Here is a 72,089-nt window from a genome sequence, read left to right on the forward strand (position 1 = left end):
AAATAAAGATATTGGGGACCTACAGACACTGGATCCTACCCAGTTTGGCTTTGTTAAGGGCAGATCCTGCCTCTTAAACCTGGTCAATTTCTTTGAAACAGTCACCAAGGCCATTGACGAGGGGAAGGTGGTCCACACAGCCTACCTGGACCTCGCAAAAGCCTTCGATACAATACCCCACTCAGGCATTATAGATAAGCTCACCAGCTTAAATATAAACCCCTATGTCACTAGATGGGTTGCAAACTGGCTCAAGGACAGAACCCACATGGTTAGAATTGCTGGAGCCATGTCAGACTCCAAACCAGTTACAAGTGGCATCACAAGGCTCAGTCCTGGGACCTCTCTTGTTCGGTATATATTTCTCGGCGGTACAGGCCAACACGGAAGGACTGTGGCTGACCAAGTTCGCAGATGACTGCAAACTGGGCGCCATAATCAACTCTCCAGCCGACACAAGCATCCTCCAAAAGGGCCTCAAAGAAACAGACAACTGGTGCCAGAGCCATGGCCTCAAGCTAAACGCCAAAAAGTGTATAGTCATCCCCTTTGGCAAAAACAAAGTGCCCACAAATTACCACATAGGTGGTAATCCATTAAGTACAGAAGAAGTAATTAGGGACCTGGGGACCCAAGTTGATAGCAATCTCTCATTTGACAACCACGTGGCCAAAGTGGTTAGAAAAACATTTTATATAGCCCACCTAATCATGAAGAGATTCACATCTAGATCAGTGGAGGTCATCCTACCTCTTTACTCATCCCTCATCAGGCCCATAATTGAGTACAATGCCCCTTTTGGGATGTACCTTACCAGACACCTGCAGCAACTGGAAAGACCCCAAAAGTACCTCACCAAGAGGATCAAAGGGCTCAAACAGATGCCATATGCTGCCCGGTTAAAGAAACTCCAGCTCTACTCAGTGGCATACCGCCTGCTCAGAGGCGATCTGTGCCTGACGTATAAAGCCATGTCAACCCGGAATTAATGGACATGCTGCACCTCAGAAAATCCAAATCCCATCGAGCTACGCGCTCGAGACTTGAATCTCAGCACTGAAATAAATAGGACATGCTGGAGGGACAGATTCATAACCCAGAGGCTCCCTTCACTCTGGAATAAAATCCCAGTCCAGGTTAGGCAGAGTCCCACATTGACTCTCTTCAAGAGGAATCTTGATGAGTGGATGGGAGATCATAGGTTTACCCCGGCTATCACTTCTGTGTCACTGTTAGACAGAGGCACAGTATACTAACCTCAAAAAAAGGCATAGCAAAATTAATTTAAAATGGGTGGCGAAAGCCAAACACACTCTGGCTAGGTTTATAAATGCCCTAGGGCAGATAGCCTAGTATGAACCTATGAACCTGTGTACCTATGATGTCCAAGCCCCATTACATCACTGACACTACACTGGATGCTTGGGGAGTGTGGTACTTCTTCTCTGGATTGTGTTAAAAACAGCCTTACATGTAGTTCCTTTCTTCTTTCTTTCTTTCTTTCTTTCTTTCTTTCTTTCTTTCTTTCGTTCTTTCTTTCTTTCCTCATCTCTCTGCTTATTTATGAAAACCATGCAACTATACACACTGAACATGATGCACTGATCATACAATAGAAAAGACTCTACATTGGGTGAGGACTTTTTTTCTGCACATACAGTGTAGATGTATTTAATGTAGTATAATATTAAATTATGAAAAGCCATAGATACTTGAGCATTTAGGGTCACTTTGTTTTTTCTTTTCTGTCTTTGCTTTGTGTTTGTATTAGTTCCCTTTCTAGGCATGAAAACTGCATGAGTCACTACCACAGTATTGGAGGAAAACCCTGGCTTCCCTCGATCTTTTTGTACATGGAATTTTTAACTTGGCATTTCTTGTAAGATGGTGTACTTTTTTCACAAAGCTCATAGAAGTGAGAACTGAATTCTGTATTCGCCCATTATTGGCTTTGTGTGTGGAAGTAGTCTTTTATGATGGACATGTTCTGAATTATGCAGTTTTGTCATTATTGGTTCATGCATTTTGTTTCATTGCCTACTGGAAAAATGTTCAAACAGTAAATTTAAAATGCGCCCTAAGTCTGACAAGTGTACTGTATTATACAAAAATATAATTTAATAAAGTCAGGAAGGTGTATCAAAGAACGCATGTATGTTTCTTGTTTTGTGTGCAAGGGGCCTATGGTAATATTTATCCACCACTGGCCAGATGCATTTTTTTGGATGTGGTGTGGGTTTCAATGCTGTTTCAATGAATGTGAGTTTTAAGGACAGAGACGTTTTAATGCTAAGTCTATTTTCATTATGAGACAGTATTGCTTTGTTTAGCAGATGTCTATTAGTGTTTGTGCATTGTGCAATTTATGGTATAAAACGTAAATATAAAACCCAAATAATCATTGTAGATGTAAAGCAGTATGCTCATTAGTGTTTATGGTAAATGGGGCAAAATAGCCAGGTAATGGGATATTAGAATGGCTGCAGGGGGACTATGGTGCCATGTTTTGCTTGTCTGTTCTTCAGTCTGCGTTCGAAAGCTGGTATCCCACAATTCCATTGGAGTGGGTGGGTTTACGTAATTATGTATGCAAATGTTATGCTAATCAGTGCACAGATTTGTACCTATTTTTCATGGGCCTTGTCCAGATTTTTGATGTTTCCAGGTTGAGAGGTATGCCTGAAATAGGGATCTCTTGTAATTATTGCAATTATCCTTTCCTCCACAGCTGAACTGTTCTGCCTTGCAATAAAATAACCAGCACTTGTAAGTCTCGAACCCAGGACCATGCACAACAAACTCACAATAAGTTACCAGTAAGCCATCTCAGCTGTAAGATTTGGGGATGATTTCTCTAATATATAATGCAGAACACTCAGTCTACCACAGGGAATGTACAATGCGGAAGCACTAAACATTTTAGTGATACACACACACACACACACACACACACACACACACACACACACACACATATATATATATATATATATATATATATATATATATATACACACACAAACACACACACACACACACATATACACATACATACATATATAAATATATAAATACTTATAGATACACATAAAGAAAGTATATATAGAGGGTGCACAACATATTAAACAGACATTATTCCTGCAGTTGCCACCTTTTCAAATGGCCAGTGTCAGATTCTTTCCTACAAATGAGAATTATTGCATGAAATATATAACCACACACAATGCAAAGGACATGACACCACACACAGTTTGCATACATATAAATGTTTATTTGTGTATTATTTTGGTTGTTTATGCCATTTCTTATAGCATTTAGATGTTTGAAAAACATAATAACTGATTAATGCAACTCTCAAAAAAAACATATGATACAGTAATCTGCAAATTATAACATGCTTTGCTGTCTAGGCTAAAGCCTTAAAGTAGTACAACAATAAAAAATACACTTGCCTTGAAGATAAGAATTAATCAACACTTAATTACAGATGTAGTTCAACAGCCTCTAATTGCACTCTTTACTCAACCCCCTAGGAGTAAAAGTAACAGTTGTCACACTGTAAATGTATCCGTTACATAATGCTAAACTTAAAATGTCACTATCACACTGACAAACAGAACTGTGTGCAAGACAGTAAGCTCTAGCCCACCACTGTTCCCATGGTGAAACATATGAAAATGTACAGCCATATTCCTTAATGTTTCTTATTACTGATATCCCTCACATGTTGTAACAGCCTAGGTTAAAAACATTTAATACCCCTTCTACATAAAATGTCTTACAAGGGCATATAACAGTGTTCTCCATACACTGACATCTAGACTGTACAGGGTCACACGTTTTGTCCAGTTGTAGCCCTCATATATATGGACCCTACCCCAAAACTTGTGTGGGAGTCCACAACATCACTGGAACAATAGCAGGAATGTCAGAACTAAATTAGAGACCATTACCTATCAGCCTCTTACAGCATGACATCTGGACAAAGCCTGGTATATAGGTGGAGGACAGAGGCTGAAACACAGGGCCATATTTGAAATATTGCTGTTATACACTGTGAAAGTTGCTGCTGTTACAGGATTTGTTGCAACATGCCCTTACTCAGGAATATGAAGTCAGAAACACAAATGGATGTTGCCATGTACTGACAGCAATCAACAGAGAGATTGCCATGATATGTCAGGGACAAAACCTGTGTGGGGAACAGACAAAACATAACAGCCAATCCTTTGGCCATCATGTGGATAGGCCCACAGTTGAGAGCTGTTCAGACAGACCGCATTCCATGCAAAACTTGTATGTACACACTATCCCTGTAAAACTAGCAGTATTCAATGCATAGAACAGCAATACTCACACACTGTCCCTAGGTCTGGAACCTTATACAAACATGTAGTTGGCCTGTGTCCACAAGTCCTGTTGTAAGAGGTATTGCTACCTGCTGTCTGTAACACCATGCCCGCAAACAGGAAGGATGTCTTCCATACAGGAAAGGTAAAAGGACAACACCCACATGATATAGTTATTTGTAGTAGTGGGTTGTTATGACATTGGCTATTGGAAGACCTACACAGCTGCCTACATGCAATTAACAAGTGGAGAACAGCAATTTGTACAGAGGCCATCACCTGAATATTAACATCACCTACAAAGGCCATCCTTCAACCTACTCAAACAAGCTCGATCTCAGTAGTGGAGAGAGAGAGAGAGAGAGAGACACACACACACACACACACACACACACACACACACACACACACACACACACACACGCACGCACACACACACACACACACACACACACACACACAGACAAAAAAAAACATAAAATAAACCTTGAAATAAGAAACAGGAAGACATCCTATACACAGAAAAAACCTGAAGATAAACCAGGTATCTGAAACATGTAAGCATGTAATTGAATGTAGTACTTGGTCTGTAATAATGGTATAGATGATTATGAAAGATGTATATGTGCCAACAATACTTCCTGTAATGATTTCCTGATGAACAAATACCATGGACATAGCATCTGGCTCTGTCTGGAGTGGGCCATACCTGTCATCTGTGCAGATTTGCACAGAATGTCAAGATTTAGCCATCATAGTGTTTATTCTGTTCCTCCAAACATGTATATTAGTCTGGCAAATAGCTGAAGGTGGAAGTAATGAAGTCATGACAGACACATGAGTTTCAGATCCCACCACCTTCAAAACAGTCATGGTAATGCGAAATGTATCATGCACAAACTTCATAGGTTTGTAATAGGCATATCTATGATCTGTCCCTATATATCCCCCCCCCCCGTAATGTTAGGCTTTGTCCACATGTGATGCTCTAAGAGGTGGATAGGTTGGGTCATAGCTGAGGAGCCTGACACACCGTGGGAAAGGACAGCTGACATATGGCAATCACTAGAGTGTCTGACAAACAGTCATGTCTGTGCCACTGCTAGGCTAGTTAATGGGATGTTGCCCATATCCATATGTTACCTGTGAATATGGGTATTCTACAGCTTTGTATTGTAAAGCTAGGATACCTATATTGGGCATGAGCATAGTAAAGCACTGTTGCAGATGTGTGTGTTAAACTGCATGTGATATATTGAATTAATAACATCCAACTGTACAGTGTTCTTCTGGACAAAGTTCACAGTTGTGACAGATATCTGTAGTCACTTACACATATACTTGTGTTATGACAGCTATACTGATACATTATCAAAACTGACTTCCCTGTTTTGCCACGCAGTGAAGTGAACCAATGACCAGAAGTCTTGGTATAACAGGTTGACATGTATGACTGAGATGCAAGACTGTAAATACAGTGTGCCATAATGACACAGAACACAAATGTGTACCAGGTATCCCCTGAGCATGTGTATGGCCAGTGTTAGGGTGTGTACACACATTCAACTGGTTTACTGTATTGAGTATTACTTCCCATATGCTGGAGGAACAGGTTCATAACCCACAGACTGCCCATGCTATGGAATAGATTTTCCATGCATGTCAATCAGATCACCTCATTGGCCCTCTTCAAGAGAAATCTTGATGAGTGGATGGGAAATAGAAAATTCAACACAGGGATCACTCCAGTGGCTTTACTCAACATAGGCACTGGGAACTAAGGTTGGGTGGCACGATGCCAGGGTCATCTCATAGGCTAGGCTTGTAAAGGCTCCAGGGCCATTAGCCTAGTACACACCTATGAACCTATATGTTTCCACAGGACAGGTCGTTATGTTCCTCATTGAACTGAGCAGGCTATAGGACACATCAGCGGTGGGGATTGTGTTGAAATGTGCTTTTGTGGGGTCATCTTCCAATTGCACAAGTACCATGCATTGTAACGGGGGTGTGCACACTTCATATCCACTGTAGCTATATGGAACCAGCAGTACCTTACCTGTGCAACCATCCTCCACCAATGATACAGTAATCCCCCTTGGTGGACACTGCCAAGACACAAAGCACATAATAGGTTGCTATAGTGGCTGTACAGTGACACATAAGTGCAGACCACAACTTAGAAGCAAATGCACCTCTATCTGAGCAAGCATGTAGGTTCATAGGTGACCTCCTGTAAGGCTGACTATAACTAGAAATCAGACATATGCAAACCACCAAGGCAAATTGCAACCATGTCTACACATATGTATGCAGTCTCAGAGCCAGTGACACAAGTCAACCTATACCCGGGGTAAAGCACACCTCATACACACATGCCATGGATACAGGCAACCTGCATCAGACAGGATAGGTGGGAACAGTGGCACCTTGGCCACAACAGTAGTACAGGGGGATATGCACATCACCCACACTCCTGCCCGCATAAGTGGTGAGCATGGACATAATGCAGACTGATGGCAACAGCAGCAAGTCTTCATGGGGCATAAGAACATCACAGTTTGCCTTTTACATGAACAAAGGCATGTGCTCACAGTCCCATCACACACTACAATCAAACACATCATACCACCATCCACACATCTTCCACATGGAAGATGGCCACTGTCATCCCTCTACACAGAAATTAATGGTGTTTAGTGGATTATGCCATTAAGTGTCCAACATTGGGGGAACTGGACAGGACAGGGCCAGGAGTGTAATGCAAGATGTACAAGCCATGATAGCTTACAGTGTTATGGTATAGTCTGGATTATTTGCAAGTAATACCCACTGTTGATGTGCATGTAGACAACTGTATGAGGTCCTCTGACCTTTTTTCCTGTTTATGTCTACCAGGTACAATGTCCCGGGAATGCCTGCTCGCATACACACCCATGGAAAATGAGGCTGTTATTAACACTGACTGATTGTGGTCTCCATAATGTATTCTGTTTGTGTTGTAGTTGTCTATGTGTCAGCAGGGTGTTGGTCTGCTTTCCTGTCCTACAAGGGGTGTAGCACTGTGGAGACACATTGACTGTGTCATATCCCGGGTACAGCTGAACACAGGTAACAGGTCTGTATAACAGTTACTGCATGTGCCACATGGCTGATAGGTCTGAGGGTTGTATACAGATGAGTGCATGGTGGCTGAGGTCAGCAGCTCTTCTACAGTGGATAATTGTAAGGGTACTGGGTGGCACACACCACATGTCCGTGAATAACCCACACACAACACACAGAGGCTTTGGTGTTGCATGCAATACACAGACAATACTGTTCACATGGATGTACTTCATTTTGCAGTGAACTCATTTTGGCCTATGTAATTCCATCCAGACCAAAGTGCCAAAACATCACATCAGGAAATAATCAGTTCACCAGTTTAATGTCATTGATGATGGTACTGGCAGGGTATATGTCCTCTTCCCCAATGTAGTGCAATCCAGGAGTTGGTAAACATAGGTGTGCTTGTGTGGGTGGCACAGCCCTCTACTTTGGAGGGTATGGGGTGGCATAGAACCAAACATAGCATGATTAACAACTACTTAACCTGGTAACATAAACTGTACAGTATAACAGTACACTAAGTGGGAGGATACCCATAACAATATCCCCAATGTGGGTGGCTGTGGCCACAACAACCACACCCATGTATATATACCAGCTTCTGTATTGCTGTACAGCTGTACAGTGGGGAAGAAGGCATTTATATATCCACTACTAGTTTTGCTTGAATGCATTTCCACAAGATGATTGCCTTGAAATGTTACCTTTAGCCAGTTAATTCATGGACAAATAATTTCCTGGGACATATATTTTCTGCAGACTGAAGTAGATCCCTTCACATACACACACATTTACTTGGCAACACTGAGAGTAGAACCCTTACTTAGGTACTTATTGCTACTAATGTGTTTGGCTTTAATTGCACACATCACAAAGATTTTAGGGTGAAGTGTGTCCCAAGTTTCCTGTTAAGTGAAGAACACCACCAGGCCTTGTACAGTATGGTAATGGGGGATGTACTGGGTGTTAATGAACAATACATAGTATGACATACTGTCATATACAGATTGACAAACATACAGTCATAGACACATTTGACAGACCTGGGTTTAACAGTGCTAACTACCTTGTCAGTGAGTCCATTCTGTTACAGAGTTTTTGCATAAAGCACATGCATCATTGTGCTGGATAGTGTAATCAGTTACCTGTATGGTTGATGGTGACAGCGGTCCTCATACATTGGACCTTGGGGCATGTACTGGGGGTACCATGGTATAAAGACAGTATACCCAGCACCCACACCCCTCATTGGATATTGTACTCACTGAAACCCATGATAATGCTCTGACATACCCACAATCACACATTGACCAGGCCTGCAATACAACACCTTGTCTATCTAATCAGTGCTACTACAGGGATATGCATTTATTGCACATGCCACAGGGATAGTAGGGTGAGGGTTTGTCATGGCTCTCCTAATGTCAGCAACATCACTATCCCATATAATATATGGCAAGGTTTATTGTATTTGGAGAATGTGGCATCAGAATGCTTTCTCCTACAAATATGCACACTCACACACATACACATACTTGCCAAGACTCAGCGGGTAACCCATGCCTATCTACCCATTTGTAGAACAGTGTTATGCTGGTACTGCAAGCTCCAGGTAGCCCATAGGGTGAAGAGTGTAACAAGGTACATTTAACATCAATTACAGCAGCAGCCATTTTTAAGTATGGCAATGGGGGTATAGTGGGTGAGAAGGCCCTCAGAGTATTGTCAACTACAAGTTTAAAAACACACAGACACTATTATTCTCAGTAATGCCACTGACACATTTGTCAGTACTGGGGTCCATAGGTGTAGGTGTTTCAAGATGTGTACCAGGCTAATGTCCACGGAGAGATGAGAAGAGTAGGGCATGTGGGTACACTGGTATCAGGCCACCTGACATTTGTTAGCAGGACATCTATCAACAGATGCCACTTGAGTGATCCCAGGGTGACAGTTAAATTCAACATACAATCATCTGGTTTTCTATTCCAGAGGGCCATTGAGGTGCTCCAGTTGACATGTATGCAACATATAATACATAACATGGCCAGTGTCTGGGTTAGAGACCTATACCCAAGCATGTTCTGTTGACTGTGGTAGTCTGGTTGAGGTATCCATGACATGTGGTGCATACAGGGTGGGTTTCCTAGCTGTGGCATTCATAAAACAGCTGGGCAGACATGTCAGTGTCAGTCAATCATAGATTGCCTGTAAGCAGCCAAGATGGATACCTGACATCTGCACATCTGTAGAGAGGATAGACAGAAATTAGCTAGCCAACAGGTTATGCATTAGGATGAATGTTTTGACAGATAGACATCTGACACTGATAGGTATGCCATTACTACATGGCAGCAGTCCTCAATGACATGATCTAAACACACAGTAGTCAACAGTTAATATCCACATATCAGATCAATATCCAATAGGAGATACTTAATAACATACAGCTCACACACCAAGAACATGATAGTCAGTACTCAGAGTCCAGCTTTTCCTGCAGGGGTGTATGGTTCCAGTGCTATAATCTACGATCTAATCTTACTTGGAAAAGCACTGTTAAAGTACTAATGTAATGATACAATACATGCAAGTGTGACTGCATATAACCTGGGATACTACCCATATATGAAAAAACATAAAAAGAGAAAAGATTGTGGTACTAGCCATGTAAACTGAGGTGTCCTATACAGTATACTCACACCCCTTGTTACTGTAATGACAGCACATAGAAGCATGTTATGTACATGGAATTAAATACACTTATTAAAGATGTCATTACCCTGGTATTTTATCAGACTGGAATGTGATCTCTGGTTACCAGGGCTGAGCTATGCTTAGCAGGTGTAAGCATTGCTTAAATGTAAATGCTAAGCACATTTATGTACTGGTAAGTGAAGCCTACATGGTGTAAGCGCCTTTTCATTTAACCATACATTAGCACCGCCTACCGTTGGGCAAACCCCAGCAAACCCGCTTAAAGCTGCTCAAAACTGCCTTAACCAATCTGTATCCAACACTCCTTGTTCTGCCTAGCAACAAAATAAACTGCCCTTGCAGGTCTTAAACCCAGGACCCTCAAGACTATAGTCACAGCACTTAACCACTAACCCATCTGAAATATCCAAATGACTATTGCTTGTTCAAATATATCATTCTGTACATGTACTGAATATTACTGAACAACTGCTTTGACTACTACAATTGTTTACTACTTGTTAGTGAAAATCATGTTGAATCAGTCATGTTTTTATATCTAAATATACACATATCAGATAAATATGGTGGCCTACATCTGAGACGGTATATACAACACTCGTTTACACATAAGGCTATGGATATATATATATATATATATATATATATATATATATATGCTGTTGTGTCTTTCGGCTTTTCCTGGTTAGGGGTCGCCACAGTGGAACTCTGGTCCGCTAATGATTGGCAGTAGATTTTTACGTGCTGAGTTGCCAGCCCTGACACACAACCTTCAATGAAGGTACGCCCATTCACGCATGTCTCCACACAGAAGATGCTTTCGCTGAGAATCGAACAGGACAACATCATACTGGGAGGCGACAATGCTACCACAGCACCACCACCGCAGTTCATGGATACACACATATATATATATATATATATATATATATATATATATATATATATATATATATATATATATATATATATATATATATATATATATATATATATATATATAGATATATATATATATATATATATATGTGTGTGTGTGTGTGTGTATATATAACATATGCCCATAACATGTAGTGGAGTCATACCTCAGCACCATAAGTCACAACCTCTTAGTGCTCTTAGTGCAAGAGAATGTAATGTAAGTATTTCAGTTATAAATGTAGAATGTTGCTACAGTAATAGAGGTTGTGTCAACAGACATGTTGTGTAGGAAGTCACTTCTGATATTGACATGTATGCCATCAGTTTCTGACAGACATCATAAAATCATCATAGTAAAGTACCACACAAATCACAGTAATGATCCTGTGGAATACAGCAGAAATATGACCAATAAACGTGAACAGTCTGAAACAATCTTGTCAGTCCAGAGGTATACATAGAACTCCATAGTGCAATACGTGTGGACCAAGCCTGACAAAGGGGATGTTTACAGCCATGAAAATGGGGATATTACACAAATACTGGAATAGATAAGCTCACGCAGTTGATGCATTCACACCCTCCTGTCTGTCCTAACACATATTAACTGGAGGAGCAGAGGTCCCAAGCCCACATACTTCCCACTAGTTTGTGACATACATCTTCACAGCATCCCACTGCTTTTTCAGAAATACACAACACATATGGTGGCCAGGCAACAGTACATCTGACAAATATCTGGACATAAACCAGGTAAAAAGTGAAATTCGAGGAGAAACTCCACACAAATGAACCAACAACACCTAGTGGAATCAGACCAGATACTTTTGATAAAGTCCTGTAGTGTGGTGGATGAAAGCGCTTAACTCAGTCTGTAGTTTGTTTCAATAAAATGGAGTGTTTTTTGCTATCCTGACAGTTTATTGGTATCTGGTCTAGTTCCATGAGGTGTTGTTGGTTCAAATATCTGGACATAACATCACACTAGGTAGATACACTGAGCTGCTAGATATTTCACAAAGCACTGTGTAAACTACAGGCATACTGCCACAACACTGACCCAAGTTTCCTATGGGGGAATACACATGTACTTGCAAATATAGCAGGCACTACAGGAATGTAACAGCACAGAGTAACAGACACCAGTGTGAAAGTGCATAGCCACAACCAATCTCAACACAGTCACAGCCACATTAGGGTAAGTATGTGGACTGTGTGAACAAAACCATCCTCATGTTTGCCACTCACACACTAACCCTACATATACTGGCCCAATTCACAGTGTAGTCTGATGCCTGACTGTGGTATGGGACATGTCTCAGTCTGGCCCTACAAACATATACACTGATAGGGTGCCAGAAACTGGAGCAGCATGCAAAGTCAGATAGAATAGGACCAAGAACATACATCTACCACAGTCTGTACACAGGCCAAGTAACATATTCACAATACACTGCTACACAATACTGACACACTGTCAACAATCACCATAAGTACACAGACCTCACTACTGTACAGACTACAACAGAATGTCCAGGTTTTGTCCTCACATATAAGGCCTACTATATATAACACATCTAGCAGTCTGATATATCACTGGCTTGTTATCAGGAATGATGTCAGTAAATAATGATATACTGTACATATGCACCTCTTAATGCATGACATATGGACAAAGGGCAACAGACTTGGGGGACAGAGGCACAAACACAGGGCCAATATTGACATATTTCTGTGATAAACTGATTAAATTCCTGGTGTAACAGGGTTTGTTGTGACATATCTCTTCTGAGGGATATGAAGTCAGTAACAAATATGGATGTCACCACGTACTGACTGCAATCATCAGAGTATGCTGCTGCATTTCTAAAGATAGGAAATGTGTGAGTAACAAACCACATCTAAGACTCAAAACTCTGGCCAGTCTGCAGATAGGCCTACAGGTGAGAGTTTCCTCAATCGCATAACACTGTCTTGCCAGAATTTAAATAATGTAGAACAGTCATATCCACACAAACCCTGTTAAACCAACATTACTTCAAATGTAGAACAGCAATACTTACATTCTGTCCCCATGTCTGGAACATCCTCCTCCTGTTTGTTAGCCTGTCTCCACAGTGTATGTTGTAAGAGGTATTTCCAACTACCCTCTGTGATGTTGTTTGTCAGACACCCACATGAAGTCCTGCTTACAGTGAAGGAAAAGGGCCAACACCTACATGAAGTGCTTAGTTATAGGAGTGTGTTTCCATGCAATTGGTTATAGGAATGATACCACAGCTGTTCCACATGCAATTAGCAAGTGGGGGACTCCGATTCGTACATAGGCTATCAGCTGATCATGAGCATTACCTACAAAAGTCAAGCTGCTACCTATGCAAAACAGATATACTTTTCCACATCTACCAGAAAGGGAGAGAGAGAGATACAGACAGAGAGAGAGAGAGAGACAGAGAGACAGAAAGTAAGAAAGGAAGGGAGTAAGAGCCAAGCATGTTTGTATATGATCCGTGAGTGGAGAGTGGTATCTGGGTATTATAACGGTTGCCTATATTGTTTACTAATTCATACTGTCACATAGTAATTGCACATGGTAGTACACATTTATGGCTGTGGGTTGTCTATAACAACCTCTACAGTGTTTGAAAACTGTTGGTCTTGTAATCTGGACATTGGAACATATAGGTCCTCAATATAATGATGTAGCAAAACACTGCAATGGATCCTATTATTACACAATCACCCTAACAGCCACACAGGATACTGATGACACACACACAAACACACACTTTACAGTACTGAGTTTCAAACCCCTACCTGACTATGTATGGCTATTACAGCGTTATACAGTTATTACATGCACGACGGAGCTTATATGTTGGAGAGCTGTCCAATGGTATCTTTGAAGGTGAGTGACATCAGCAGCAGTGCTAAAGGAGGGGTAAGGGAAGTATAGTAAGTGTGAATGTCCACAAAATCAGATGTGAACAAAGACACACACACAATAAAGACAGTATAAGTACCAGTCCGACACACCTGCAGGTAAAGTCCATAAAACTTTAATAAAAATAAGAAATAAAAAAGTAAGCGCTGTCACGGTATATTCCTACTGCTTCTTCAGACTGAATTCTAAAGAACAACAAAGTAATTTAAATAGCACATCAATAAAACAATCAACACATCAATTAAGCATACAATGGTTAAAGTGCCAGTACATAAAAACACAAACCTACAAACCAGTGTTAATGTTTCAAGGGTCTGGCTTTCAAAAAAGGTTTAAGAGAGACTACCTCATTTAAACCAGGTGCTTTATCAGCATTTAAAGATAGAATCCACTTCTGTTCAGCAGATTCAGTCTGGTTCCTAATGTCCCCCCTCTTAAACTCTCTGAAATGATCTCAAGCACTAAGAATCTAAAATGATGATTGGTCCCATAATTAATGGCATGCTTAGCCAGGGCATTAGTTTCTTTCCTATTTTTGATGTCTCTTTGATGTTCTAAAATTCTATCTTTTAGCTGTCCATTGCTCATCCCAACATAAAAAGCATGACATTTAATACAATAACTAAAGTAAACTATATTAGATGTCTTGAAATCAGCATAAAAATTTGTCTCCAATTTAAAATTCATATCAGGATGTTCATATTTGCAACCTGTATGAATGAACTTACATGCTGTGCAATTTCTACACTGAAAAGTTCCTTTCCTATCTGATACCTTCTTCTTGTTACAGGGAGAGGTATTATAGCATAAGGGTCTTTTCAGTGACTTGTTGTTCTTAAAAGAAAAATGTGGAACTGTGTCTATAACATCTTTTAGTTTATCCATGGTGCCAAGTATAGCCCAATTCCTCTTAATAATGTCACAAACATCCTGTACATCTGAAGAATATGTTAGAGGAAATCTAATCACCTGTCTATATTTAACCTCAGTGGTTTCAGTAATAGCTCTATCTGCATAATATGGTCTACATTTACCCTCTCTCTCTTTAAAAGCTTCTTTAATACACTCATTAAAGTCTGCTTCTTTATACCCTCTGTTAAGAAACTCCATTTGTAGGGACTCTAATGCTGCTATCAGTAGTTCTTCATCATTATGAATCTTCATAGTTCTATATACTTGCCCCTGAATGGCATTTTGAGTGACATGTCTCAGATGCATACTGCTTCTATGCAACAAGTTATTTTTCCTAGTAGGTTTCCTATAAATAGTTGTGACCATATGTGTTAGTTCTGCTTTGTTGACCTTGACGTCAAGAAATTCAGTTTCATCACATGAAAATTTATACGTAAACCTTAAAAAAACAGTTGATTGTTGCAAGTAATCTATAAATTCTACCAGACAATCTGCTGTCCCTTTCCAGCAGAAAGACATCATCCACAAATCTAGAATACCACAAAATATGATCAGAGAAGCTATCAGCTTGTAGTAGTACATCCCTCTCCCATTGTACTAATACCAGGTTGATGTAGCTGTTGGCAAAAGCTGTGCCCATAGCGACGCCAACCTTCTGTGCAAAAAATTGTTCTTCAAATAGGAACACATTGTTCTGTAATACAAGTTCTAATAATGCACACAATAATCCAGTTTTAACAGTGGAAAAACAACAATTGGTACACATAAACTGCCTAATATTTTCAATGTCCCATTGATTAGGAATCACTGCAAAAAGCAATTCTATATCCTTCATCACTAGGAGATATTCAGTATCCAGGTTGGAAGTAGCCACATGCAACTTCTGCAAAAAGCTACTAGTGACTTTCAAGATCATCTCACATGTATCAAGTAAAGGATGCAGGTTTTTTTCAATAAAAATCGAAAGTGTCTCAATCACCCAACCTTTCCCAGACACTATCGGGCACATGGGTGGGAGTGTTGGGTTTTTGTGTACCTTAAGTAAACCATAGATAATTGGTATGAGGGGTTGCTTAACTTCAAAATACTGAAACAGTTTATCATCGAGCATACCACTCATTAACAAGTCAAATATAAAAAATTATTATTTTTCTATAATCCCATTAACTATGGGCATGGTAATGCAGGCATATGTAGTCTCATCACATAATAGTTTACCCATCTGTTCTACATACACGTGATCCAAGATCACTATTCCACCTCCTTTGTCTGCTGGTCTAATCTGTATAGATGTTTCTCAATACAGTTAAGGCAATATGCTCTTATTTAGTCATGTTATGAAACCTGCTCTTCTTCTTACATTCAAACTCATCCCTTAACTGCTTTTCACATAACTCAACAAAAGTTTCTATTCTTGCATTAGGTGGGTGAATAAATGTACTAGGTTTCTTAAAACAGTCCAAATGACTACTAGTATCTTTAAACATTGCTTTCAGTGTCAAAGTTCTACCAAAGAGTCTTAATTCAGTTAAAACATCTGTTAAATTGACCTCTCTGGCTGGAATAAAAGAGAGACCTTTATTCAAGAGAGGTAGCTGTGCTTCATTTAATTCCACTGAGGAGATATTAATAACCAAATTTACCTCTGTTTGCCCGGACCCATGAACTTCCCATGAAGGTTGGCGTAGCTATGGGCAAAAAGCAGAACTTAGACATATAGCCAAAACTATTAATAGGAAACCTACTAGGAAAAATAACTTGTTGCATAGAAGCAGTATGCATCCGAGACATGTCACTAGAAATGTTATTAAGGGGCAAGTATATAGAACTATGAGTCTTCATAATGATGAAAAACTACTGGTAGCAGCATTAGAGTCCCTAAAAATGGAGTTTCTTAACAGATGGTATAAAGAAGCAGATCTTAATGAGTGTATTAAAGAAGCTTTTAAAGAGGGAGAGGGTAAATGTAGACCCTATTATGCAGATAGAGCTATTACTGAAACCATTGAGGTTAAAGATAGACAGGTGATTAGCTTTCCTCTAACCTATTCTTTGGATGTACAGGGTGTTTGTGACATTATTAAGAGGAATTGGGCTATACTTGGCACCATGGATGAAATAAAAGATGTTATAGACACAGTTCCACATTTTTCTTTTAAGAACAACAAGTCACTGAAAAGACCCTTATGCTATAATACCTCTCCCTGTAACAAGGAGAAGGTATCAGATAGGAAAGGAACTTTTCAGTGTAGAAATTGCACAGCATGTAAGTTCATTCATCATCATCTTCTTTCGGCTTTTCCTGTTAGAGGTCACCACAGCGGATCATCTGTTTCCATTTCTTCCTGTCCTCTACATCTTGCTCTGTCACACCAAACACCTGCATGTCCTCTCTCCCCACATACATAAACCTTATCTTAGGCCTTCCTCTTTCCCTTTTACCTGGTAGTTTCATCCTTAGCATCCTTTTCCCAATGTACTCAGCATCCCTCCTCAGCACATGTCCAAACCAACGTAATGTTGCCTCTTTGGCTTTGTCTCCAAACCTTCCAACCTGGGCTGACCCTCTAATATACTTATTCCTGATCCTGTCCACACTCATCACACCCAGTGCAAATCTTAACATCTTTTAACTCTGCCACATCCAGCTCTAACTCCTGCCTTTTTGTCAATGCCGCTGTCTCCAACCCATATAAGATAGCTGGTCTCACTACCCTCTTGTAGATCTTCCCTTTCACTCTTACTGGTACTCGTCTGTCACAAATCACTCCTGACACTCTTCTCCACCCACTCCATCCTGCTTGTACTCTTTTCTTCACCTCTCTTCCACACTCACCATTACTTTGAACTATTGATCCCAAGTATTTAAACTCATTCACCTTCGCCACCTCTACTCCTTGCATCCTCACCGTTCCTCTATCCTCCCTCTCATTCACACACATATATTCTGTCTTAGTCCTGCTGACCTTCATTCCTCTTCTCTCTAGAGCATATCTCCATCTCTCCAGGGTCTCCTCCACCTGTTCCCTACTCTCACTAAAGATCACAATGTCATCTGCAAACATCAAAGTCCACGGGGACTCCTGTCTGATCTCATCTGTCAACCTGTCCATCACCATTGCAAATAAGAAAGGGCTCAGAGCTGATCCTTGATGTAATCCCACCTCCACCTTAAACGTATCCGTCACTCCCACAGCAGACCTCACCACTGTCACACTACCCTCGTACATATCCTGTACCACTCTTACATACTTCTCTGACACTCCTATTCATTCATATGGGTTGCAAATATGTACATCCTGATATGAATTTTAAATTGGAGACAGATTTCTATGCTGATTTCAAGACATCTAATATAGTTTACTTTAGTTATTGTATTAAATGTCATGCTTTTTATGTTGGGATGAGCAATGGACAGCTAAAACACAGAATTTTAGAACATCAAAGAGACATCAAAAATAGGAAAGAAACTAATGCCCTGGCTAAGCATGTCATTAATTATGGGACGGATCATCATTTTAGATTCTTAGTGCTTGAGATCATTTCAGAGAGTTTAAGACAGGGGGGCTTAGGAACCAGACTAAATCCCCTGAACAGAAGTGGGATTTTATCTTTAAATGCTGATAAAGCACCTGGTTTAAATGAGGTAGTCTCTCTTAAACGTTTTTTGAAAGCAAGACCCTTGAAACATTGACATTGGTATATAGGTTTGTGTTTTTATGTACTGGCACTTTAATCATTGTATGCTTAATTGATGTGTTGATTGTTTTATTGATGTGCTATTTAAATGACATTGTTGTTCTTTAGTATTCTGTCTGAAGAAGCGGTAGGAATATACAGTGGAAGCGCTTACTCTTTTATTTCTTATTTTTATTAAAGTTTTATGGACTACCTGCAGCTATGTCGGACTGGTACTTATATTGTCTTTATTTGATCCCTTTTGAAAGTACCACTCCTTATTCTCTCTTCGACTACTGTGTTTTTTAAAGACACACACACACACACACACACACACACACACACACACACACACACACACACACACACACACACACACACACGCACACACACACACTCTCACACACACACACACACACACACACACTCTCTCTCACAGAAACACACACATTATCACAGTTGGCAGGATCAGGATTACAACTCCTACCTAACTAGTTTGCTATACTACAGTATTACACAGTTATCGCAAGCACCACCGAGCTTATAGGGCTGAAACATGGCCAAAGGGTTATTTCAAGGTGACTGATATCAGAAGGCATGCTAAAGTAGGGCAATGGGACTTGTAATGAGTGTGAATGGCCTCAAAATCATTCATCTCTACACACACACACACATACACACACACACACACACACACACACACACACACACACACACACACACACACACACACACACATGCATGCACACACACACACACACACACACACACACACACACACACACACACACACACACAGACACACACACACATTTTGCTTCACGGGTGTGTAGTAGGTGAATGGGCCTAAGGGCTCTGCAAGGCTAGGCCAAGGGAATTACTTGGCATCAGGCCACATGACAATAGTCCCCAGTGTGGCTCAGGGGTGTAGTCCATTGAGTGGTCCCCAGGGGTGGGTATTGTATTCATCATTCACTCATCTGGGTTACCACTGTGGGTGGCCAGTGATGTGCACTGCTTTCCATGTATGTGATCTATATTCCATAACATGGACAGTGTCTGGGTTGTGCACATGCCCCACACACATGTTCTTTGATGTGAGGAAATGTACTTGAGTTATCTGGGGCATGTTGTGTGGACAGATTATTATCTTCTGATGTAGTATTCCTGACCTCATTTGGTGAGACCTGGCTATGTAACTGAGGTTGTGCTTGCACCTACATTGACAGCATGATACGGGTATTCAGTGGAGTTAGTGGCATCTGTCCTTACAGGGCATGTGTATAAGGCATGGTATTCCCTTTGTAGGTTACATTTGCAGACTCTACAGTTGTTGCAGGCATCCAGTGGGGAACATAGCAAAAGGGCCACCGTACACATTTATTTGCCTACTGAGGAGATGTAACAGGGTGCCATGTCCTTTTACTTTCTGGATAGCACACACTCAGTCAGAAGATGTAACACAACAAAATGCTTTCTGATTTCATTGTCACTGCTGTGGTCAATAGGCCTGTAGTCCTCTGCAATCACTCAGTGGTTACTGTCTGTAAGGCAATATGCAGGGAACTACCATTACAGTGGTTGTTGCCTAGCCATGTGTGTTTGTGTATGAGACGTGGGTGGAGAGTGTTCTCTGAGCAATAGAAGGGCTGCCTATATTATTCACCAATCCATAATGTCACATGTAGGCCTATGGATCATCTACACCAACCTCTCTGCTGTTTGACATCTGTTGTCCTTGTAAGGCAGACATTGTGACATATACTAGGTCCTCAACATAGTAAATTAGCAAAACTCACCGCACAATGGATCCTGCTATTGCACAATCACAGTAACCTCCACACAGGATACTGATAACATACAGACACATACACACACTTGCCAGTACTGAGATTAAAACCCCTACCTAGTTATGTATTGCTACTATAGTGTACCACAATTATAACATGCACCATGGAGCTTATAGGATGGATGTTGTCCCAAGGTACTTCTAAGGTGAGGAACATCACCAGCCATTGTAAATACTGGCATTGGGTGATGTAGTGGGTGAGAGATCCCAAAAATAATTTTACCCTACACGCACATTTACATTTGCCAGGGGTGAGGTTCAACCCTCTATCTAACAATCTTTACAGACCATTATGGTTATGCATTTATCACATGTTCCACTGACCTTACATGGTTTAGGGTTGGCAACAGCTACTTCTAAGGTGGATGATAGCTGCAGGACTGCTATAGTCTGGCACTGAGATATGTACTGGATGTGAATGGGACAAAATCTTTGAGGTACAAACATGTATATGTAAACATGTGTGCACACACAAACACTTGCCATGGATGAGATTCAAACCCATAGTTATGCAGTCACTGCTACTACATTATTCAGTATTGATGGCACATGCCATGGAGCTTACACATTGAAGAGCTGTGCCAAGGTATCTTTGAAGGTGACTAACATTAGCAGCAGTGTTAAAGGAGGGATAAGGGGAGAGTAGTAAGTGTCAATGTCCATAAAATCATCAAAGACACATACACTCTCTCACACAAACACACACACTTTCCATGTCAGGGATTAGAACTCCTACCTAATTAGAATGCTACACTATAGTATTATGCAGTTATTGCAAGCACCACAGGAGAGCTCTCCAGAGGTATCTTTGAAGGTGACTAACATCAGCAGCAGTGCTAACGGAGGGGTAAAAGGTGACTAACATCAGCAGCAGTGCTACCAGAAGGGTAAGGGGAGAGTAGTAAGTGTCAATGTCCATAACCTCAGGTATCATCAAAGACACACACGCACACACACTCTCACACAAACAGTTGTCATGTTTGGTATTAGAACTTGTACCTAACTACTATGCTACACTATAGCATCACACAATTATCGCATGCGCCACAGAGCTTCTGGGGCTGGCATTTATCCAAAGGGTTATTTCAAGGTGACTGACATCAGCAGGCATGTTAAAGTAGGGCAATGGGAGATGTAGTGACTGTGAATGGCCTCAAAATCATTCATCTCCATACATACACACACACACACACACACACACACACACACACACACACACACACACACACAGAGTTTTATAGTTGCCATGAATGGGATTAGAACTCTGACCTAACTGTCTTTCTATACTACAGTATAACAGACATATTACAAGCACCACACAGCATATAGGGTTGCGATTTGGCCAGAGAGTTATTTCAAGGTGACTGACATCAGCAGGAGTGCTAACATGGGCAATGGGAAGTGCAGTGTGTGTGAATGGGCGATAAACTATTCCTCTGGAAACACACACACACACACACACTCAGTCACACACAACTTTACATTTGACAGGACTGGGTATACAAAATTCTAGATGAATACTGATTTTTACTATCGTGTTACACAGTTATCACAAGTACCACAGACACTATAGGGCTGAGGGCTACCAAAAGCAATGTCTACAGTGATTGACATCAGCACATCATGTGATATCGGCCAATTGGATGTGTGGTGGGTGGGACAGACCTCATGATGGAGGTCTCTCTGTCACTGTCTGTCTCTCTCTTCTCCACATCTGTGTGTGTGTATGTTTGACATATTATAGTGTGTTGGCCTTGTATATGTGTGAGTATTCCAATGCGTATGCAAAGCATGAATGGTGTACAATGTGGTGTGTGTGCACAGACATCTGTGACTGACAGATATGTATAGTCCACTGTGTTGTCAGACATGGGCTTCATTTCTGTAAGTGCAGGAGCATCCCCAGTATGACCTTCTGTATTGAGAGTGTGAGTCCATTCCAGGTTGGTTGTTCTCCAGTCCAGGATTTGGTGTTCTACACCTACAACTGGCAACCTGGTTCTGCAGGATATCTGTAGATAGGTTGGCAATATGGAGTCACAATGGGCGAAAGATAGTGGAATACTGTAACTATTGTGCCTGTGCTGCTTGTGTTACATGGTTGGTGTTAGCAGAGATATTCAGACATATCTACTGTAATAGGTTCATAGGTTCATAGGTTCATACTAGGCTATCTGCCCTAGGGCATTTATAAGCCTAGCCAGAATGTGTTTGGCTTTCTCCACCCATTTTAAATTTATTTTGCTATGCCCTTTTTTGAGGTTAGTATACTGTGCCTCTGTCTAACAGTGACACAGAAGTGATACCCGGGGTAAACCTACGATCTCCCATCCACTCATCAAGATTCCTCTTGAAGAGAGTCAATGAGGGACTCTGCCTAACCTGGACTGGGATTTTATTCCAGAGTGAAGGGAGCCTCTGGGTTATGAATCTGTCCCTCCAGCATGTCCTATTTATTTCAGTGCTGAGGTTCAAGTCTCTCGAGCGCGTAGCTCAATGGGATTTGGATTTTCTGAGGTGCAGCATGTCCATTAATTCGGGTTGGACATGGCTTTATCGTCAGGCACAGATCGCCTCTGAACAGGCGGTATGCCACTGAGTAGAGCTGGAGTTTCTTTAACCGGGCAGCATATGGCATCTGTTTGAGCCCTTTGATCCTCTTGGTGAGGTACTTTTGGGGTCTTTCCAGTTGCTGCAGGTGTCTGGTAAGGTACATCCCAAAAGGGGCATTGTACTCAATTATGGGCCTGATGAGGGATGAGTAAAGAGGCACGATGACCTCCCCTGATCTAGATGTGAATCCCTTCATGATTAGGTGGGCTATATAAAATGTTTTTCTAACCACTTTGGCCACGTGGTTGTCAAATGAGAGATTACTATGAACTTGGGTCCCCAGGTCCCTAATTACTTCTTCTGTACTTAATGGATTTCCAGCTATGTGGTAATTTGTGGGCACTTTGTTTTTGCCAAAGGGGATGACTATACACTTTTTGGCATTTAGCTTGAGGCCATGGCTCTGGCACCAGTTGTCTGTTTCTATGAGGCCCTTTTGGAGGATGCTTGTGTCGGCTGGAGAGTCGATTATGGCGCCTAGTTTGCAGTCATCTGCGAACTTGGTCAGCCACAGTCCTTCTGTGTTGGCCTGTACCTCCGAGAAATATATACCGAACAAGAGAGGTCCCAGGACTGAGCCTTGTGGGACACCACTTGTAACTGGTTTGGAGTCTGACATGGCTCCAGCAATTCTAACCATGTGGGTTCTGTCCTTGAGCCAGTTTGCAATCCATCTAGTGACATATAGGTTTATATTTCAGCTGGTGAGCTTATCTATAATGCCCGAGTGGGTATTGTATCGAAGGCTTTTGCGAGGTCCAGGTAGGCTGTGTGGACCACCTTCCCCTCGTCAATGGCCTTGGTGACTGTTTCAAAGAAATCAACCAGGTTTAAGAGGCAAGATCTGCCCTTAACAAAGCCGAACTGGGTAGGATCCAGTGTTTGTAGGTCCCCAATATCTTTATTTATGAGGTCCATGATGATCCTTTCCATAGCTTTGCAGACCAAGCTAGTCAGGCTTATGGGGCGATAGTTTCCAGGATCCGTTGAGGCACCACCTTTATGGAGAGGGACCACTGTTGCTGTACGCCACTCTTTGGGCACATATCCTGTAGTAAGGCTGAGACTGAACAGTAGTTTTATGTTTGGGTTTAGCTCTTCTTTGAGTTCATGTAGGATGCAGCCCGGGACACCATCTGGTCCCATTGATGCTGTGTTTTTTGCTTTGAAGAGGGCGGCTCTTACCTGAGCATCTGAGATGTCAGGGGGGCAGCACTCTGCTGGGATAGATATTTGCCCTTTTGGTGGGGAGAGGGGAGAAGTTTGCGCTGAACCTGTCAGCTAGGATGTTGGCAATGTCTGTGGGTTCGGTGTATTTTTTGTCATTTTGGACTAATTCTGAGCATATCTGGGAATTACCACCCAGCTTCCTAACATAACTAAAGAAAGCCTTGTGATTATCCTTAGTGTCCTGTGCAATTTTTCTCTCGAAGCTGGCCTTAGACAATTTTATGTGTGCCCGTAGTTTTTTGCTAATACTGATCAGTGATGCCTTCCCTTTTTGGGATTTTGCTTTATCATTTAGTAGCTTCCTCCTTCTATTGTATAGTTTATGGCTGGGGTCCACCAGACAGGACGTCTGCCTTTGGAGGATTGGGTCTTGGTTTTATTTGGGATCGCATGATCCATGCATTCCTGAAGGTGTTCATAGAATGCGTTTATAAAGGATTCTGCGGTCTGGGCCGTATTTTCCACAGGCCCGGGGGCTTTGAAGGATTCCACCTCAGTTTTGAGGAGTGTAAAATTTGCTTTAGAGAAGTTTTTCACTGTGGTTTTCTGGGCCGGGGATGGGGTCGGGATGTGAATATCCAGTGAGATTAGTTTATGGTCTGATCTTACCAGTGAGGGATACACTTCTGGTCTGGAGCATAGAGTCCCCATGTTGGTGATGATCAGGTCCAGTATGTTTTCCCCTCTTGTGGGAGTGGTAACACGTTGTTCCATAGCATTTGAGTTTATAAATTCTAGGAACCTTTGGGCTAGGGTGTTGGAGCTAGAGTAATGCTCCCAGTCTATGTTTGGGTAGTTGAAGTCACCCAATAATGGTGTTTGGAGAGACCTTCATATTTTCCAGTGTTCTCAGGAAGGCCAAGTGGGGTTCCTGGGTTTGGGAGGGTGGTCTGTAGCAGGCTATAAACTGGAAGGCAGTTTTACCCACTGTTAGTTGCACATGGATAGTCTCTGATGCTTCGTGCTTTGCCACCAACCTGGAGGTGTGGGTATCTTTGATGAATATCGATACTCCCCCTCCTTTTGTGGTTCGGTCCAAGTTTTGGGGCCAAAAAGCATGGTAAGAGGTATAACCTGGTAGTGCTGGGGTGCTCTCGGGAGCCCTGAACCAGGTTTCTGTTACTGCACAGATATTGATGTTCTCCATGCTAAGGAGAGTTTCGAGTGCGTGCATCTTGAGGTTTAGACTTCTGGCGTTGAGTAGCATTACTCTTAGTTTCTTATCTCTTGTGTTACCTATGGAGGTGGGTTTGTCTTTTGAGCCTTGCCTAAAAAAGGCACTATGGGGGTAGCAAGTGCCTGTGCCAATATCCGAAAGCCCAGGGGTGGCAGGTGCAAGCCATCCCTAGCGAAGCATCGTGGCTTGTCGAGCATATCATCCCAAGCTGACAGGCATTGGATCCCCTTTGAATAACACCAGTACTTAAGCCAATTGTTGAAATTGATCATCTTGTCTTCATATTGTGGCATCATTCTTGGTGAGGGTAAGATGCTACTCAAGGTCAGGGTCGTACCGGCCTGGGCTACATGCTCAGAGAGTTCCTTTATGTCTCTTTTCATGTAGTCCAGGGAGGTACGTCTCAGGTCATTCACACCAGCATGGACAATGACTGAGTCATATTTGTACTTGCCTTGGAGTGACCTGAGTGCTTGTGTTATGTGGCGGATCCTAGCACCCGACAGGCTGCTCACCGTGACCCTCTCCTTGTTCAGCCTGGTGAGCGGGACGTCAGTGTGCCTGACGATAGAGTCACCTATTACAAGTGTATCAGGTGTGTTGTTTAGTCTTAAGGGCTGTGACTGTTTGGCACACTGGCTTTGTGAGATATGTGTTGCACGTGTTTTGTTTTGGGGTAGAGGCTGCTTGGGTGTCTGCTTTGGAGGTCTCTGCTGCTTCGGCAGATCTTTATTTAGAGCCTCCGAGTATGTTTTTGTGTGATTATGTGTTTGGTTTGCTGTCGTGGTAGGTCTATGTGAGACTGGAATTGTAGTGAGTGTGGTTTCCTTCAGCTACTGATAGATATACTTATTTGCTCACAGTTATTTCCTGGGAATTACAAGATGAATGAATCTGTGTCCAGTATTGTGTTCTGCAGCCTACATATTCTTGCAGACTCATGCCATTCTGGAGGGGTAGCTGCAGACACTTGCTGATGGGTCTGTGTAAATGGTCCAGCACCTTGGTACTATGGTGGTTGAGGATCTGCTTCTTGTACATATATCAATGTAGCAGAATGGCCATATCCTGTTGTGGCCATACACAGATTCACCCAGGTTAACAGAGGCAGGGCTCATATGTCTGGTCAGTTCCCCTTCACATTGTGGATTACAAGCAGGTTTGTAGCCACCCATTACTGGGTTTGCAGGCAGGAGTTGTATGGAACACATCAGAGTTTCAGACTACACAAACTCCATGATGTCCATGCTTCTACACTCCCCCACCACTCTGTTATTCTATATTCTTTCTAACATTATGCGAGTGATATCTGAAAAGTATCCCTATAGTTGTCCCTTCATCCCAGCAGTATTTAGAGGTTGGTCCACAATTCATGCAATAAGACATGATGGGCCTACTAATGGGATTTGTCAACATGGCCTTGCATTTGTGTTTTGTTGACTGTGTTATTTTCTTAGTTGGGACCCAATGAGATAACATACATTGGCACTACGGGTGAGGCACAGGCCTTTGACAGAGGACTGTCGGCCATGTGGTAGTGATGCAGGTCATCTGTAGCAGGCTAGTGCATTCTGTCACTCCTACATTCCCAGGCTGTGAGCACTGGATTCCCCTGGGGTGACAGGGTAAGTGTGCAAGGTGTTAATGGCGATAGTTACTGTCCATATTAATCCATTGATCTGGATGCTGGCAGGGTGCTGCTTACAGCTACTGAGACACCTGCATGGGACACCTTTTCAGCATTATGCATTTTGTGGGTATTCCCATACAGAAGTGGGGGGGTCATACTGTACTGATTCCCAACAGCAAGCATATGACCTGTGATAAACCTGTGGCTGATGGTGTGGTGAGCTGAGTGCATGTGTGATATGGAAGCTTCTTGTAGCTGACTCACAGATATACATGGGACATTCCCCTTATGCTGCCTTGTGCAGGGACATAGGCAGTCTCTCATTACTTCATAACTGTACCTTTTGTGGTCTGCCACTGATTGGCCAGACTCCATCAGTATTCCATACTACACAGACAACTAATGTGCTGCTAACCTGTATGTACAATTCCAAAGGTGTGAGTAGTTGACAGTTACATTTTATGCACTCTGTCTAGGGTACTTCTACCTGTGTACTGAGTGTATGTCTGGGCCCACATTCGTGGCATGTCCATCTTTCAGATGGTGACAAATATTGACATCTGGACATTGAGTATGGATGACTGCTGACATGGGAATTGCTGAGAAGCATTGTGGTTGGCACTGCAGTTGTTGGAACATGGCCTATCATCAAAAGTACTGGCCACAGGCCACCGAGACACAACCCTCCATGCCTACCTGCTGACCACTTCCAGACAATAGTGAACACACAACAACCTAACACATGGACCCCTGCATATTGTACACATGCAATAATTTATCTTATAGATTGGGCCAGCTCAGGTAATCTATGCTCCACTGTTATTAAACCCACACGTACAAGTTACTGCATTTCTACATAAAATTGGGGGGGGGGCACACCTGATGACTTTAAACATTTGCTATGACTGTACTGGTATGTCAGGTACTCTGTTGGCTTCCATTTAATTTTGTATTCTGACCTATCATGCAGACTGGAGGCATATCAGTAGAGTACAGATCTTAGGTTTTATTGACCTACATTTCAGTTTCAGACTTCTTATCCTTCAGCACTAACATACAGCTGCCAGATCTGTTGTAGTCTGTCTGTGTAGGTCTGGAAGGGGGCTGTTCACCATTGCCATCAATTGGAGGCCTTAGCCCAACCTTTCTTTATGGTCATCTACATCTGTCCTGCAGGCAGTGTTGTGTATGTGAGCCTCACTGAAATGTATTTGTGTGTCCTATGGACACACATTTGGGCCACCACATGTACTGCAGTGGGGTTTGTCACCTTGTCTAGTACTGCCTAGTATGCTGACACCAGTATTTGTTATGGATTTTATGCTGCCCATATAGGTGTCCACTATCTGCTGCCATCCCATTCAGCCACCCGATTCCCTTGCATGCTCACGTCCATACCATAGATATAACTATCAGAACATACTACTCCATTCAGCAATTGATAGGAAGAGTGACTTACCTTGTGGCTGTGCTAGTATTGCGGAGGGTGCTGGAGGGCTGACTATGTCGGATGCACATAGTACACTCCCTATACATGGTAAAGCACAGGTAATGTCAAGTTTGGCATCCTTTTACTTTATGTACAAGTCAGAGAGAGGTGTCGTTCCCTGAGTCCCTACCGTATCAGTGTATGTGCTACGCATTGTCTCTTTGCCAAAGCCTGGGCATACTTGGCACGTCTCCTTCTACCTACCTGGGGAAAGCTCAGGTTGTTCCTCCTCCGAGTCCCTCTGTGCCTGTGATGGCCTTGGTGGGGGGCTGTTTGGCCTTGTCCCATGCTGTTCCTGCTGCAGCTGTTTCTGCAAGCTCATATTGTGTAGCATGGCACATACTATGAACATTTGTGTACATGTAGCTGGAGAGTACTGCATGGCTCCACTGGATATGTCCAGGCAGTGGAACTGTGCCTTGAGCATCCCAAACACATGCTCTATTATGATTCCGGTTTGTGCGTGTGCCTCATTATGGAGTCCTTGTTCGGGTGTGTGTGCATTTCTGATGGGTGTCATCAACCACGGCTCCAGTGCGTAACCAGCATCCCCCACTAGGTGGCCATATGGGATGCCCCCACTGGCAAATAACTGGTACAGCTGTGTCATATGCCAGATGTGGGAGTTGTGATAGCTTCCAGGGCTGCTAGCACACACATTCAAGATAATGCCTTGGGTATCGCACACAACCTGGCAGTTGATGGAGGGGAAGCCCTTTCAGTTTATGTAGACCCTACCCCGCTTGCTGGGTTGTGCTTTGATGTGTATGTGCGAGAAGTCTATAGCACCCACTACCTCAGGGTATTCTGGTATTTGGTGGAAGAGATGCATATTGCTGGTCAAAACCTCATGGGTGTTGAGGAAATATATGTGCTCACTGGCATGTGCTGACATGGCATCCAGGAACTGGTGGAGTACCCTGAATGCTGATGCCTGTGAGATCCCCATGATATCCCCAGTTGCCCTTTGGAAGGTACCTGTGGCTAGTATTCTTAAGCCTACACATACCTTGGTATCCACTGGGATGGGTTCCCCTCTGTTGATTCTGTGTGTGAGGTGTGGCCAGCACAGCTCATCAGTTTGCTGTAGAATGTCCCTGTCCACCCTTTAGCGCTCCACCATCTCCTGCTCATGTAGCCCCTGGTAGGTTACCCTGGGTGTGTACACTCTTCTCCTTCTCCTCACTGTGGGTTGGTCATCAGCATTCACATCCTCACCATCCTCAGCATCTTACATATATTGATGTATGAGAGCAACAGCAACCCCTAACATTTTGTTAGTTTTGTCAGGTAAAATTTCCCCATCTGTGAACATCGGTAGTGTAGAGTTTATGGGAAAAAAAAGACTGGAAGGTGTTTGCATAGTTTATAGTAGTGTGCTAGGCTGTTCCATGTGTAATTGGCTGATTCTGACACATTCCACCCGACAGCTATCCTAGTTCTCCTTGATTGCCTTCCTACTGCTGTTTTCCCTTCCCATTGCCTTCCCATTTAAGATCCCGAGGCATGGCGCACATACCCAGTGCTCAGATGTGAACAGAGCTGCTATTTCCTTTTTTTTTTTTTTTTTTTTTTTTTGTTTAAAACCTGGTGCATGGCGCACACACCCATTTAGGCAATGTAAACATTGCTAGGCAGCCTCAGACATACCCCTTTCCTTAGCTGTGCTTAGCTAAGGGCAAACACAGGCCACAGAACTCCAATAAGCTTATAGCATGCATGACACTCCCCCTTATGAGGTCATCTACCTCTTATACTTATACCATGGTGTTGCTGCACCTACACGGTTGGGTGCAAGCAAACACTGAGAAGAAATCTGTGATTCAGTATCAGTCCCCTCATTTGCATAAAACAGAATGATAATTCATAGTTACTACACTCACACTGAACCTTCCCCCTTAGCCACCACTATTCCCTGGTATTGTTGTTTTATGCATGCCATTGACTATCATGGTAAAATGCTGATTTGGGTTTAAAAGCTTATTTCCAACTTTTTTTCTTATTTTTGGGCCGATCCCGTTTGCGCACCACTGCCCTATGCTTAAACAGCCGAAATCGGACCCCAAAAAATAAAACTTATTTTTTATAATTTTGCAACTATTTCTCATGCCAATGGCCATATATTTGGCCATTGGCATGCCTACTACATTGAATACATGCTTTCTTTGGACCTGTCATGCCTCCGTTTTGTAATTTGCAGAAATGTATTCGATTAGTAAGTTATGTTAAGTTGGCAATTTTCCAATAGGCTCTTAATATTGTGTTTCCTTTTATATGTAAATCCAGGATTATGAGAGATAAGCCATTTGGTGGTGCCATCACATTCAAAAACTGACCAGTATTTTTGAACTATGTTTTCAATGTCCTTGACATCAAGTGAGTAATGAAAAAACATACTGTTGGAAAAATCGGATCTCATATTAACAGGAGGGGTGTCTTTGTTGTTGAAGTGTAGCCCATATTTAAGAACAGAGCCATACTTTCCATTTCTCTCAGACCAAATTTCTCTTTTTATGGTCTCGAGAAGTTCTTTAGGGTATCCCCTGGCCTGAAACATCTCATATAGTGAAATTAACTCTTTTTGACAATGTTCATCATTAGATGTCAGTCTGGAAATTCTGGAAAACTGGCTCTTGACTGTCCCTCTTTTTTGGTTATACGGATGACAGCTGGTAAAAAAATAAATATGTATTGTGAAAAGTTGGTTTCCTGTATACACCTGAAGATAGTCCAGTTTCAGAAGACCACCATAAGTTGACATTGAGGTAGCTAATCTCTTTCCAGCCCAGTTTATAGGTGAATAGGAGAATTAAGCGAAGCAAATTTGCTATTAACTTCTATTCATAGAAAATTTGGTGATGAAAGTAATACATTTTTGGTTGGCAGTAGCTGCCATCCACCTCACACTATTGCCTCTCTCCCATATGGTGAATGTTTAAGATTGAGAAGGTTGTGTAATGATGATAATGCGTTTTATAATGAGGCCCAAAAATGTGTCATATGTTTATTTCTAGGGGCTACAGTGAAGATTTGATTAGGGGAGCTGTAGACAAGGCTATTGTTAGTTTTGATAGTGGCACATTTAATCATACCCATTATTTAGATAGAATGGATTATAATGCCCATCATGATAGAGATCCGGGTCAAATATATTTTGTAACTACATTTAGTGTTTTTAGTGCTATAGTGACTGATCTGGTTAAATATTACTGGAATTTTTTTGTTAAGATTTAAAGATTTAATTAATGTCATTCCACCTCATGTAAATATTTCTTACAGACGGGGCAGGAATTTAAGCGACATTGTTGTGCGCAGTCACTTTAAGAGGCACACTCCTAGTATCATTAATGGTATTTCTTTACATCTACTGGGCACTTTTCCCTGTAAGAAATGTAGTATTTGTAGTCATGTTACCAGAACTTTTTCAGTAATTAATGGCCAATTCTTCTCTCCCTGTGATAAATTTAGTTGTAATACGGAACACATTATTTATGCCCTTGAGTGTCCTTGTGGTTTGGTGTATATAGGTGAAAGTAAATGTAAGTTTAAATTAAAGGTTCAGGAACACATTAGGAACATTAGGAAACAAAAGGAAACTAGCCCTGTAATAAAACATTTTATGGAGGCTCACAATGCTCATCCATCTGGTTTAAAAGCAACTATTTTGAAAAAAGTTCATGCTGATATTTGTTCAAATAGAGTGCTTATTAAGAAAGAGTTGTATAAAGAGAGCAGTTTTATACTTAAAAATGGCACTTTATAGGCTCATAGGTTCATAGGTAGGTACTAGGCAATTGGCTCTAGGGCCTATATAAGCCTAGCCAAATGGTACCCTGGATTTTGCCAACTAAGAAAATTATTTTCCTGTGCCCTGTCAAGTAGAGCCACAGAAGTGATCCCTGGGATGAATTTCCTATCTCCCATCCAATCAACAAGATTTTTGTTGAAGAGTGCTAATGATGAGCTTTGTTTGATACAGATAGTTTGTTTCAGAGTATGGGAAGTCTCTGGGACAGGAATCTATCCCTCCAGCATGTTCTGTTCATTGTGGTGACAAGGTTTAGGTCCCTAGAGCATGTAGCTCGGAGGGATTGGGATTTCTTTACGTGGAGCATGCTCAACAGCATGGGTTTGACATAGCTTTGTATGTTAGGCAGAGATTGCCTCTGAGCAGGCAATATGCGACAGAGTAAACCTTGAGTTTTTTTAGACAGTCTGCGTAGGGCATCTGTTTGAGGCCGGTAATCCTCTTTGTGATGTATTTCTGTGGCTTTTCCAGTTGTTGTAGATGTCTTGTGAGGTACATACCAAAAGGGGCTTTGTACTCTATAATGGGTCTAATGAGTGATGAGTAGAGGAGAACAATTACCTCTTTTTTCCTGGATAAGAAACCTTTTGTGATGAGGTGTGCCATGTAGAAGGATTTTCTGATTTCTGTGGCGATGTGATTATCAAAGGAGAGACTACTGTCCACCTGTGTCCCAAGGTCTCTTATCACACTTTCAGTGTTAAGTAGATTACCGCCTATGTGACAGTTCATGGGTACAGAATTTTTACCAAAAGGGATGACAATGCACTTTTTGGCATTAAGCTTCAGGCCATGGCTTTGACATCAGGCATCTGTCTCAGTGAGGCCCTTTTGTAGGATGTCCACATCGTTAGGAGTTTTAATTATGGCTCCAAGTTTGCAGTCATCTGTGCACTTTGTTAGCCAAAGACCTTCTGTGTTAGCCTGTACTTCAGAGAAGTAGATACCTAACAGGAGAGGACCTAGGACTGAACCCTGTGGTACTCCACTTGTCACTGGTCTGAAGTTGGATTTAGAGTCTGCTACCTTCACAGTGTGGGTTCTGTCAGTGAGCCAGTTGGCAACCCATCTTGTGACATAGGGATTTATACCTAGTTTAGTGAGTTTGTCTATAATTCCAGAGTGGGGGATGGTGTTGAAAGCCTTGGCGAGATCTAGATAGGCTGTGTGAACCACCTTGCCCTCATCTACGGCTTTGATGACCACTTTAAAGAAGTCTATCAGGTTTAGGAGACATGATCTGCCTTTTACAAACCTGAACTGGGTAGGGTCAAGAGTCTGGAGAGGACCAATGTCATTGTTTGTATGTTCCATGATGATACGCTCCATAGCCTTGCAGACCAGGCTCATCAGGCTAATGGGGTGGTAGTTCCCGGGGTCCGTGGTGGCTCCCCCTTTGTGGAGTGGGATAACCATTGCTGTGTGCCATTCAGTGGGCACAAAGCCTGAGGTGAGGCTATGATTGAACATGGTACTTAGGTGGGGTGCTAGTTCATTCTGTAGTTCATGTAGAACGCAGCCTGGGATTTTGTCAGGTCCTATGGATGTTGTGTTCTTGGCTTTGGAGAGTGTGTTTTTTACCTGTGCAGCTGCAATTACAGGTACTTTGCATTCTTCTGGTATTGAGATGGGCCCTTTAGGGGATGAGAGAGGGGTAAAGTTAGCACTGAACCTATCTGCCAGGATGTTGGCAATATCAGTTGGTTCTGTATATTTAGTGCCATTGTGCTGTAACTCAGAGCAGATCTGAGTGTTGCCATTGAGATTCTTGACATAGCTATAGAATGCTTTGTGGTTGTCTTTAGAATCAGTGGTGATTTTGTTTTCATAACTAGCTTTGGAGGATTTTATGAGGGATCTCAGCTTTTTACTGAGGCTGACCATGGAGTTCCTCCAATCATGGGATTTTACTCTTTTTTTGCAACAGTTTCTTTCTTCTGTTGTAGAGTTTGTTTATAGCAGGGGACCACCGGATTGGCTTCCTTTTTTTGGAGGATAGCATCTTGGTTCTGTTAGGGATTGCACAATCCATGCACTCGTGCAAGTGCTTATAAAGTGCAATTGTATGGGATTCAGCAGTTGTATCTCTATTGTCCGTCAGCATGGGTGTCGTGAAGTTTGCCACTTCTGTCTTAAGAAGTGAGAAGTTGGCTTTGGAGAAATTTTTTACAGTGGTTTTCCTAATGAGGGATGGAGGTGGGATGTGGGTGTCTAGGGTGATTTGCTTGTGGTCGGATCTGACCAACGAGGAATTGACCTCTGGTGTGGAACACCAGTTGCTCATGTTGGTAATGACCAGGTCTGGGATATTGCTGCCCCTGGTGGGGGTGTGGATAAGTTGATCCAAGGCATTGGAATTTATGAATTCCAGAAAACATTGAGCACAAGCGTTGGTACTTGACTATTTTTCCCAGTTAATGGTGAGTTAGTTGAAATCACCCATTATTAGGGTATTAGGTTGTACCCTAATATTTTCCAGTGTATCAAGAAATGAGGAGTGGGAATCCTGGGGCATTGTGGGGGTATATTGCTATACTCCTTTGTGGTAGAAATCAAGTGGTAGAAATCAGTTATACCCTCAGGGACTTAATCTTGAATGCAATTGGAGGCTGCTAATTTAAAGTGTTTTCTTATTTGTTTTTTCTTTGTATTTTTGTTTTATTTGATTAATTATTTTATTGGGGTATGTATTTATATTGGAGGTGTGGGACTGAATTTTTCTACTCTTTGAAGGGGTTTACCAAAGTGCTGAGATTTATATTAAATACTTGTTGTGTTGGTAGCTGCTGGTCATTTTCTTTCATTCTTATTTTTTCTGTTGTTATTATTATAGAAATAAATGAACCCTGCAAGGTCCAGCAGAAATGTTTGCTGATAACACAGCCACTGACACTCACAGGAGCACATCAAAGGCCACGAGGGTGGGATAAATGTCACAAATTTATATATGTGTCCTAAGTGTCCCTTACCACTCACTGGATGGCACTACTTCTTAACATACGTACCAGAGGCTCATACCACACCTGGACTGTTATGGGTACACACACCCTGGCCATGCTGTGACACAAGAGCTGACACTGTCCCCTCACTGACATATAAAGCATGCAGTCCCCCAATGTCATCACACTCCCCATTAGGAGTCCTGGCCATAATCCAGCAGCTGTTGCCTGCTACACATGCAGCAGTGTGTCTGGCTAACTGCTACAGACCTAACATACCTCGCAAACACCTAGAGCAGGGCATCCACAACACAACCTTACATAAAGCGTTGGTGGGGAAATTCTCAGTTGACAAGGACAAGTGTCTCAGTCTCCCCCTACAAACATACACAGCTGATACACCAGCATCAACTGCAGCAGCAGACAGAAAGGATGTATGACACACACATCTGCCTGTAGCTCCCACACCTCAATAATATCCTACTCATGCACCAGGTAAAGGGGGGTAGGCCTGCATGAAGCCCTTAATTATAGTACTGTGTCGCCATACCATTGGCTAATGATAACACAACCCAGCTGTTCAGGTGCTAGTGGTCAGCGGGACTCACTGATTGCTGCACAGGCAATCACCTGTTCCTGAGCATTACCTACAAATTGCAAGCAGCTGCCTATGGTAAACAGCTCTGATACCTCCTTCTTGAAGACAGACTGCCATTTTCTAGGAGACCACCACTTGATTTCTACCACAAAAGAGTACAGCAATATACCAGGTATGTCACACAATTACACATGGAATTGAATGTAGATGGGGGGATGCAGTCATGGGATATAGGAATCTCAAAAATAGGTTTCAGCAACATTTAATGTAATGACATGTTGCTGTTATTCTGCTGTCCAGCACTTATGGCCATCACATATGGCTCTGTCAGCATTGACATATATCACACCTCTGGCCCCTGAGTCACCACAGCAATGATCAGCCCACATATCAGTGATACTGAAATGTCTGTTGTACAATAGTGACAGTAAGTAGTGGTCGATACAGCTGGCATATCACATCATGTACTGTCAGTGAGCCCCTCTTAGCGTCTGAATGTCATACAGGCTTAGTTGAAGGATTTTCCTGATGTCCATGAACATTCATGATGTACTCTTCCTAGGTTGCTGTGTACTCCATAGCCATATCTCATTGCTTGACACATATGGCAACCATACCTGGTGACTTTCTGCTGCAGGACAGCAGGTCATAGTCAGTAGTATTGTGGAGACACTGGCTTAGCCTAAGCAGCAGTGGGCACATAGGAGCCATACAATGTAAGGGAATGATTAAAGTAGCAGATATTAATGTACCATTGATATGTTCCGGAGGTGTGGCATGTCACACACACATTCCCCAAACAATGGGGACAACCATCACGTATTGTCCGACTGCTGTGTAGAGGTCCACATTTGTCTGGCAGGGGGTCTACATCTATCAGGCACATGTACACATTCCGCAGACATATGGGTACAGCATATGTCAGACACCTACCAGGAGGACACCCCACACCAGATATGCAGTGCTCTCTGTTATTGTGAAATACAGATGTTGCTGGTATGTCCTTGTGCACTTGTAGTAGCACTCACTTATTTGCTGGAAGTAGTCCGGATGACCTGCTTCTGTAATGTTGCCTATAGGGGACACACAACAGTCAATGGCAGTGATGGGTGTGGACACATATCAACACATTCTGTCACAGCACCAGATCATAACTGGTATCCCTGATACCATATGAGGTTATGTGGCATATGGGCCCTGAGCACCCATATTCCTAATGTGGCTGTTAGCCCATGTACATGCATGCCAGTACCTGCTACCTCAGTCCAACAGAGACACAGGTGCTATCCCAAGGGTGTATGTGGAGTTAACCATCTATTGATGCAGCTTCCACCTGAAATGGTGTTAACAGCTAACCTGTCTGATATAGACAGGGTGACCATTCCACAGCAGGGTGAATGTGTGGTACACACATCCGAGCTGCCAACAAGCACAGTTGCTGTCACACACTGGGTTGATCGCGCGTGTGTGTGTGTGTGTGTGTGTGTGTGTGTGTGTGTGTGTGTGTGTGTGCGTGTGTGTTAACACACTGGGGAATGAGGTGCACCTGTGCAATATTCCCATCATTGTGGTTTCTGTGATTGCCTTGCATGCCGCACTGAGCTCATCCCTGTGTATTATGTATGACAGCAGGTAGACTGTTGGCCTTATAGGGCATCATTCTATGGTAGACATTTGCAGCCCTGGTATTGCCTGGTGGGGAAGCTCACTGATGTCCCCAGCTGCTGCATGTGTTGTGTGATGTGATTGATGAACATGGAATCATAGACAAAGCAGGGTCTTATTGGGGGAATACAGGGATATTTACACCCCATGTCCCCTGATGGCATGCCCATATGTTTGTCTTGGGCCATGTAGCAGCATTACCTTACAACAGATGCAGCCTTGTAGTGATAGGTCTTGGTGCCAAACACCTGTGTCCACAGATCCCTCACAATAATTTGCATGCCTAGGATGTACTTAGTACTGTGATAATATGGGTGGACATCACTCCCCAAAGGGGTTGACAATAGATGTTGTGGTATGCAGCCTGAGTCCAAGTGTCTGTTAACAGTCATCTATCTGTGTGAGACTCTCCAAGGCAGATGTCCACATCATTAGGGTATCTGGCAACGGCACACAGCATGCAGTCATCCGCAGACATGGTTGGACATGGGGTAATGGGTGTTGCCTGCTTTTCAGGTGTGTACATCACACATTACAGAGAGCAGTGCACAGAACAACAGGTTAATCTGCTAGATATAGGTAAACCGCTTGGAGAAGATTCTCCTATGTGGCATAGGTGGGTCGTGTCTACGCACCACTGTGATACCCCTATGGTAAGATATAGTCTGATGTATACATGGAAGTGTTATATTTATAATGGGTAGGTGGGTTTTGCCATCACATGGTTTGTCTAGGTCAAGGTAGGCAGTTTGCAGTGTCACCCCCACATCCATGTATATGGTGACTGTGTCATACAGGTCAACCGAGTATAACAGACATGACCCCTTCCTGGACAATGCCTAACTGTCTGTGATGGAGTGTGTGCAGGTCGCCAATGTTGTGGTTAATGGGTTCCATATAAACTGTGCCATGGCCTTGCAGAAAAGCATAGTTAGGCTGCTTGGTGTATCATGTGACTGAGTGGTGTACACCACACCATACTCTTAAGGGGTGACAGTACTCATCCATAAAATGGCTGGTACAATGGCAGTGGGCAACCATCCTTTGAATACAGTATCCTATGGTGTTACAAGGTTATGGTTTGGGCCATGTAGGATGCACCCTGTGATGTGGTTGTGTCCCATGGCAGATGTATACCATGATGTTCAGCTAACAGTGGTGAACCATTCCCCACATTTAGGAGACAGGTGAGTTTATGTGGACATCCTGATGTACTGATGTTGAAGAGAGGGAGTGGTGCCTACACCAATTGTGTCAGCCATCCAGTATGCCATACCAACAGCACTGGTATAGATGATATCCATGACCACCACATATGACCAGATGCAGGTCCAACCTGTGTTGTTGCAGACATATGTTAAGTAGCGGACAGGACTGTCTGTAATGAATGTAGACAAAGTAAGCTCATTGTCGGTGGGGCAGGTTTGCAGGACTGATCCCATTCTCACGTACACGCTATGGAGACATTGCTCCAGAATAGGCAACTGCCCCTACTTTGTGTCAGACAGTGGTATGTCATCCCTGTTATGGACAGTATGTATTGCAGATGTCCACCAGACAGGTGTACATATCCTAGCAGACAAAGATGTATGCCTGTAGTGTATAGTACACTACATGCATCTACAGAAATATATATATAGCACTTGTGTGTATGTGTGCCTATTGCTGCCAGTCTTTGATGAGGTGTTGGAGACTGTGTGGCTGTTTATACACCCACCAGGAGGATGCACTACATGTTTGAGGTGTATGTATGGCTGACCGTAGCTAGATGGGTATTGTAGGAAATGGTGAGTGAAAACGTGACTGCTTGATGTTAATGTTGTCATAGATGATGACACTGTAGGTATGCTGCAGTGGTAACCTCTGCTGTGGATTGTCAACTGCACTACACCTTCAACTCATGCGGGGGTAGCCCGTGGCTGCACTGAGGTATTTGTAAGTGGACTGATAACATCTCTCCGGGCAGTTGTGTGCTGTCATGGGTACGCTTTACAATGCATGTTACAGTAATTGAAGTGACCCAGGTTTAGGGTACAGAAACAACTCCTAATACAGTTGATGATGTCCATATAGGCAGGATGTGATTACTGGCAACATATGGTTGCTGGCAGCTAGCTGTCATCTGCATAAGTGTGTGCTGTCAGTGGTGAACTACCCATGCATTGTCCCCAATGCATCTAACTGGCTGTACAGCGTTGAGGTGTTTATATGTGCAGATTTACTGAAACACCATGTCCCATGCCATTACCAGCTTCCCCTTTATGTTTCAAATGTATATTAGGATGCTTGATCAGGTAAGGCTGGGGTGCTCCCTACAGCTGTGAACCATGGTGTGTGTGACTGCACAGATGTCTGTAGTTCCCATGGTTAAGAATGCTTGCAATGAGGTCTGAGTCATGTATACACCTCTACTGTTTAGCAGCATGGTCTTCAATGTGTGCCACACTGACAGTTGTATGTTGGTATTGATTACCTCACCAAAATTACTAATGGGGTCACTGTGGGGCTGCTGACAACCAGTACCAGACCCATGAAGACCTGTGAAGACAGATGGAGGTCATCACTTGCAGAGCATCATGGTCTGTTTATCATATCATCCCACGATCACAGGTACTGGTACACCAGGAATATCACACAATGAAAGGGGCACATGTTAAGGCCAACCATTTCATGATTGTATTGCGCCATCTGTCTGGGTGACAGTAGAATGCTGTTTAAGGCTACTGACATACCTGCCTGGGACACATAATCAGTGTGCTCACTCCTGTCTCACTACATATAGTCCAAGACTGTACAAGCCATGCCAGGAACATCTACAGGTACTGTGACAGACTCATGACAGTACCTGTTGGTGAGAGACAGCGGTGCGTATGCAATATGGTGGAGTGTGTCACCTGCAGGTGAGGATGGTTTGCATGGTACTGTGTTTGACATGAATGGGATGTGCTTTCCTGAAAAAGGGCAGCCTGTGGTAGACAAATAGGTTTCTTCAGCAGATAATTTTGCTGTCTCATATCTGATTCTGGCCTGTTGTGCTGGTAATGTTTACAGAGTTATGCTCACATATATGGGGCAGATGTTGAAGGGCTGAGCACAACATTGCCATCTAGGTATGCCACAGCCCACCTGTGGTAAACCTGTCAGATACAGAGTGGGATGGTACTGAATCTGGGATGTCTGCGTGCAGTAGGTGTTGAAGGCCATGGATAACATTTGTGGGTATTAACTTAGCCTTTCCACTTCCTGCTGCTGTCTGCATAGGTGCATTCCAGAATGGCCATGCTGCTAATGTATTGTAGTAATGACCGAGGACTTAACAGAGGTAACATCCACCTTTACATAAACAACTGAACTTGAAATAGACTATACACAAGCCACCACTTCCAACAAAGAAACCAGACCAGCTCTATAACAGGAACCACAATGATGGAAAATGTTAAATAAACACTCAACTGACGATAGTTTACCTAGGTTTCGTCTTTAATATACAGACTTCTTCAGAACAGCATCACATCAAATTCACATTGGTTATATACACTCCCCCCATCCCAATTTACACATTCAATTAATCATTTATTCAATTACCAATCAAACAATTTAAATTTTTTTTTAAATATTAAATTAATTTGTATAAATATTGTGTAAACTCATATAAAATATGATAATTGCTACACTTGATCATATACATAAAAATGTGAGTTATGACAAATTACTGAATTCTATAAATATTATAGAATTTTTTAACAATTACTCATAAAAAACTATAAAATGTGAAATAACGTGAATGCATTTGAATATGACCATATTAATCAACCTAATATATGCTTTAATTTCAAAATAGGGGCTATACTTATGTTTTCATTAATATCAGGGAAAACAGTGGCATCTAACCTCAGTTGCCACTTCATTTCACACAACATCCAAATGTACATCAAGGATGCTACCCTGACTATCCTTCTTAATTTGTTGTATTATACAAAACTTAAACTCATGTCCCGGGTATTGCCCTATATGTCTAACCAATGCATTTGTATTCCTCATATGCTTAATATCTAAAACATGCTCAATTATTCTTTCCCTTATGCTTCTACATGTTTTTCCTATGTAAAAGGCAGAACAATGTACACATTTTCCTAAGTAAACTACATTTTTACTGTGACAGTCAAAGTGTCCATGAATATTAATGGACACATCTGCCACAGTAATTTTGTTACCAGTGATTAAAATATGTTTACATGTACTACATCTTCCACACTTAAAATTCCCTTTTAATCTACTTGTTTCACTGCAATTATTGCTAAATTGACATCCTATTTCCAATAGTTGCTTAAATGACTTTCCTTTTTTGAAAACATTTTTTGGGGATTTGCATAATTTACCCCATACATTATTGTCTAATTTTAATAGTCTCCAATTTCTCTGTATAACATCTACTCTATAATCCGTATCATAATTGTATGTAGTTATAAAATATAACTGCTCTGTCATATCCTTTTTATCCTTTCTAATATTTTTTATTAAAATATCCATACCTACATTCTCATTACCATTAGTTCTTAATATAGCCACATAATTACCATTATTTCTTTTAAATATAATTTCATCCTTAATGGAGTCACATAATGAAACAGGATAACCCCGCCTGATAAACATTCTTTTTGAACTCTACCTCATTAAGAAATTCTTGATAATCATTTATCATCCTGGCAGCTCTAACCATTTGTCCTTTCACTATTGCTTTTTTTCTGGTAACTAGGGTGCCAGCTCTGGTAATTCAAATATGAATTTGAAAACGTGGCTTTCCTATATATTCCAGATGTTAAACACTTTTTGTCCTTGTCCACTTTTAATTTCACATCCAAATATGACAATTCAGCTTTACTAAATTCAAAAGTGAACTTAAAAAACTCCACTGTATGATTTATGTTTGTTTGTTTGTTTGTGACTTTCGGCTTTTCCCGGTTAGGGGTCGCCACAGAGGAACTGGTCCGCTAATGATTGGCAGTAGATTGTTACGTACTGGCTTGCCGGGCCTAACGCACAACCTTCAATGAAGGAACGCCCATTCACGCATGTCGCTACACAGAAGACGCTGTAACTGAGAATCGACCGGGCAATGTCTGTGAGGTGACAACGCTACCGCAGCATCACCACTGCTTCCTATGATTTATGTCATGTATAAATGCTTCCATATCTTCAAAACTCCCTTCCCAAACGACAACTATGTCGTCCAAAAAACGGGTATATTGCTGAATACACCTGTTATACCCACTAGTAAACACATACTCTTGTTCCCAGAAGGACATTATATAATTGGCATATATGGGGGCACAAGCAGCCCCCATAGCTACCCCAGTAACCTGTTTGCAATAATGACCTTCAAAAAATATAAAATTGTTTTTTAACACTATTTCCATGAGTGTAACAAATACATTAATATGATCTTGCTCATATATACCGTTTTTTACCAACTGAATTTCCAGCCATTCCAATCCAATATCATTAGAAATGACTGAAAATAAGTTACAGACATCAACAGAAAGAAGAATAGTATGTTCATTTATTTTAACTGAATTTAACTTATCTAAAAAGTGCCAGGAGTCTTTAGTTATATATTCAAATTGTTTTAAACCTCTTTGCAAATGGTAGTCTAAATATTTATTAATGAAACATATTTTGCTCCTTTTACCATCAACTATGGGTCTAAACGTAATGTCATTTAACCCTTTATGCAATTTTAGTATACCAAATATATTGCTAACCATAGGATAATCATTTTTCAAATAATTGTGTTCCATTTCATCTATCTGTCCCTGAAATAATAAATCATCTATCATGAGGTCTATTTTTAAGTATGCTATATGAATTTCATTTAAATTACTTTCGTCATATGTATCATTAGTCAACATATTAAACATATGATCAATGTAATCATTCCTGTCCATTATCACCATACCATTACCTTTATCTGGCTTCATAAATCTAAGACCCCTGTCACTTATTAGATTTTTTTAGTAGTTTTTCTTCTTCTTTACTTAAATTGTTAATGCCAAAATCATCTGTGGGTTTTTTTCTTTTTCTCATATGTTCCCTTATATCCAATTCACATGCCTTTTCAAAAAGGGCTACCATGGCATTAGGAGGAGGATTAAATTTGCTTGGTTTTCTTAATACATTCACATTTTGCAATTGGTCATGCATAAACCATATCTTAATATTCATTTTACGCGTTAACATTTTTAAATCTATCAAAACATCCATTAAATTCCCTCTTCTGCCTGGAATAAACGTAAAGCCCTTTGACAATAATTCCGCATACTCCACCCCAAACTCCATACTAGAGTAATTGTACACATTGTAATCACCAAATACATTAGATATTATAAACGGATGACTAAGTGTTGAAAAATTTTTGCCCCTTGTATGACATCAGTGAGATTCGACACATTTAACAATTCAACATTATCAGTAATGCTAACTAAATTTGCAATAGTTGTTTCCGTACTCATTTTATCAGTTATTAGATAGTTCTCGTTGGACAACCAAAAATCAATTTCATTTAAACAACTGTCATTAGCGTCCACCATGTCAAAACATACATGTTCTTGATAGCTACCAGTCTTATTTAACGTTCCACTTTCATTACTGTTCACATGTGGACTGCAACAATTTAATAACCCAAATTCTGCAACTTCATCATTAACTAAGTTCAAAGGAAATTCAGCCACTGTATACGCACTTACTTGTAATAGTGGATCAGTCACTTCCCCTACTTCCATCCCACTTGATGGCTGCGGCGGAATTTTTGTTGGTGATTCCACTTTTTTGGCCTCGCTCCTTGCTGCATATATGCCTGATTCTCTTCCCTTCTCTGCTGCTGCCCATTCTGCTCTCGGTTGCACAACCTCTCGGATCACCTGGGCCCTTCTTCTAAAGGGCACTCATCCTGTTCAAAGCTGTAATTGTACTCGCCCTGATGTGTCGTCATTTCCTGTGCCACCCATTCATCATCATTGGCAGCTGCTCTCCGGTGACTGTGGTTACCCTTGGACAGTGGATATACTCTTTTATTGCGATATTCACCAGTGTCCCTTGCTATTTTGTGCATTTTCCTTTGATAAATGACATTACAACTAGTATCAATGTTAGCTAACATGTTTCTGTAATTTGTTTGGTAATGCTCAAAATTCAAATCACCCAAAATAATGTCATTTTGTTCCTCCAATTCATTTATTTGATGGGCTATTACTTGATCATTATACTTGATCATAATCTTCATCAACTCTAATCCTGTCCGGTCAAATAATTGATGCACTTCTTCGATCATTTCATTATTCCCATCAATGCCATTCGGATATCTCCATGAATGCAAACCTCGTGGCACCAAACCCAGTTCAATGTTCCTATGCAAATAACCATTCTCCATCTGCAATTTCTTCATGCTAAACAAGTTTTCTCAAATTCTTTTAACCGCTCAGTTAAAGTCATGTTAACCGTTTGGCACAGAAGTCTGTATATTAAAGACGAAACCTAGGTAAACTATCGTCAGTTGAGTGTTTATTTAACATCCACCTTTAGCCTGGATGCAGTCCCTTTAGCGATGTGGTAAAGCATGTATAAGCCTTTTCTGACTGCTGCCCCTACTTGTTGCCTGAATGGGACAGTGTCATCCTCCTGAGTATCCAGGTCTGTTAATACTGTCTGTGTGTTAATGACATAGCCATTGATGTGAGATATAGTGTGGCTATGTCCATGACATATTGTATGATGGAACTGTTGTCTGCATTCAGCTTGAGTTCAGGGCATTGGCACCATTCCATACACACTGTATGACCCCATAGCAGTGTGTTAAAGGCACTTTGTATGTCTAAGACAGACATCACACTATGTACAGTGGACACAGCCTTGGACAGTACCTACATATGTGAGTGGTGGCACATTCATGCCTTCATACATGTGGGTCATTGGGTGCAGCACCTAATCACAGGCCCTCCACAGGTCTACATATTGCACACACATATGCAACACAGATTGGGTTCGCTATCTTATGAAATATGAACTGTGCTACATGTCTTGCAGTACTGTGACAGTTGCCAGAACATACCATACCCACAGGACGTGCAACTGACAGGACTTCCTTGGGTTTGCTAATATGACAGCTTCTTGGAGTCACATTACCTTTGCTTATGCTATTTGTCATAGCATTCAGATGCTTCTGATGTGAAATAACTGCTTTATACAAATAGTAGATAACATTAAGAGTATATTGTCCTACACTCTGGGGACCTCTATATTGCTTGAGTCATTGTCACAGGTGACACCTGGCCAAACATGGACTGCAACCTGCAGGGTGGGACGCATGATGGCCATACCTCTCTCCCCTACATAATTTTGCAAAATGTCATGATGTTTGCCACATATATTTGTTCCATTCCCCATGACATCATGGTTACAAACATGGCAGAGTAATGTTAAAGAATGATGATGTATATTGTCAGGTCAGAACACATAACCTTCAGGGGATGGATGCCAATGCATAACCTGCTATGCTGTCTACTTTTTATGTGTGCCATGGTGATATGTAAAGATTAAGCCTAATATTTGCCCTTTGTCCAACTCTTCTGTATGGCTTTATCCAGGTGTTCTTCTATGATGGTTTGAGAGGTATGCTGGTGGCCCTAACACAGTCACACTGCTGCAAGGGGATATACATACATATACACACACACCAACCATGTACTATCATTGTTGGGAGTACAACCCCTACCTGTCTAGTTTTACCTATGTTGTTGCTATATACATGATGCAAGTGCCACAGAGCCTATATAGTGTAGGTGTGTCTGCCACTACTATTCAGATAGTTGACATATGCAGGTGGTGAAAGGATTGCCACTGGGGGTTTGACAGGCCCTAATAATGTTAAAACCATCTCAACCACACACATTTTTTTGGTTTTAAAGTTTGTTAATTGTTGCTTAGATCTCTGTTGAAACTGTTGTCTCCCTTTTCTGAGAGATTGCTTTCCAATTTATCTGTAAATATACAGAGCTGAGTACATTTTTAGGTTTTAGAGTTTTTACTGTTAGTTGTTGCTTAGATCTCTGTTAAAACTGCCCCACTCCCATTTTCTGCTGTGTCTTCAGTTGGTATAACTGTTTTTTACAGCTTGTGTGTTATCTAACTTAAGGATTATTTGCATAAAATTAGACCTGTTGGTAACAGCCTGCATTTAATTGCTGGAACCTGTGTTCTGAGAGAGACTGCTTTCCAATCTATCTGCAAATATACAGAGCTGAGTATATTTTTTTGGTTTTAGAGTTTGTTAATTGCTGCTTAGATCTCTGTTGAAACTGTTGTCTCCCTGTTCTGAGAGACTGCTTTCCACTCTATCTGCAAATATACAGAGCTGAGTATATTGTTTTTGGTTTTAGAGTTTGTACTGTTAGTTGTTGCTTAGATCTCTGTTGAAACTGTTTTCCCCACCCCCCCATCTTCTGCTCTGTTTTCAGTTGGTATAACTGTTTTTTACAGCTAGTGTGTTATCTAATTCAAGGATCACTGCATAAAATTAGACCTGTTAGTAACAGCCTGCATTTAATTGCTGGAATCTGTGTTCTGAGAGACTGCTTTCCAATCTATCTGCAAATATACAGAGCTGAGTATTTTTTTTTGTTTTAGAGTTTGTTAATTGTTGCTTAGATCTCTGTTGAAACTGTTGTCTCCCTTTTCTGTGAGACTGCTTTCCAATCTATATGCAAATATACAGAGCTGAGTATATTGTTTTTGACTTTATAGTTTGTACTGTTAGTTGTTGTTTAGATCTCTGTTGAAACTGTCCCCCCCCCCATCTTCTGCTGTGTCTTCAGTTGGTATAACTGTTTTTTACAGCTTGTGTGTTATCTAACTCAAGGATCACTGCATAAAATTAGACTTGTTAGTAACAGCCTGCATTTAATTGCTGGAATCTGTGTTCTGAGAGACTGCTTTCCAATCTATCTGCAAATATACAGAGCTGAGTATTTTTTTTTTGTTTTAGAGTTTGTTAATTGTTGCTTAGATCTCTGTTGAAACTGTTGTCTCCCTTTTTTGAGAGACTGCTTTCCAATCTATCTGCAAATATACAGAGCTGAGTATATTTTTTTGGTTTTAGAGTTTGTACTGTTAGTTGTTGCTTAGATCTCTGTTGAATTCCCCACCCCACCCCACCCCCATTTTCTTCCATGTCTTATAGGTTCATAGGTAGGTACTAGGCTATTGGCCCTAGGGCCTATATAAGCCTAGCCAAAAAATGTACCCTGGCTTTCGCCACCCAAGAAAATTATTTTCCTGTGCCCCTGTTGAGCAGAGCCACAGACGTGATCCCTGGGGTGAATTTCCCATTTCCCATCCAATCATCAAGATTTTTCTTGAAGAGTGCTAATGAGGAGCTCTGTTTGACATAGATAGGTAGTCTGTTCCAGAGTATGGGAAGTCTCTGGGACAGGAATATATCCCTCCAGCATGTTCTGTTTATTGTGGGGACAATGTTTAGGTCCCTAGAGCGTGCAGCTCCAAGGGATTGGGATTTCTTTAAGTGGAGCATGTCCAAAAGCTCTGAGTTTGACATAGCTTCATATGTTAGGCAGAGATCGCCCCTGAGTAGGCGATATGCGATGGAGTAAAGCTGTAATTTTTTGAGACGGTCTGCGTAGGGCATCTGTTTGAGGCCAGTAATCCTCTTTGTGAGGTATTTCTGTGGTCTTTCCAGTTGTTGTAGATGTCTTGAGAGGTACATACCAAAAGGGGCATTGTACTCTATAATGGGTCTAATGAGTGATGAGTAGAGGGGAACAATTACCTCTTTTTTTCTGGATGAGAATCCTTTTGTGATGAGATGAGCCACGTAGAAGGATTTCCTGACCACTGTGGCGATGTGATTATCAAAGGAGAGACTACTGTCCGCCTGTGTCCCAAGGTCTCTTATCACATTTTCGGCATTAAGTAGACTACCAGCTATGTGGTAGTTCATGGGTACAGAGTTTTTACCAAAGGGGATGACAATACACTTTTTGGCATTGAGCTTCAGGCCATGGCTTTGACACCAGGTATCTGTCTCAGTGAGGCCCTTTTGTAGTTTGTCCACATCGTTAGGAGTTTCGATTATGGCTTCTTGTTTGCAGTCATCTGCAAACTTTGTTAGCCAAAGACCTTCTGTGTTAGCCTGCACTTCAGAGAAGTAGATACCAAACAGGACAGGACACAGGACTGAACCCTGTGGTACTCCACTTGTCACTGGTCTGAAGTCGGATTTGGAATCCGCTACTTTCACAGTGTGGGTTCTGTCCGTGAGCCAGTTGGCAACCCATCTTGTGACATAGGATTTATACTTAGTTTAGTGAGCTTATCTATAATTCCAGAGTGGGGGATGGTGTGGAAAGCCTTGGTGAGATCTAGATAAGCTGTGTGAAACATTTTACCCTCATCTATGGCTTTGCTGACTGCTTCAAAGAAGTCAATCAGGTTTAGGAGACATGATCTGCCTTTTACAAATCCAAACTGGGTGGGGTCCAGAGTTTGGAGATTACCAGTGTCTTTGTTTATGAGTTCCATGATGATACGTTCCATGGCCTTGCAGACCAGGCTCATCAGGCTAATGGGGCGGTAGTTCCCGGGGTCCATCATGGCTCCACCTTTGTGGAGTGGGATAACCGTCATGGTGTGCCATTCAGTGGGTACAAAGCCTGACGTGAGGCTATGATTGAACATGGTACTTAGGTAGGGTGCCAGTTCATTCTGTAGTTCATGTAGAATGCAGCCTGGGATATTGTCAGGTCCCATGGATGCTGTGTTCTTGGCTTTGGAGAGTGTGTTTTTACCTGTGCAGCCGTGATTATAGGAACTTTGCTTTCTTCCGGTATAGAGATGGGCCCTCTAGGGGGTGAGAGGGGGGTAAAGTTAGCACTGAATCTATCTAATAGGATGTTGGCAATATCAGTTGGTTCTGTATATTTAGTGCCATTGTGCTGTAACTCAGAGCAGATCTGAGTGTTCCCATTGAGATTCTTGACATAGCTATAGAAAGCTTTGTGGTTGTCTTTAGAGTCAGTGGCAATTTTGTTTTCGTAACTAGCTTTGGAGGATTTTATGAGGGATCTCAGCTTCTTACTGAGGTTGACCAGGGAGTTCCTCCAGTCATGGGATTTTACTCTTTTTTGCAACGGTTTCTTTCTTCTGTTGTAGAGTTTGTTTATGGCAGAGGACCACCAGATTGGCTTCCTTTTTATGGAGGATAACATCTTGGTTCTATTAGGGATAGCATGATCCATGCACTCGTGTAAGTGCTTATAAAGTGCACTTGTGTAGGATTCAGCAGTCATACCTCTATTGTCCATCTGCATGGGTGTCATGAAGTTTGCCACTTCTGTCTTAAGAAGTGTGAAGTTGGCTTTGGAGAAGTTTTTTATGATGGTTTCCCTAATTGGGGGTGGGATGTGGATGTCTAGGCTGATTAGCTTGTGGTCGGATTTGACCAACGAGGAATTGACCTCTGGTGTGGAACACCAGTTTCCCATGTTGGTAATGACCAGGTCTAGGATATTGCTGCCCCTGGTGGGGGTGTGAATAAGTTGATCCAAGGCATTGGAATTTATGAATTCTAGAAAACGTTGAGCAAAAGAGTTGGTACATGAGTAGTTTTCCCAGTTAATGGTGGGGTAGTTGAAATTGCCCATTATTAAGGTGTTGGGTTGTACCCTAATACTTTCCAGTGTATCAAGAAATGAGGAGTGGGAATCCTGGGGCATGGTGGGGGGTCTGTAGCAAGCTACAATTTGGATTGCGGTCTTGCCCAGCCCAGTGTCTTCAGTTGGTATAACTGTTTTTTACAGCTTGTGTGTTATCTAACTCAAGGATCACTTGCATAAAATTAGACCTGTTAGTAACAGCCTGCATTTAATTACTGGAACCTGTGTTCTGAGAGACTACTTTCCAATCTGTCTGCAAATACACAGAACTGAGTATATATTTTTTGGTTTTAGAGTTTGTTAATTGCTGCTTAGATCTCTGTTTAACTGTTGTCTCCCTGTTCTGAGAGACTGCTTTCCAATCTATATGCAAATATACAGAGCTGAGTATTTTTTTGGTTTTAGAGTTTGTACTGTTAGTTGTTGCTTAGATCTCTGTTGAAACTGTTTTGTCCCACCCACCCTTCCTATTTTTGGCTTGTAGTTTAAATTTGGTGGCTTTTGCAGTTGCCCGCCCCACTGTAGATTTGATCTGGGACACTCTCCCAGTCCCATCTCTTTACCACATTCTACCTAATAAACTCTTTCTGCACTTGCTTTTAGTCCTTTTTAATTTCATTGCATTTTTTAAACTGTGGTTGGTCTAATATTGCTACTTACTCAAGTGTGCTAGCTTGCACTGCATGTGAATTTTTTTTACTACTGTTTTTGCTACTTTTCTGTAACAAAAAAAAACTGTAAGCCTGTTTCATACCTTTCCTGTAACTAGTGTTCCAGATACAGATTTGCTGTATCCAGGACTGAATGTAAGCTTCTGAGCCCCCAGCCCTTTCTGTGTTGGAGGGAAGCCTTCTAGCTTATCACTGGGAGTGGTAAGCACTAGGTAACCTGTCTACCACATAAAGAGTTGCTCTGGCCCAGAAGTTGTAGTTATTGGCCGTTTGGGCAATCTCTTCCATCTCTGTCAACTTTCTGATTTGAAAGCCTGCATTTGCACTTGTTTCTGTCTTGTAACTCATCTAGTGCAGATACAGATTCTTAGTTTTAGCACTTAAATTTTCTTATTCGTGCTCAGCACTTGTTCAGAACTTGTAAGCACTAAATAAGCTATTAATTACTGTAGCACTCAACCTTCCTCATTACCTAGAGGAAAACAGTTGTTGTACTTACTTTTCTCACTTGCTTAGAGGAAAACAGCTCTTGTAATCACTTTCCTCACTTATCTAGAGGAAAATTATTTTTTATTTAGGCATGTCCAAGGGTCAGCTCCCAGTGTTCTCTCCTGTCTATCTTATCAATCTGGGCAACTTGAGGCAATGTAGAAATTGCCTCATGTACACAGACAACCCTCTCCTCCTACCACCCAGCACTACAACCTGTGAGAGATGCACTTATCTAGCCAAACTGGAGGTAAAGCTCTCTCCAACCAAGACTGAACTTGACCGTCATGAGGAGAAGGTAAACATTTGCACCACACCACACTCATCACATAGTGTCACTAAATCTGCACCACCAAAATCCACACATAGTAACACAAAAACATTTGCGGAGGCTCTCAATAATAATCTGTCTAAGCAACAGGGACCTCCAAAGCAGAAATGCAAGAAACCTCCATCCTCTAACACACCTATCTGACAGGTTCAGTGCAAACTTCTCCCCCCTCTCCCCACCAAAAGGGCAAATATCTATCCCAACAGAGTGCTGCCCCCCTGACATCTCAGATGCTCAGGTAAAAGCCGCCCTCTCCAAAGCAAAAAACACAGCATCAATGGGACCAGATGGTGTCCCGGGCTGCATCCTACATGAACTCCAAGAAGAGCTAAACCCAAACATAAAACTACTGTTCAATCTTAGCCTTACTACAGGATATGTACCCAAAGAGTGGCGTACAGCAACAGTGGTCCCTCTCCACAAAGGTGGTGCCTCAACGGATCCTGGAAACTATCGCCCCATAAGCCTGACTAGCTTGGTCTGCAAAGCTATGGAAAGGATCATCATGGACCTCATAAATAAAGATATTGGGGACCTACAGACACTGGATCCTACCCAGTTTGGCTTTGTTAAGGGCAGATCCTGCCTCTTAAACCTGGTCGATTTCTTTGAAACAGTCACCAAGGCCATTGATGAGGGGAAGGTGGTCCACACAGCCTACCTGGACCTCGCAAAAGCCTTCGATACAATACCCCACTCGGGCATTATAGATAAGCTCACCAGCTTAAATATAAACCCCTATGTCACTAGATGGGTTGCAAACTGGCTCAAGGACAGAACCCACATGGTTAGAATTGCTGGAGCCATGTCAGACTCCAAACCAGTTACAAGTGGCATCCCACAAGGCTCAGTCCTGGGACCTCTCTTGTTCGGTATATATTTCTCGGCGGTACAGGCCAACACGGAAGGACTGTGGCTGACCAAGTTCGCAGATGACTGCAAACTGGGCGCCATAATCAACTCTCCAGCCGACACAAGCATCCTCCAAAAGGGCCTCATAGAAACAGACAACTGGTGCCAGAGCCATGGCCTCAAGCTAAACGCCAAAAAGTGTATAGTCATTCCCTTTGGCAAAAACAAAGTGCCCACAAATTACCACATAGGTGGTAATCCATTAAGTACAGAAGAAGTCATTAGGGACCTGGGGACCCAAGTTGATAGCAATCTCTCATTTGACAACCACGTGGCCAAAGTGGTTAGAAAAACATTTTATATAGCCCACCTAATCATGAAGGGATTCACATCTAGATCAAGGGAGGTCATCGTGCCTCTTTACTCATCCCTCATCAGGCCCATAATTGAGTACAATGCCCCTTTTGGGATGTACCTTACCAGACACCTGCAGCAACTGGAAAGACCCCAAAAGTACCTCACCAAGAGGATCAAAGGGCTCAAACAGATGCCATATGCTGCCCGGTTAAAGAAACTCCAGCTCTATTCAGTGGCATACCGCCTGCTCAGAGGCGATCTGTGCCTGACGTATAAAGCCATGTCCAACCCGGAATTAATGGACATGCTGCACCTCAGAAAATCCAAATCCCATCGAGCTACGCGCTCGAGAGACTTGAACCTCAGCACTGAAATATATAGGACATGCTGGAGGGACAGATTCATAACCCAGAGGCTCCCTTCACTCTGGAATAAAATCCCAGTCCAGGTTAGGCAGAGTCCCACATTGACTCTCTTCAAGAGGAATCTTGATGAGTGGATGGGAGATCGTAGGTTTACCCCGGCTATCACTTCTGTGTCACTGTTAGACAGAGACACAGTATACTAACCTCAAAAAAAGGCATAGCAAAATTAATTTAAAATGGATGGCGAAAGCCAAACACACTCTGGCTAGGCTTATAAATGCCCTAGGGCAGATAGCCTAGTATGAACCTATGAATCTATGAACAACCCAAATGACACATAGCCCACAGACTCAGTGTGCCACTCAACCACAGCCAATAAGGCAAATCAAAGTACACAACACACTAGTCATAGGTGACTCTATAGTCAGGCACACTGATGTCCCACTCACCAGGCTAAACAAGGAGAAGGTTACTGTCAGCTGCCTATCGGTTGCCAGGATCTGCCACATAACCCACTCACTCAGGTCACTCCACAACAAGTACAAATATGACCCTGTCATTGTCCATGTTGGTGTGAATGACCAGAGACATACCTCAGTGGACTACATGAACAGAGACATGGAAGAGCTCTCCGATCTTGTAGCCTAGGCTGGTATGACCCTAGCCCTGAGTAGTATTCTGCCATCGCCCAGAATGATACCGCAGTACAAGGACAAAATGATTGACTTCATCAATTGGCTAAGCTTCTGGTGTCATTCTAATGGGATCCAGTATCTGTCTGCTTGGGATGACATGGTCGACAGACCATGATGCTTTGCCACAGATGGCCTGCACCTGTCGCTCCTGGGATTCCGGATACTGGCTAAGGCTCTTGCTGCCCCTATAGTGCCTTTTTTAGGCAAGGTTCAAATAACAAATTCACCACCATAACAGGAACAGGCATGCAAAAACTGAGGGTAATGTTACTCAATGCTAGAAGTCTAAATCTCAAAATGCACTCACTCGAGCCACTCCTTAAAATGGAGAACATCGATATCTGTGCAGTGACTGAGACCTGGTTCAAGGCTCCAGAGAGCACCCCTGCACTACCAGACTATAACTCATACTACGCTTTTCGGCCATGTAACCTGGACTGAAACACCAAAGGTGGAGGTGTGTCCATATTCATTAAGGATATCCACACCTCCAGGCTAGTTGCTCAGCATAATGCATCTGAGGTTATCCAAGTGCAACTAACTGTGAGCAAAACTGCAATCCAAATTGTAGATTGGTACAGATCCCCACCATGCTCCAGGATTCCCAGTCCTCTTTTCTTGATGTACTGAAAAATATTAGGATTCAACCAAACACTCTAATAATGGGCAACTTCAACTACTCCACCATTAACTGGGAAAACTACTCATGTACCAACTCCTTAGCTCAATGCTTTCTGGAATTCATAAACTCCAATGCCCTGGATCAACTTATCCACACCCCACCAGGGGCAACAATATCCTAGACCTAGTTATTATCAACATGAGTGACCGGTGTTCCACGCCTGAAGTCAACTCCTCGTTGGTCCGATCAGACCATAAGCTAATCACCCTTGATATCCACATCCCGCCCCCGCCCCCACCCCCCATTAAGGAAACCACAGTAAAAAATTTCTCCAAAGCCAACTTCATGCACATAAGTTAAAATTTTTTGTTCTAGAAGTCATACACAATAGTATTAGAGGTGGTGACATCAATAATAAGACAGAATCAGTGGAACAGAAATGGATTATACGTTATCAAGCTGAAAAAACACCAGGTCTCAATATTAAGGTGACTATGAAGCCCTTTTTAAAAGCTAGAGCACTGAAACATTGACCAAGTAGTACCAGGCTTGTGTCCTTGGTTTCTTATATATATATTTGCTATGGTTTTTATTTTATATGTCCACAAGATTGACCAGTTTTATATACATATTTTTAGACAGATTTTATTATATGTATATATATATATATATATATATATATATATATATATATATATATATATATTATATATATAATATATATATACATATATATATATATATATATATATATATATATATATATATTTTAGTATATTTAAATGTTTATACATTTTAAAATTTATATTTATGTTTATGTGATTGACCAGAGTCAGTTTTAATTATGTACTTAGCAATTTTTGAGCTGCAATGTATGTTTTATAGTGTTGCTGATTTACACACTGATGTTAGTTTTTTCACTGCTTAGAAAAGGCAATGAATGTGTTAAATTGGTTCAGTGATTAGTGTGCCTCATTGGCTGCTAGAATGTTTAACAATGTGACTTGAGTTTTAATATTTTGGTCTGAGGAAGTGGATACAATCCATGAAAGCGCTTACCTTGTTGTGTTGCTATTAAAGAGTGCTGTGTTGGAACCAGTTTGCCTTTTTTTTCAGTGCTAACTTTACCCCCCCCTCACCCCATAAAGGGCTCATATCTATACAGGAAGAATGCAGAGTCCCTGTAATCACAACTATGCAGGTAAAAGCTGCACTCTCTAAAACCCAAAACACAGCATCCATGGGACCGGACAACATCCCAGGCTGCGTTTTACACAAACTTCAGAACGAACTGGCTCACCACTTAAGCACCGCATTCAATAATAGCCTCGCATCAGGCTTTGTGCCGACTGAATGGCGCACAGCAACAATTATCCCACTCTACAAAGGGGAGCCACCACTGATTCCGGGAACTATCGACCTATTAGCCTGACGAGCCTGGTCTGCAAGGCCATGGAACATATCATCATGGAACTCATAAACAAAGACATTGGTAACCTCCAAATTCTGGATCCCACTCAGTTCAGGTTTGTGAAACACAGATCATGCCTCCTGAACCTGATCGACTTCTTTGAGGCAGTCACCAAAGCCATAGATGAGGGTAAGGTGGTTCACACAGCCTATCTTGACCTCGCCAAGGCTTCAACACCATCCCCCATACTGGAATTATAGATAAACTCACTAAACTACGTATAAATCCCTACTTCACAAGATGGGTTGCCAACTGGCTCACTGACAGAACCCACACTGTAAAAGTTGCAGACTCCAAAGCTGACCTCAAAGCAGTGACAAGTGGAGTACCCCAGGGTTCCGTCCTGGGACCTCTCCTGTTTGGTATCTACTTCTCTGAAGTATAGGCTAACACAGAAGGCCTTTGGCTAAACGAAGTTCGCAGATGACTGCAAACTAGGAGCCATAGTCAAGTCCCCAAATGATGTGGACATCCTACAGAAGGGCCTCGCTGAGACAGATGCCTGGTGTCAGAGCCATTGCCTCAAGCTCAATGCCAAAAAGTGCAATGTCATCCCCTTTGGTAAAAACTCTGCACCCATGAACTACCACATAGGCAGCAATCTACTTAACACAGAATGCATGATAAGAGACCTTGGGACCCAGGTGGACAGTAGTCTTTCCTTTGATAGTCACATTGCCACAGTAGTCAGGAAGTCCTTCTACGTGGCACACCTCATCACAAAAGGGTTCTCATCCAGGAAAAAAGAGGTCATTGTTCCTCTCTACTCGACACTCATTAGACCCATTATACAGTACAATGCCCCTTTTGGAATGCACCTCACAAGACATCTGCAGCAGCTGGAAAGGCCACAGTAGTACCTCACAAAGAGGCTTACTGGCCTCAAACAAATGCCCTACACTGACCGACTCAAAAAACTCCAGCTTTACTCCATAGCATATCGCCTACTCTGAGGTGATCTCTGCCTAACATATAAAGCTATATCAAACCCAGAACTGTTAGACATGCTACACTTAAAGAAATCCCAATCCCTCCAAGCTACACACTCTAGGGATCTAAACCTTGTCACTACAATAAACAGGACATGCTGGAGGGGTAGATTCCTGTCCCAGAGACTTCGGCCTACAGAGTTTAAAACTGTGCATCTAATGTGGATGACAAACAGGCCCTGTGATGTAATGCCATGGGGAGGGGATTAACAGGCCTCAAAACAGTATAAGAAACATCTGCATGGATTTTGCATCATTCACATGCAAATAGTTTTACAGTTTGCCAGCAATGGGATTCAAACCCCTACCTACCAAGCTGTGTGTATTACAGTGCTATGTACTTATTGTAAGTACCACAAAGCTTATATGACTGAAGAGTGTTCAAAGGTGCTTCTAAGGTGAATGACATCAGCAGCCCTTGTAAAGTAGGGGAATGGGGTTTACTGGGTGGAACAGGCCTCAAAATGGTATAACCTACACACACAGACAGTTACCAGTACTGCGATTAGGACCCCTACCTATCTAGTTGCATGTACTATAGTGCGACACACTTATCGCGTGCACCATGAAGCTTAGACAGCTGAAGAGTGCTCAAACTGCTTCTAAGGTGAATGACATCAGCAGCCCTTGTAAAGTAGGGCAATGGGGGGTTACTGGGTGGAACAGGCCTCAAAATGGTATAACCTACAAACATCACACTCAGTTGCCACTACCAAGATTAGAACCCCTAACTATGTAGTTGTATGTACTACAGTGCTGCATACTTATCACAAGCATCATGAAGCTTAGACGGCCGAAGAGTGTTCAGAGGTGCTTCTAAGATGAATGACTTCAGCAGCCCTTGTAAAGTAAGGCAATGGGGTGGTTACTGGGTGGAACCAGCCTCAAAATTGTATAACCTGCAAACACACATATGCTCATTTGTTAGTACCAAGAGTAAAATCCCTACTTATTTAGTTGTATGTACTACAGTGCTACGTATTTATCACAAGTTCATGAAGCTTAGACAGCTGAGATATGTCCAAAGGTGCTTCCAAGGTGAATGACATCAGCAGCCCTTGTAAAGTAGGGCAATGGGGAGTTTACTGGGTGGAACAGGCCTCAAAATGGTATAACCTACAAACACACACACAGAATCAGACTCAGACACACAGTTACCAGTACTGAGATTAGAACCCCTACCAATCCAGTTGTATATATTATGGTGCTATATACTTAGCTCATGCATTTGAAGAGTGTCTGCCACTGCTGTTGGGGTGGATGGCATCAGTACCTGATGACAGATAGGCCACTATTGTAGATGACACTGGTATCAGGGTCATTAAATGGGTGACCATTACACAGACATAGCCCTATTTGGTGTGTGTATACAGATGTAAGTGTAAAAGATACAGAAACACACACAAGGTGGGTGATGTGAGATTACAACCAATACATAACTACTATTACACAATGGAGCTCACCAAAGTACTTGCACATGCCACTGCTTACAATTTTTGTGCAAATGTCTCCACCAGTACATCACTCTATAGCTTTCAGGGTGTCTGTCTGTCTGTCTCTCTCTCTCTCTCTCTCTCTCTATCACACACACTCTGCCTCTTTCTTTTTCTTTGTCTGTGTCTATCTGTCTCTCTCCCTGTCTCTCCCTGCCTATATTATATATATTATATATATATATATATATATATATATATATATATATATATATATATATATATGTATATGTTACCTATATATATGTATGTATATGACACTTCACAGATACAGATATATCTTATATGTGCCACATGCAGATAGATGAAGGTAATCCTGTGTGATGGGGTGGGGGAGAGGCAGATAACATGTACAAAGCTGTCTGTATATAAAGACATACATGGAAAACACAGTTCTACAGTGGGATGTGTGTTCAGACATGGGGTGAAATTGTAAGTGTAGGAGCATGCCCAGTATGATCTTCAATACTAACAGTGGGACTCCCAGATGTGAGCCAAAATTGTCTAAGTGTAGGAGCATGCCCAGTATGATCTTCAATGGTAACAGTGGTAGTCCAGTCCATGGCTATATGTACTCTGGTCCATGCTTTTGTTTGCTACAGCCGATTGGCTGATGAACCTGTGTAAACAGTCCAGAAACTCAGTGATATAGCAGCTGAGGGATCTCCTGGCTTTGTGCGACCCTTATTAAGTGAGTCATATCCTGGGGTGAGTACAGAGTACATTGGACTGAGCAAAGGTTTCCATAATATGTGTGGTATGTTCTACATAGTACTGTGATTTCCTGGTATGTCAGTGTTAGATTGGTCTACATTAATGTGAGGAACCACTGACAGACTCCATACAGTGCAGGAAACCTATGGTACTGCACAAATTGTTCTAGTGTGCACAATCTACATCTGTGTAGCCATTGCTTCCCGTCCCCCTTATATGTGTCTCTTGATCCTTGTGTACTGCAGTCACAGACTTTGTCCACACTTGCCACTTTTATACATTTGTAGTTAAGGCATGACTGGGGTAGAAGTCATAAACTCATGCACAGGGTTATGGACTTCACACCTCTGACTGTACGTGCTTAGCAGGTTGCCCATCATTGTGCCCCATAGATCTGCTATGGTCCTCAGACAGTTTGTGTTTCACTTTTACTATAAGGCTACATGTTGGCCCTAACTGTCAAACTCTTACAGACACACACCTGGACAAACACATAGATGACAGTTGTACACAAGCCCAGACATGAGGACAAGGGTCTTAATATTTCTGATGCAACTGTAGACAGTTGGTAGAAGGCTTTTGTATTAGTTTTCCTTTTCTTATGGGTATGAGCTCTGAAACACAACTGTCTGTCATTGATGTTTTCAGATCAACCAACTTTGTTTACAGATAGTTTGCTAGGCAAATGCAAAGTTGTGGCACAACAGATATAAGAGGCATAGGTGTGGACATTCTGTGTATCCCTGTAATTCCAGGGGTATAGATGGTGCCCACTGACTGTTGTCAGTACTGACACATTAACGTGGAAGCCTTTATATCCTGCCAGTACACTGACTTGTCCCACCCTGCTGTTGTACTAGGCACCATGTGCATTACTCAGAGCTGTGTACTATCCACATGTGTGGCCCTCTGTCCCTCCACCATTCAACTTTATTGCAGTAAAATATATTTCTTCTGAACAGTCTGTATAACTCCTACTGTAGGTGTAGCTGACATGCAAATTTGCTGCCATGGTCAGTCTGTAACCATGGACCCTGACAACCACAGTCCTATAGTTAGACCAGTAGGTCACAACAGCCACCAGTAAGTGCTGTGTGCTTCCTGACACTATTAATCACAAACATACAGAGCACATAAGACTCCTACATATTGTAGAACTGGAACAAGGTATCAAGTTGATTGCGACAGGCCTGGAAATGTGTGGTCTGTTGCTATTACCTTACAAACATACATGTTACTGCAGTTCTACGTGAACACGCATGTGCTGGGAGGGTCATTCCACTCAAATGTACACATCTTCAATGACTGTTGCGATGTTTGGCTCATATTTTGGTTCCATTCTTCATTAAACATGTGGTTGTGTGCCAAATATTAGTGAAATAATTTAAGACTGAAGTTAGAAAATTATGGCAGAAATTTGAGTTTCAGACTTCTTGCCTGCACTACAGAGAAGTCATGCTACTGCAGCAACTGTTATTGCCTCAAGTTTTGATGATTGTAAGAGCAATCTTTATGGCACGTGCTTGTTTTTGAGCCTTTGCCACACATTTCTTGATCGCTTTGTACAGCTTTCCTGCTGTTGGAGGTTTGGACCTATGTATGAGACTCCAGCATTGACATCAATTCATTTGTCCTATGACCCCACTATTTGTAGGTCCCTCACATAGTGTAGAAGATTTTGCTGGCACAGGGCCTACTGCATATTGTGTGGCATACAAAACCTGGCAGTGTGTGCCTGTTGTCCCACATAGCTGTCCATTGTCTGCTGCTATCCCAATAACCCACTCCATTCCCATGCATGCATGCAGCAATACCAGGGTCTATATCACAAAGTCAAAATTTGAAAAGAGCGAACACTCTTAAATCGACCCAAAATACCCAAAAGCACAGAAACTCAAATGTATGGAACAGCGATGTTTTTCCCAGGGAAAAAAATCTCTGCTCCAAAAAAAAAAAAAAAAAAAAAAAAAAAACAAATCCAAACACAACACTACCCCCCCCCGCAATGTGGCCCCCACGCTCCCCCTACTTAAATATATTAACTCCAAGATCACACCATAGTGGAGGAAATGGCAAAGTCCTGACAATGGCCCAGTGATTTTTTTTCCCTGGGAAAAAAATCCCTGTTCCAGCCATTCAACTTTCTGTGGATTCTCTCTTTTCAAACTTTGACTTTGTGATATAGATCCACAATACCATACATATGCAACCGTAGTGTACTACACCATTCATTTATTGTTAAGAAGGGTGACTTAATTTGTGGCAGCAGCAGTTGCGAGGACAGTGCTTCAGGGCTGAGTCTGTTGTATGCACATGGTGCGCAGCCTATACATGGTAAAGTATAGGTAGTGTGATGTGTGTGGCATCACACTACCTATACTTTACCATGTATAGGCTGTGCACCATGTGTGCAGCCTATACATGGTGTGCACATGGTGCACAGCCTATACATGGTAAAGTATAGATAGTGTGATGTGTGTGGCATCCTTTTTAATGTGTGTGCAAGTCAGAGAGAGATGTCAGTCTTTGGGTCCCAAGGTTGCCAGTGTATGTGCTATGCATTGCCTCTTTGCCAAGACCAGGGCATACTGGGCATGCCTATGTCTGCCTACAGGGACAGGCTGAGGGGGTTCCTCCTTCGAGTCACCCTGTGGTGACCTTTGCACTGGTGGGGGGCTGTATGTCCCTTCCCTGTGAGGTTCCTGCCACAGCTGTTCTACAGGATCATATTGTGTAGCATGGCACATACTATGAACATGTGTGCACATGTGGCTGGAGAGTACTGCAGGGCTCCACGTGATATGTCACGGCAGCATATCCGTGACTTGAACACCACAAACGCACGCTCTATGATTTTCCTAGTTTGTGCATGTGCCTCATTATGGTATTCTTCGGTGTGTGTGCATTTCTGATTGGTGTCATCATCCACGGTTTCAGTGCATAGCTAGCATTCCCCATGAGATGACCATATGGGATGTCCCCCCTGGCAAATGCCTGGTACAGCTGTGAGGTGTGCCAGATATGGGTGTCGTGATAACTGCCAGGGCTGCCATCACACACACTGATGATAATGGCCTGGGCATTGCACATGACCTGGCAGTTGATGGAGTGATAACCCTTGTGGTTGACGTAGACATTATCCTCTTCACCGGGTGGGGCTTTGATGTGGACATGGGTGCAGTCTATGGCACCCAGTACCTCTAGGTAGTTTGCTACATGGTGGAAGAAACACATATTCCTGGTCCTTTCCTCAGGGGTGCTAGGGAAGTATATGTGCTCACTGCAATGTCTTAGCATGATATCCAGGAACTGGTGGAGTACCCTGGATGCAGATGCTTGTGAATCTCACATGATGTCCCCAGTAGGTCTTTGGAAAGTACCTGTAGCTAGTATTCTTAAGGCTACACATACCTTTGTTTCCACTGGGATGGGTTCCCTTCTGTTGGCTCTGGGTCTGAGGTGAGGGCAGCAGAGCTCGGTGAGTTGCTGAAGTATGTCCCTGTCCACCCTTTAACGCTCGACTATCTCCAGCTCATGTAGCCTTTGAAAGGTTACCCTGGGTCTGAACACTGTTCTCCTCCTTAGTCTGGGCTAGTTGTCAGCATCATCATCATCACCACCCTCAGTCTGTAGCATGTAGAGATGTAGCAAAGCAGCAGTAACCCCTATCATTATATCAGTTAAAATTCCTAAGTGTGTACTCCAATGGTGTTGAGTATGTGGGAATATTAGATTGAAGGGTGTTTGCATACTTTATACTGGTGTGCTGCAGATGCTGCCTGTGTGATTGTCTGATATTATACATTCCACCTGTCAGCTACATTATTGAGGGGATTGAATGGGCCAGTGTGACTGGCGGAGGCCTTATTAGTCATTTATAGTTGATTGCCTTGTGTCTGCTATTTTCTTTTTTTCCTATTTCCTCCAGTTGTAACCCTTTAAAACTGTTGCAGCTAGTGGGAGCATTACTGAGTAGAAAGAGCCCTACCCTGGACACAAACACACTCAACATTTCTGAAAACAGCTAAGCATAGCTAAGCAGCCTCAGACACACCCCTTGCTTCAGAAATGCTGAACAGTGCTTAGTGGTGCACAAATCCACCTTGCTGGGCTGAATGCTGCTTAGAATTAAACTTCTAAGCAATGCTCAAACTGGCTAAGCAGAGCTAGGCACTGCTTAGAATTGCTCTGTTTTCATTTAAATCAATGTACTAATTGGACATTAGTTACTCATTACTGACATGTTATTAAGTGTATATGTTTTACATTATATGACGTCCCCCTATGTGCTTTGATTACATTACCTTGGGGTGTGACTGTACTGTATGGGACACTTGTGTTTGCATGGGTGAGTTCACATCATATATCCACTGACACTTGAAATTTGAACCAGCTACACTACCCTGGTTAACAAATATCAATTACTACATCATTACATAAAATAAAATCATATAACAGTGCTTTCTCATGTAAAAGCTGAATGGTCTGTTTTGGTATTTAAACTATAAACTACTGTCTGCAAAGCCAGAACTCTAACTACTAAGCTAAAGGACCTGTCGAAAATTTCATCTATGCATTTCTATATAGCTCTTTCATGATACAAATATAGTGGGTAAGAATACAACCATTTTAAATACATATATATATATATATATATATATATATATATATATATATATATATATATATACATATACAGACCTGTCATTCTATGAATGTTCTAAGTTTGTAAGAGCAATATTTAAAAATTATCCCTGTTTCTGGCCTTTTGCCCCACTTTTACTACTGTGTTTGTTTGGACTTGTAAGCTCCAATGTGTTTACCCCAAGCATGACACACCCCCTTTGCATGTCAGCTGCCTCTTCTGCCTGCACCACTGCATTATAGCCCCTACAAGGTTAGGTACCTGCAGACATGTTGGCCCATTTTGCTATTCAGTAAACTTAGCTAATTTGCATATACCTGAAAACCTATACTCTAGTTACAGCACTACATGAGAGCCTATGTCCTTAGCAACCACTGTTACCTGCCATGGAATAAGTCTGCATGCTGGCTAGTATAATGGGGAATTTACTTTTAGCTTAAATAATCCCCTTTTAGTATCTTAATTTTATATTTTGTCAGATCCCATGCTTGGGCGCCACTATGCTCCGCTTACACATAGCATATGTGCAAGTGAAAATAACCTTTGATTTTTTGTATTTTACATCGGGTTTACATGCTAATGGCCATAGTTTCAGCCATTGGCATGCCTGATGCAGTTAATGCATGTTTTACTTTGAGTTTTCATAGCCACATTTTTATTTTATTTATTTATTTTTTGCAGTGTTGTACATGGACAGTTCCCGCATACATTTGTTATGCACACACAGCTCCTACACAGATGCCTGTCTGCTTCCTTGATCTGTAAATCATCTCATTTGCATGGTTTTCACCAGCAAATGAGGTGATTTATATCCTGCGATTGCATCCATGATTGAACAGTGCTGGGAGGCTTGTGCATTCCCCCAGCACTGTTTTATGGATAGCAAAGAATCTGAACTCTGTGTTCGAGCTGTGGCACTATGCTTACATGAGAATTAGCTCAGTGTAAGCTTTACTGAATTTACCCCACTGTCTAACTAAACATGGAAAATCTATTATCATATTTTTGCTAGCTACGGGACCCCCACCACGAACCAGGAAACCCATACATCATACCTGTAGTTTCTAGAATCACTCACTATCCAGCCCTTTACCATTCTCTTGAGTAATTTTATCCCCCCCCCCCATTAACTGGGAGGCATAAGCAGCCACAAACATGCAGGCACAAACATTTCTTGACTTTGTAAACTTAAATGCTCTGGAGAAGCTAGTCTGAATTCCCACTTGGGTTGCAAATAGAGTAGAATTGGTACTGACAAATATGGGTGAGTGCTGCACCCCCCCCCCCAAGTGTGATGTCTTCACTGGTATGATCAGATCACACATGCCCCCCCTGAAATAAAGGTAAAACTAGATCCCCCCAAACTCCAAAAAACTTTAACAGCTTTTTAAGGCAAACTACCTCCTATTAAGTGAGAGTATAGCTAGTTTCCCAGCTTCCCCAACCCAGAAAACACAGAAACCTATGCATATGCATTTACAAAATCCCTGTATGACCATATAAACAACTACATAGAAACAACAGTACCAGACTGAAATAAGCCCAAGTGAAACCACAGAAATAAGCCACCCTGATGGACCCCTAGTATTAACACATTGCACAACAAAAGAAAGAAAATCCTGATCAGACATAAGCAGGAATGTGCACAACAGAGCAAAATGTTCCTCATTAGTCTAAACAAGTGAATCAGGGAACTAGTCAAGGCTCTGAAAGCAGACTTTGAGGCAAAAATATCTTCTAAAGCTAAGGATAACCATAAGTCGTTTTTCAGTTATGTCTGCATTCTTAAGGACAACACCCAACAAAGTGCAGAATTGGTTGTGGACTGCATCATCTATACTCAGTAGAAGATACAGCAAATCTGTTGGCTGATAAATTCAGCACAAACTTCACCTCCCCTTCATCCCCAGATCTCCCTCAAGAAATACTCTTCATCACTTCCTTGCCAATTATCACTAAAGAACATTTTGTCACTGTGCTGTCTAAACCTAAAATACAAACACAGCTTCAGTGGGGCCCCAAAATACACCAGACTGCCTCTTAAATAGGTTGAATCAGGATCTATCAGGCCCATTGGGATCTCCATTTAATCACAGCCTCCTGATTGGCTTTGTTCTGATACAGTGGAGGACTGCAACAGTCATCCCTCTGCACAAAGGGAGACCATCAACTGGCCTAGTTAATTACAGACTCATAAGTTTGACTAGTCTTATATATAAGACCATGGTAAAAATAATGAGAAACCTCTAAACACTGGACCAAGTCCAGATTAGCTTTCTCAAAGGCAGGTCATGTATACTAAATCTTATTGACTTTTTTGAAAAAGTTACTAGGGCCATAGATGAGGGCAAAGCAGTGCATACCACCTACTTTGGCTTGGCCAAGGCATTTAACAAAATCCTGCACTCAGGTATTATAAATAAAGTCACAAAACTGGGCATAAATCCCTGTGTCAACAGATGGATAGCCAATTGGCTTATGGACAGGACACACTGGCTAAAGTGGGTGAATCCAGAACTAGAAAGATGCAATTTACTAATGGTGTGCCACAGGGCTCCATGGTAGGACTATGCCTGTTCAGGATATATACTTTCCTGAAGTAAAGGCCAATGTGAAAGGCCTCTGGATGAGAAAATTTTTTGAAAACTACAAGCTGGAGGCAATCATTGAATCCCCCAACAATGTAGATATTCTTCAGGAGGGTCTAAATCAGACAAATAATTGGTGCCAGAGCCATGGCCTAAAACTAAATGTGAAAAAATGCATTATAATATCCTTTGGGAAGCCAGTGACCCCTGGAAATTGCAATATTAAAAGCATATCCCTAAGAGCAGACTCAGATGTTTGAGATTTAGGTACACAAATAGATAGTACCTTGAACTTTGACATCCATGTGTCCACAGTGGTGAAGAAGTTGTTCAATATGGCACAGCTTATAAGTAAAGGTATGACATCCAGATCCAAGGAAGTCATAGTCTCACTGTACTCAGCCCTCATTTGACCAACAATCGAGTACAATGCACTATTTGGTATGTGCTTGACTTGCACTTAACAACAGCTGGAGCAACCCAAGAGATTATTCGCAAAGAAAACACATGGTGTTAACTACATGTCCTGTGTTGATAGATTAAAAGCCCTGTCCCTTTACTCTGTCTCTTATCAACTATTAAGGGGTGACCTATGCCTAACTTACAAGTTACTCACAAATCCAGCCCCGATGGCATTACTACACATCCTCAAGACAAGCAGCTCAGGGGTCACCTAATATAGAGATCTAAATCTAGTCAGTGACTCAAACAAAACATGCTGGAGAGACAGATATGTTTTACAGAGATTACCCCTTCTTTGGAACAGGCCTCCTCTTCATGTTCAATAGAACCCTTCCCCAGTTCTCTTCAAATGCAGTTTGGATAAATGGATGGGGAACTGCAATCTCCCACCTGTAGTAGCTCTTATGTCTGGTATGGACAGGAGCGATCTGTAAAATATTCAAGTCATATGCACAAACCTATGCCATTTTCTTGTTCATAGGGGCCACATATTGGGTAAAATCAGGTTATACTGGCTAAGCTTGTAAGAGCTCTTAAGTCATTAACCTGGTAATCTTCTATGAAACTATGAAAACTATGACTGATAGGAGAGAGGCTACTGGTCCTGCACTCTGTCAAGGTGAAAAACATGAAAAGACAGAACGTACATAATAAACATTCCATCCTCTATCTGAGTACATAAAATACCCACTGTGGCATAATCCAAATGCAGAAAACCTCCTGTATCAAACAGTACACTAAGGTATGATATAAGGCATGAATCCAAAGTACAATGAGGAAAACTTGTCTAACAGACCAAACATTACTGTGCAAAGCAGGGCTGTCATTAAATACAAACTGATGTGCACATAGATAATGTTACAGACAATATTTAGTCTGCCATTATGATCCCTGCATATAAGATATGAGGTTTATCACAATACATTACAGTTGTCATAAAAGTCTACTTCTCAGATGATATAGCCTATACGCAGTATGTATAATGTGTATAGTAAAAACAGGTAAGACTAACAGCTGGACAGTCATGTGCCTGATACATTCCCAGTGTCTTATTCTCAATATGTACAGATGATATCAATAGAAGCCCATATCTTGGGCACTATACCCGTGATAGAATGCCTGCAGGTTACTCCAGTCCATGACACAGGATGCAATACACAGCTTATCTAAGAAAATCTGACCATTACCTGACAATTATGAACCATCATTATGCATGCCGAATGAATATGTGCACAGCCAACTCACACACACACACACACACACACACACACACAAATATATATATATATATATATATATATATATATATATATATATATATATATGTGTGTGTGTATATATATATATATATATATATATATATATATATATATATAGAGAGAGAGAGAGAGAGAGAGTTATCAAGACAAGCATGTCATGACACACTGGTATTTAGCTACATTCCAAAACAAGTACCACACAAGACTGACAACATGATTATACAATGTGCAGACATAAATGAAGAATGTGAATGGCTTTGTGCCTAGCAATTCCTGAACACAGAATGCAAGTGTGCTTTAAACAAGGTATCACTAGTCTTGTAGGCAGCATTAAGCATGTTGAACTGAAGTATATGCCAGACATAGTCTGCCAACATGAGTCAGGATGCCGAGACAGCAGACACAAGATGCCCATTCAGTATAAGAACACTCAGTGAACACCACCTGCTATGCAAACAGCAGCAATATCACAATTAACTCATACTAAAACATCACAGTGAAAAAACACACTTACCCATTTAACAAAATAACAGTCAGTGAGCACAACCTGCATACAAATGTCAGCACCATTACAATTCGCTCATTTATAAAATATATATAAAATATCACAGGCAAAAGCACTGTGATAGTCTGCCATCTAGATTGTGACATACAATCAAAAACATTACCTACAGCAAATATGCCCTGCTCCTAACTCAAATAAAAACTTTTTAATTGACTAGATACTGATAAGCACAGGAAACATATGACTACTGCAGTTACCTTGCGGCTGCATGGTGGGTAGCCTTGCATTAATATTAGCATGCACTTAGCTGCAAGTCAAACCACTCCTCTAACAATGTTATGATCTATTCTAGGTAAAATAATGTGGAAATGTCTAACACATACCTGTCTTCCTCAGCTGCTCCTCAAGCTTGTGCATCCACTCAATCCACAATGCCGGATTTCTAGAGTGATCCTCATCTCTTGAAAAAGACACAAAGCATGTATGAATGCCATAGACAGATTGTGTAAGATCAATATATGATGATAGGTATGTAAAACATAACATTGAGCAGCACATGTTCTCTAGCATTGACATGGAATACCATTTCAGATTCTGCCTGTTCATTTATTGCTGGGTCACACTCAATACCTTACACAGTAAAACAGTACTGAACACAAATTAGAAGACGAGATTCAAGCCTGTGACTCTTAACTCTTTTCATACTGTAGTCTCACACCAACCAGCCTAGCTAATCCATCTTTGGTGTGATTGGATGGAGTAACTTAAAGGCATGACTTTGCAGGGAAACAGTAAAACATGGCTCAATGTTTCCACATTACAAGATGGGTAAACTACAGTCCAACATGCACTATGTGCTGTCCATTTTGTAAACAAAAACATGCAAGCCTGACTGCATGGCAGCACATTGGTCACAGCAGTAATATACAACAGGAACATTTCAGAGCTCAGAGTCTCAGACATTGCAATAGTGCACATGGCTGCAATTAACAGGCAAATACACAGGACTTCATGTTCATCAATGGTATGTCATGTAGAAGGATAAACAATGTCTAACTAGAATGTATTGTGATGTACCAAATCATACCTCCCAAATGTCCCTGATATTTGGGGATGTCCCTGATTGTGACTCAAAGTGTAGCTGTGTTCCTCTCACTCCCCTCTAATAACACTACGAGGAAGGTGGTGAATTGCACTTAGTAAATAATGACAATAAGCAGAGGTACAGACTTCCTTAATTTTGGCAAAAGTATATTATTTCACATTCCCGTGTTCTGTCGCTGTCACACATTAATAGTACTGACATAGGAAATGTGTCCTGATTGGATTAGTCTTTGATTATGTTGAGATGTATCCCTGACTGGTTGAGAGCTATGTTGCAAATGTACAGGTGAAGTATACCTCAATGGTCAAAGCCTTATGCATACGGCTATACTGACATAGCTATGCTGTTTCCAAAAAAATTCTTGATCAAGGAGATATCAGTATTAATCCAACAAATAAGAGCTATAGGCATACACACATATGCAAAAACTAAATGTATACATGAACAAGCAACCTTTTCTACAATCAATTTCAAAATATTAACACAGACATATCAAAATTTAATCTAAACTACCACATATGTAGATTCGAACCTACATGCATCTGTGATAGATACACATAAGTTTCTTACTTAACAGGTTGAGCTAAGAGACAACACAGTACCATCTTCCATAACAAACAACTGTTGGATGTGTCTGTATTCCTGTGGATAATGGAGGGATATGCAATCATACAACTACGTGCTACTGGCCTTCATGTTCCACACACAGTCAAAATGTGTAACAGTCAGAATGCATTATGTTTTACAAAGTCCAACATCTGGTAGACATGCCAACCAGCCCAACCTGCAGTGCTCTTACATTCATGGCCATGTGTACAACAAACATATATTTAATAATGCTGTGCATTTTCTAAAGCAGGCACATAAAGAAGTGTGCTGTGCATTAGTCTTGGAGCATTATAGGAGTATTGCAGATAATGGAGAAATGCGTAGTCATCCATGGCCTAGGCATTATAGGTATCAGTGAAACAAGGCCATGCTGGATGCAATAAGAGAAAGCTGGTAAAAGCAAGTTACAACTTTATTGTTGCAAAACACAATCCAAATAATTCCTAGTGAAGGTAAGCGCTTTCGGCAAGTTGAAATAACCCACCTTCATCAGACAATTAGTGAAACAAGGGCAAAAACATTTTATACTAAACAATTAGAACAGCAGTCCAATAATATAGAGCCGCATTAGTTAATTAAGGTAGCTCCTTAGTAACCTTAAAGAGGTATGGGATGCCAAACAACAGTTGAAAAGGAGCACTACGAACAATACAATTACATTGCAGTGATAAATAATAATACAACCTTATAAACCAAGTAAGTGTACTTTAAATGCATAGAACCATAGATGCTAATGCGCATGAAATAATGCAGCAATAAAATAAGCAAGAGCACCAAGATTACTGCACAGCTAAGGTAGAACTCCCTGAAAAGTCCAGTGTTCGCCGTGCCTTCCGTCGACTGCTACTGTAAGAAATTAAATTAAACAACCACTATAAACAAAATGGACCTTTCATAAACGTCTTGAATACTTTGTTATATATACAGCGATAAGTATTCAAAACTAAATTGAACATGGTCAGCACTAGCCAAATTTAAACAGCAAAATAGACATGTAATAAAACTGCTACGTCATATGCTAGTGGGAAATTAGACTTCAATGCCACGAAGGGTTAAATAGCCTTTCATGCTTGGAAGTTCAAATCAATCAAGTTGAAACTCAAAATAAATGCGAATGATACTGAAATAAATAAGTGTTTAAAATGTTTACCTATTATGGGAAAGCCATTTTAAAACACATTTTATTGACAGACCCTCATTAATACCAGGGGATATATGAGCCCTGGTCCTAATCTGCCATAACAGCTCGTCCATTTCTAAACGCAATTGCCATGGTCCGCCCCTGATGTCAATGTCTCTCTGTTGTAAAACACAGAAGTGAAAGGAATGCCCTGTGTACTCTATACAATGTCTGGCTAGGGCATTAGTGACATCTTCCTTAATGATGGCATGTTGCACCGAGAGAAAGCTAAAAAGCAGAATTTACAAACACCAACATGCCATCATTAAGGAAGATGTCACTAATGCCCTAGCCAGACATTGTATAGAGTACACAGTACATTGAATAGATAACT

The sequence above is a fragment of the Protopterus annectens genome, chromosome 1.part1 (assembly GCF_019279795.1).
Source record: "Protopterus annectens isolate FY-2018-M chromosome 1.part1, PAN1.0, whole genome shotgun sequence".
In the NCBI taxonomy this organism is placed as follows: Eukaryota; Metazoa; Chordata; order Ceratodontiformes; family Protopteridae; genus Protopterus; species Protopterus annectens.